Below are 72,089 nucleotides of genomic sequence, written 5' to 3'. Positions count from 1 at the left end.
ACCCCTCACATAACGCTGTCAATTCAAAATCTGCTTCAAATTTCCTTAAGGAATTTTGAGGCTGATTGTTTTTTTGCCTTACAAAAAACGCTGTGTGAACATATCCTATGAGTTTAGTGCTTGTTTTTAGCCATTTTCGGTCTTTCTCGAAATAATTTTTGGTAGGTGTGCCATAAGGAAATGTTATTTTTCCAGTTGTGCCTCTAGTCGGAAAAGGTTGGGAAACTCTGTACTAGGCTACAAGATCACGCCGGCCTACGCAAGGATCCCGTCGTGGAGCAGCTCAGTTCATCGTGGGAACAGGGCCTAGGTGAGTACAATTTTTTTTGGGGGGGGCACTGTCTACAAGGGGAAGGCGGGGGGCATTTATACAGAAAAGAACGGGACAAAGGTCAAGGGTTTACTTTTTCTATTACAAAATCGTTACATAAGAAGAAATATATACAAATAAAAGAAAACACTTAATGTGTGTGGTGTATCACATAAAGTCTGGCGTTTGTAACCCAGATTCAAGATAGCAGCCCTAGTAATCCTGTAAGTTTTTATGGAGCGGTGAAGTGCCACTCGCTTTGCTATTTGCATGCACGGACAGCTTCTCTAACCGTGTATTCTGCTGCTAAGGTTACAGCCGGTTTCACATATGTTATTGTGTTGACGATCCGCACTGCACCCTAAAGCGCTTGGTGTGCTGTGAGTCGCCGATGGCTCACAGGCAGGGCCGGCCTTAGGGGTGTGCGACCTGTGTGGCAGCAGGTGGAAGGGGGCGCTGTGCTGGCTCCCTTCCCCTGCTTGTTTCAAAAGCGCCCGGGCCCAGCTGCCTTTCCACCCGAACGCTTCTTCTCTCAGTGGCGTCACCACCGCTTTAGCAGCCATAGCGGCGCTGCCGGCCATGGAGGGGCCCTCATGCCCGGTGTCACCCCTAGCAGCCACTATGGCTGCTACAGTGGTGGTGATGCCACTGAGAGAAGAGGCGCCCTGGCGGAAAAGCGGCTGCTGGGTTGCTGGGCCCGGGGAGACAGCGCAGCGCCACCTTCTACCTGCTGTAGTGATGCGCCTTGTGATTCACCCCTAAGGCAGGCCCTATGTGGCACTACCTACAAGGGGGCTACAGTGGCACTCCCTACAGGGTGCTGTGTGCCACCACCTACAGGGTGCTGTGTGGCATTACTACACGGGAGCCTTGTGGAACTACCTCCAGGGGGCTGTGGGGCACTACATACAGGGGGCTGTGTGGCACTATCTACAGGGGGCTGGGTGGCACTACCTACAAGGATGCTGGGTGGCACTACCTACAAGGGGGCTGTGTGGCACTACCTACAAGGGGGCTGTGTGGTACTACCTACAGGAGGCTGTGTGGCACTACCAACAGGGTCTGTGTGGCGCTACCTACAAGGGCTGTGTGGCACTATTTACAGGGGAAATTTGTGATTGGCGGGCTAATGGTCATTTTATTGTGAGAGGGGGGCTGATGGTCATTTTACTGAGTGTTAGGCTGATGGTCATATTACTGTCAGTGGTGGGCTATTGGTTATTTTACTGTTAGTGGGGGGGCTGATAGTCTTCAAGTGGTTTCCACCTCTGAGCTCCAATTGAAATTAATAGGAAAATACCTGTGGTGCTCGTTTGGTGCTTTTTTGTCTGTGTCTTTTGCAATAGCTTCAACGGATTAAAAAAAAACGCAAAAACAACCCCTCACATAACGCTGTCAATTCAAAATCTGCTTCAAATTTCCTTAAGGAATTTTGAGGCTGATTGTTTTTTTGCCTTACAAAAAACGCTGTGTGAACATATCCTATGAGTTTAGTGCTTGTTTTTAGCCATTTTCGGTCTTTCTCGAAATAATTTTTGGTAGGTGTGCCATAAGGAAATGTTATTTTTCCAGTTGTGCCTCTAGTCGGAAAAGGTTGGGAAACTCTGTACTAGGCTACAAGATCACGCCGGCCTACGCAAGGATCCCGTCGTGGAGCAGCTCAGTTCATCGTGGGAACAGGGCCTAGGTGAGTACAATTTTTTTTTGGGGGGGCACTGTCTACAAGGGGAAGGCGGGGGGCTGTATGGTACAATCTACAAGGATGAGGTGGGGGATTATGGCACTGTCTACAGGGAGGCTGTATGGCACAATCTACAAACGGAAACTATCTACAAGGGGGGCTGTGTGTGGCAGCCAGGGGAGGGGGACATTATACTGTGTGGGGGCCACTAAGCGGACATTATACTGTGTAGGGGTACTACAGGGGGCAATATACTGTGTGTGGCACTAAGGGGGCAGAATACTGTGTGGGCACAATTAGAGGACAAAATACTGTGTCCTTGAAGGGGTTATAATATATTATATTATTATACTGTATGGAGGCACTAAAGGGACATTATACTATGGCGGGCATTATACTTTTTTTATGGGGCATTTATTCTACGAGGGGGTTAGGCGCCGAAAGTTAATTTTGCAAGGGGCGCAATCTATCCTAAGGCCGGCCCTGCTCACAGGCATCCTTTAAGGGTGCTGATACGTGGCTCGAGCATCCTTAGCAACTTGGGTTGCCATGAAGTGGGGCCGACTGGAGCGTCAGCGTCCCCAGCTAGTGGGGCTGCCACGCAGTGGGGTAGCGGAGTTTCAGCACCAGGACTGCTGTAGGGGATCGCCGACACTCCATAACAGGCCACGTAATGAGACAGGAGGACGCAGATACTATTGAATGTGGGGTGCTATCTTCAGGGGGTCTGTATGGCACTATCTACAGGGGGGCTGCATGGCACTATCTACAGGGGGCTATATGCCACTATGTACAGGGGGACTGTATTTCACTGTCTACAAAGAGGGAGGGGGCACCATCTACAGAGGGAAGGGTGGCACTATCTACAAGGGGGATGTTACACTATCTACAGGGGCAACTGTATAGCACTGTGTACAGGGGGGTGTAGCGCACTGTCTACAGGGGGGGCTGTATGCCACAATCTACCAGGGGGCTGTATGGCAGAATCTACAGGGGGGCTGTATGGCACAATCTACAGCGGGGCTGTATGGCACAATCTATGGGGGGGGTGCTCTATGGCACAATCTATGGAGGTGCTGTATGGCACAATCTACAGGGGGGCTGTATGGCACAATCTACAGGTGGACTGTACGGCAGAATCGACAAGGGGGCTGTATGGCACAATCTAGAGGTGGGGCTGAATGGCACAATCTATGAGGGGCTGTATGGCAGAATCTACAGGGGGTGCTGTATGGCAGAATCTAAAGGGAGCTTTATGGCAGAATCTACAGGGTGGCTGTGTGACACAATCTACATGGGGGGCTATATGGCAGAATCTAAAGGGGGGTCTGTATGGCAAAATCTACAGGGGTATCTGTATGGCACTAACTACAGGGGGCATTATCTACAAGTGGGGGCTGTGTGTGGCATCCAGGGGAGGTGGTCCAGTCAAAAGTTTGCTATGGGGCCCAGTCTTTCCTAGTTACGCCCTTGGTCAAACATGTACAGGGAATATTTATTCTTACATGTATAACAGTACATGAATAAAACATATTTGTATTGATGAAAATTCAAATATAATATAAGTAAAATTATTAATTAAATGTGTAAAAAATGTGTAAAAAGACGTGTGAAAGAACCAAGCTGGATTCCTTTATTACATTTGGCCCATATCAAAAATTTCTTCAATTTGGCAATTATTGTTATATGTGTTTCTTCCAGTGGTGTGGCGTTTCTTTATGAATGTGGTGATGGTGGTATAGGTAAGCAACTCTTGATTTTAGGTTGTCGATATTTTATTCAAACCGAGATGAACTAGGGTGCTCAATCTGTAGAAACAATACACCTCTCGTCGGCACAGAGCTTAAAATCTATTAGCTTGTTATGTGTCAATGTCACGTAGCGGGTTAGTGGACCCACTAGGCCGTACTGCCGTAGTGGGGAGGCAGCTGGCCAAACAACGGGAAACCCCAGCAATACAATGTCCCGCACAAGTGTACCTGGATAGTCCAGACAGTGGCCGCAGCTCTGGCACTGATGGAAATGGGTGCACCAGATAACGCCAAACGTGACGGATGACACAGGTGCCGCAGGTTGCGCCAGATGTGGCGGATTCCTCCGGACGTGGCAGATGACACAGGACGTGGCGGATTCCTCTGGATGTAGCGTATTCCTCTGGACGTGGCATATGACACAGGACATGGCACGACTCGATACTAAAGGCACAGCACAGGAAACAGGAACAGGTAACAAGGCACGGGTAACAACTGGAACGGGAAACACTAAAGGAACATTTGCAAGACAGACTGGGAAAACTAACAATGCTCAGGCAAGGATCAGAAGGCCTGGGGCCTTCTTATAGACCATGAAATCGTGGCAGTTGATAATGATGATGATTTCCATTGTGCGCGCGCTGGCCCTTTAAGGCCGGGCACGAGCGTGTGCGAGCACCCTACGTGACACAGCAGACCGGAGTGAGCGCTGGCGTCTCCTAGGAAGGAGATGGGGACCAGCGCTCACGGATTCATGGCTGCGAGCGTCGGGAGGTGAGTAAACCCGACGGCCCGCGGCCATGGACGCTACAGTCAATATGGTCAATGGACATGATCATATAGCATTTGAAGTCCCCTTCATGTGTCGAGGTACTATGTTTGGAAATGCTGTGTACCCAAAGTTGTTTCTTACAGTTGGGGCGGTGTTAGGCAACAGCGAAGTGGTTGAATGGTGCACCAAACATATTGGATGCCGCAGATGAAATTAATAAGACAAATTACAAATTGGGACTGACATGTTAACCTGTGTTTGAGAGTAAAGAATTCCTTAGTGCTATTACTGGAAAACTAACTGCATTTGTGTTGGATGCTTATGCAGATGAGGGCAGTGGGCTATGCCGCATTTCAATCTCCCCATGGGTTATTAGGTGGGAGTCTTTTTTTGTTATTGTGGTTTCCCAATCTTTGGGATTGGCGCTAGTATATTTTTCAAGGTACGAACTCAACGATATGTGCTTTTGAGCAGGGCAGATTATTGCTTTTCTGCTGTCTGAGCCAAAAATTTAAATGGCCTCATCCAGGTCTTGATTGACATCCTCCATGGCTGTTCTACATCACTAGCAGCCTCACATAAAAAAAAATAAAAAAATCATACCACCCATTATCTTGCTGCAGATCATACAGTGACTACAATATTGATTAGAGGCAGAATAAAGATCTACATTAAGTGACTCGCAGGTGACGTCTCTATCCGGACCAAACCTCTATGATGACTTCTCCCGGCCATGGTCGATTTCTGCAGTTTTCCGCTCAGATGTCTTCAGCTTCTCACTTTTCAAACATTTCTACACCTACAAATAAAGATAAAATTCTCATGGTGCCACACACGATGCCCCTAAATATAATAGCGTCATACACTGCAACTCTAATGGAACCATACACTGTATCCCTGATTATATTAGCACCACACACTGTGTTCCACACACACAGTGCCCCCTGTAGATAGTTCAACCACCATAGAGCCCTTTGTATATAGTGCACCCTGTAGACAGTGCCCCACAGAGGGGCCCCTGTAGACAGCACCCCACATTTAGCCCCCTATAGACAGTGCCCCACATAGAGATCACTGTAGACAGTGCCCCACATATAGCCCCCTGTAAACAGTGCCCCACATACATAGTGCCCCCTATAGAGTCTCCTGTAGACACTGCCCCATAGAGCCCCTGTAGAAAGAGCCCCCCATAGATAGTGCCCTACATAGATCCCCCTGTAGATAGTGGCCCCTGTATATAGTGCCCCACATACAGCCCCCTGTAGATAGTGCCCCACATATGGTCCCCTGTAGAGAGTGCCCAACATATGTCCCCCCTGTAGATAGTGCCCCACATATAGTCCCCCCTGTACATAGTACCCACATATAGCCCCCTATAGATAGTGCCGCACATATAGCCCCCCTGTAGATAGTGCTCCACATAAAGCGCCCCCTGTGGATAGTGCCCCACATATAGCCCCCCTGTAGATAGTGCTCCACTTATAGCCCCAACATATAGTCCACCCTGTAGACAGTGCTCCAAATATAGTCCCCACCCCCTGTAGTTAGTGCTCCACATATAGCCCCAACCCCCTGTAGATAGTGCTCCACATATAGCTCCTCAACATGCAGCCCCCCTGTAGATAGTGCTCTACATATAGCCCCCACATACAGCCCCCTCACAGTTTTAACAGAAAAAAAACTTTACATAGTCACCAAAACCCGTTCTCATGCCGTTCCCTTTGCAATGCAGTCCTGCTCTCCTCTGAGCGGGTCTACTGGGGCTGAACGACACAAGCGGCACTGCGCCGCTTGCATCGTTATAAGGTGCTGAGTGGCAGGGCAAGTCATTCTGCCCGGCCAATCAGCGCCTTTCAATTTTGCATCGTTGAAAGGCGCTGATTGGCAGGCTGCCTTGCCCTGTCATTCAATGACGCAAACGGCAGACGACATATTATTATTATTATATTATTGAAAGGCACTGAATAGCGGAGCACCCGCTATTCAGCTCTTGTGCATGTAATTGTATCTGCGTCCTATAGACGCATGTACAATTATAGTGCAGGAGGGGGTGGCGGCGGCTTTCAGATGGTGCAGCCCTGCATTTGGGCTTGGCTGGTAGGAGAGGTTTTAAAAAGGTGTCACGATTAGAGAATCTGTCTGTACATTCAAATAGCAAAGCGAGCGGCACTTCACCGCTCCATAAAAACTTCCAGGAATACTAGGGCTGCTATCTTGAGTTTGGTTTACAAACACCAGACTTTATGTGATACACCACACACATTAAGTGTTTTCTTTTATTTGTATATATTTTTTCTTATGTAATAATTGTAGAACAGAAAAAGTTAACCCTTGACCTTTGCCTCATCATCATCTCTCATTCCCGTTATTTTCTCTATAAATGCCTGTGCTGTCACCACTGTTTTATCTTTTAATACACCGCGTTCCAAATTATTATGCAAATGTTATTTTTCGCTGATTTTCCTAAATAGTCGATGCAAATGACAGTCAGTATAATCTTCAAGCCATCAACTGTTGGAGTATAATGCAAATTTTATTGAACAAATCTCCTAATGATAACAGATTTTTTTTTTAGAAGTAAAAAACTCAAAATGCACTGTTTCAAATTATTATGCACAAACGAGATCAAAACATTTTAAAGGTTGTAAAGAGAACTAAAATGCTCATTTGTTGAATTTGCAGCATCAGGAGGTACAGAAATCAAAAGCTCTTTCAATAAAAAAAAAACTTAACAGGCCAAGTTACATGTTAACGTAGGACCCCTTCTTTGATATCACCTTCACAATTCTTGCATCCATTGAATTTGTGAATATTTGGACAGTTTCTGCTTGAATATCTTTGCAGGATGTCAGAATAGCCTCCCAGAGCTTCTGTTTTGATGTGAACTGCCTCCCACCCTCATACATATTTTGCTTGAGGATGCTCCAAAGGTTCTCAATAAGGTTGAGGTCAGGGGAACATGGGGGCCACACCATGAGTTTCTCTCCTTTTATGCCCATAGCAGCCAATGACACAGAGGTATTCTTTGCAGCATGAGATGGTGCATTATCATGCATGAAGATAATTTTGCTACGGAAGGCACAGTTCTTCTTTTTGTACCACGGAAGAAAGTGGTCAGTCATAAACTCTACATACTTTGCAGAGGTCATTTTCACACCGTCAGGGACCCTAAAGGGGCCTACCAGCTCTCTCCCCATGATTCCAGCCCAAAACATGACTCTGCCACCTCCGTGCTGACATCGCAGCCTTGTTGTGACATGGTGGCCATTCACCAACCATCCACTACTCCATCCATCTGGACCATCCAGGGTTGCACGGCACTCATCAGTAAACAACACGGTTTGAAAATTAGTCTTCATGTATTTCTGAGCCCACTGCAACCGTTTCTGCTTGTGAGCATTGTTTAGGGGTGGTCGAATAATAGCTTTATGCACACTTGCAAACATCTGGCGGATCCTACACCTTGAGGTTCGCGGGACTCCAGAGGCACCAGCGGCTTCAAATACCTGTTTGCTGCTTTGCAATGGCATTTTAGCAGCTGCTCTCCTAATCCTATTAATTTGTCTGGCAGAAACCTTCCTCATTATGCCTTTATCTGAACGAACCCGTCTGTGCTCTGAATCAGCCACAAATCTTTTCACAGTACGGTGATCACGCTTAAGTTTTCTTGAAATATCCAATGTTTTCATACCTTGTCCAAGGTATTGCCCTATTTCAGACTTTTTGGCAGCAGAGAGATCCTTTTTCTTTCCCATATTGCTTGAAACCTGTGGCCTGCTTAATAATGTGGAACATCCTTCTTAAGTAGTTTTCCTTTGATTGGGCACACCTGGCAAACTAATTATCACAGGTGTCTGAGATTGATTACAATGATCCAAAGAGCCCTTAGACACAATACCATCCATGAGTTTAATTGAAAAACTAATAATTAAATGTTTATGACACATAAATCCAATATGCATAATAATTTGGAACACGGTGTATTGTCCGAAACACGTCGCTTGTTTCACTCCAATTAAAGCATTTTCTAAACGTATGGCTTCAATGTTTTTCTTGAATACACAACACTGAACAAAAAAAGAAAGGATTGAACCAAAAGGGAACAGCGCCTATCAAACGGCTGTTTTTAGCTATTACACCTCGCCATAGGTGTGATACTACCATACCACTGTCAGGTCACAGACAAGTTAGCACCACGAGATCTAATATGGCTGACAATGGTAGCTGTCAAAGAACTACTTCATGCTGGATGAGAAAATAAGAGAAGGTTAAAGAAGTCTTAAACAATGTTAAAGACTGCCTTTAAAGCGAGCCTATCACTAGATCTGGTGCTACTAAACCACTAGCATGTTATTATGCTGCTGGGGTTTAGTGTTTCAAACCTCCCATGTCAAAAACGGATGTTTCAGGAATAGTTAGCAAAGCAAATCACAACTTACCAAGAAGAGTCTGGGAGAGCATCAGGCACATGCGCATTGCGAACATGAAGTTGATGACAGTGCACCTCACTTCATTGCGCATGCGCAGTGTACAGGGTGGGCCATTTGTATGGATACACCTAAATAAAATGGGAATGGTTGGTGATATTAACTTCCTGTTTGTGGCACATTAGTATATGGGAGGGGGGAAACTTTTCAAGCTGGGTGTTGACCATGGCGGCCATTTTGAAGTCGGCCATTTTGTATCCAACTTTAGTTTTTTCAATGGGAAGAGGGTCATGTGACACATCAAACTTATCGAGAATTTCACAAGAAAAACAATAGTGTGCTTGGTTTTAATGTTACTTTATTCTTTCATGAGTTATTTACAAGTTTCTGATCACTTATAAAATGTTTTCAAAGTGCTGCCCATTGTGTTGGATTGTCAATGCAACCCTCTTCTCCCACTCTTCACACACTGATAGCAACACCACAGAAGAAATGCTAGCACAGGCTTCCAGTATCCGTAGTTTCAGTTGCTGCACATCTCGTATCTTCAGAGCATAGACAATTGCCTTCAGATGACCCCAAAGATAAAAGTCTAAGGGGGTCAGATCGGGAGGCATTTCTTCTGCGGTGTTGCTATCAGTGTGTGAAGAGTGGGAGAAGAGGGTTGCATTGACAATCCAACACAATGGGCAGCACTTTGAACACATTTTATAAGTGGTCAGAAACTTGTAAATAACTCATGAAAGAATAAAGTAACGTTAAAACCAAGCACACCATTGTTTTTCTTGTGAAATTGTCGATAAGTTTGATGTGTCACATGACCCTCTTCCCATTGAAAAAACTAAAGTTGGATACAAAATGGCCGACTTCAAAATGGCCACCATGGTCAACACCCAGCTTGAAAAGTTTCCCCCCTCCCATATACTAATGTGCCACAAACAGGAAGTTAATATCACCAACCATTCCCATTTTATTTAGGTGTATCCATATAAATGGCCCACACTGTACTATCCTCTGCTTCAACTGCAATACCAGACACAACTAAAACAAATACAGGGCTGCCACTGTTTTTGGAAGAAAGCCGTTATGTTTTGACCCCCAGAATAAATGTAAAATGTCATTTTTAACATACGGTGAATGCCCTAAAAACAAAAAATATGGAGGAATAACAGTTTTTTCCTCATTTCACCCCAGAAAGATTTTTTTTACAGTTTCCCAATACAATATAGGGTGTCATAAATGTTGCAGTGAAAACCTCATATGGCTATACCTACGAAAAAATAAAAAAAAGTTATGACTTTTGGAAGGTGCAGAGAAAGAAAGCGAAATAAAATAACGAGGGCTGTGGAGGGAAGGGGTTAAACACATATATTCTGAGGTATCAGTGATACCAGTACTCGATAATAACTGTATTGGGTTATATGAAGATCCATTATGCATTCTTTGTAGTAAATGGATTGTTTTGTCAGCATAAACTTTATTATACAATATTATTCTATAAATATGTATTTTATCCTATACTAATATGCTTAACACTGTAAACGCAGATTGTCACCATCTATAGTGCTAAACCAACAATCATTGAAAAAAAAACTAAATCTTACAACATTTATTTTAAGTCCAAAATCAATTAATACATCATATGGCATTCATAAGTTTCAGCAGAGGTATGATTTATCACATTCCTTGTACTAATCCGCCAAATCACAATACGTTTGTGACTAGATAATATATAGAATTATAATGCGTCAAAAACCAAATGAGGTATGCACCATCTACATAGCATACAAACAAGGGTTAAAAAATTATATTAAAAAAGAAACATACCACCGTACTGCCTCAAAAAGATCCCATGTAAGCGTGGAAATCACCCTAAAAAGGCAGCCCCATGGAGGAATCAGTCCCTTGGAAACCTTAAAAATCCATTGTTTTCAAAATGTCATAATTTGTTTCCCCATCTCTGGTTCATCAGGGGACCAAATAGATGCAGTATACATGGGATTCAACAAAACAGTAGATTGATAAAGAGCCAACACAAAAACATCATGTGGCTGGTATTGCATTCTGGTCATGTGCCGACAGCAAACCCCCTGTAAAGAAGGGTAGGGGTGGAGTTAGTAGAGTTTAGCGTGACATCACTCCGCCCCACTGGGTTTCCCCAGCTAAAATAACCTATCAACAGGATATGGATAAATCCTAGATCCACAAATAATCCACAAATACATACATATCGATACAGTGATAGGCTTATATACGGCCACGGACCTCACCCTAAGGCTGGATTCACACAAAGCATTTACTCGATTTTTCAGTGGTGTTTTTCACAGTGGCTCTTTTATCTAAAAAATGCAGTGGCCAGATATTATGTAGCATTTCTGGGGTTCATGGAAATCTTTTCAAAATGCAGAATGTTTTGTTGCGTTCTTTCATAGACGTGTACAAAATGGCACTAAATTTAAAACGCCTCTAAAAATATTATAACGTGCGATACATTTAAAACGTGATGCCATTTTTTTCATGCAATTTAAGATGCCAGACAATAACCCTGTGTGAAAGAGGCTAAAACGGATTTCCTATTGAAAGGATCTTAACATGTCTCCTAATAAGGCCAATAGTAGGTTTATAAGATTAGTTATTACACAGATATTATCCATGAGTGAAATCTTGTGGGGTACCAAACCTAATCTAAACAGACATTCATAGTTGTCGATAAGTAGGATTATGATTGCCTAGATAACAGAATAAGTATTGGCACACATTGTTAGGAAACGTCCGTCCCTTTAAGATTACCATGACTACTAGTCTTGCTTCTGGGCGGCTCTGTTTTTAGTTGTTGAGCCTATCTCACTTCTCTGGCCTTCTTCCTATCAGATTGAAGGGTGGAGTATTTAAATCTGGTTTAGTTCTGTCTTCTTTGCTTGTGATTCTCCTTGTTTGCATGTGTTTGATCAAGCTTCTGATTATACCCTGTACCTTTGACTATTTGGACTTTTGGAACTGGACATTGGCTTGTCTCTGGATTTACCCTTTGCTTACTGATTTGGACATTCTGCTCCCGGCTGGTTTTGACCTCTGCACATCCTGATATCCTCTAGCTTTGTGATTTGGGCTTTCTGTTTTCCCTCTGGCTGTCTTGTTATCTGTTCTGGTATTGCCTGCATCGCACCCCTTGTCCAACACCGTACTCTGTTAAAGCAACCTGGGTTCTATTCAGTCAATTCCAACCTGCCTTGCAGTGGGCTCTGGTGAAGACCATGGAGTAGCCTTAGACTCTGCTGATCAGAGTTGTGCCGGATTTGAGGTAGTGGATTTACTTGCATGCTTGTTCAAGACAGTCTCCAGCTGTCTTTGGCGAATCGCTCACATAGCAATTCCATCAACTTACACTCGGGAAATTGCTCAAATAGTGATTCAACAACATAATTACAAGCATTTAAAAATTATCTATTTTCATTATGGAACCTATGCACACCCTGGTGGAACAGATGCACGATCTGACTCAGCTGGTACAAGGTCTGGCCGAAAGGGTTCGTCATCTTGAAACTGCGCAGGACCAAGCAGTCGTTCCAGTCACAACTCCGATTGAACCTAAAGTGAACTTACCTGATTGTTTTTCTGGTGAATGTAAGTATTTTATTAATTGTATTAATAGAGTTGTAAATTGTATTTTCGACTGAGACCTTTTTCCTCTGGAACTGAGCAGCAGCAAATTGTTCTCATCATGTCACTTTGGCAGGGAAAGCCTGGGCCTTTTCGTTGAGATCTGATGCCCCTGAACTTTTTTTCTGTGGTCACCTTCTTTGAGGCCCTAGGTTTAATATATGGAGAACCGAACAACATATGCTCTACAAACTTGCACTTAACACCTGAGTTAACCCCTTCCCGCTCCTTGACGTACTATTACGTCATGGCAGCTGTATCGTTCGCGCACCATGCCGTGATAGTACGTCTCGGGAGTAACGGCCGTTTCGGCTGTCCTCCCGACACATACAGGAGCTGTGACGCTGCTGTCTTGTTCAGCAGCTGTCACAGCTCCTACAGCGGGGACCGATCGCTGTGTCCCCGCTGATTAACCCCTTAAAAGCCGCGTTCTATAGAGATCGCGGCTTTTTAGGGGTTAAGCTGCCATCGCCGGCCTGCTACGCGATAGCGGCCGGCGATGGTGACTATGGCAACCGGACACCAAACAATGGCGTCCGGCTATGCCATAGACGGAAGCCTAGTGGGTCCTGACAACGTCAGGACCCACTATGCTTGCTGTCAGTGAGTAGCTGACAGTTCTAATACACTGCACTACGCATGTAGTGCAGTGTATTAGAATAGCGATCAGGGCCTCCTGCCCTCATGTCCCCTAGTGGGACAATGTAATAAAGTTAAAAAAAAGTTAAAAAAAGATGTGTAAAAATAAGAAAATAAAAGATTTAAAAGTATTAAAAGTAAAAATCCCCCTTTTTCCCTTATCAGTCCTTTATTATTAATAAAAATATATAAACAAACAAATAAACTATACATAATTGGTATCGCCGCGTCCGTAACGGCCTGAACTACAAAATTATTTCATTATTTATCCCGCACGGTGAACGCTGTAAAATAAAATAATAATAAACCGAACCACAATCACAATTCTTTGGTCACTTGACCTCCCAAAAAATGGAATAAAAAGAGATCAAAAAGTCGCATGTACCTAAAAATGGTACTGATCGAAACTACAGTTCGTTACGCAAAAAATAAGTCCTCGCACGGCTTTATTGATTGAAAAATAAAAAAGTTCTGGCTCTTAGAATAAGGTAACACAAAAAGTGAATGATTGTTTACAAAACGTATTTTATTGTGCAAACGCCATAAGACATAAAAAAAAAATATAAACATCTGGTATCGCCGTAATCGTATCGCCCCGCAGAATAAAGTGAATATGTCATTTATAGCGCACGGTGAACGCTGTAAAAAAAAAGAAAGAAAAAACAATCGTACAATTGCTGTTTTTTAGTCACCACGCCACCTAAAAATAGAATAAAAACTGATCAAAAAGCTGCATGCACCCCAAGAAAACTACAATGGATTCCTCAAGGGGTCTAGTTTCCAAATTGGGGTCACTTTTGGGGGGTTCCCAATGTTTTGGCACCACAAGACTTCTTCAAACCGGACATGGTGCCTAATAAAAAAGAGGCTTCAAAATCCACTAGGTGCTCCTTTGCTTCGGAGGCCGGTACTTCAGTCCATTACCGCCCGAGGGCCACATGTGGGATATTTCTCAAAACTGCAGAATCTGGGCAATACGTATTAAGTGCGTTTCACTGATAAATCCTTTTGTGTTATAAAAAAAATGGTATAAAGAGGATTTTCTGACAAAAAAAAAATTTACATTTCACCTCTACTTTGCTCTAAATTTTTGTGAAACACCTAAAGGGTTCATAAACTTTCTAAATGCTGTTGTGAATACTTTGAGGGGTCTAGTTTCTAAAATGGGGTATTTGATAGGGGTTTCTAATATATGGGCCCCTCAAAGCAACTTCAGAACTGAACTGGAACCTAAAAAAATAAATAAATGAGGCAATACTTCGCTTCTTACATTATACTGATAATGAGCCGTGCCCACCCCGAGATGACCCCAGTTTTGACCGTTTGTATAAACGGAGACCCCTATTAGACCGTTCCAGTGCCCGGTTTTCCCAAGCATACACCCCCGAGAAGTGTATTTCTATTGATGAGTCCCTGGTACATTTTAAAGGGAGGGTTCAATTCCGCGAGTACCTGCCGGGTAAGAGGGCAAGGTATGGCGTGACGATGTATAAGCTGTGAGAGTGCATCAGGGTATACCTACAGGTTTAGGATATATGAAGGAAAGGCCACCCCCAAACCAGACTGCATCCTGGACTACAATAGGTACATGGGAGGGATGGACTTGTAAGATCAAGCCCTGAAGCCCTACAGCGCCATGCGGTGTGGTATAAGAAGCTGGCCGGGCACATCATACAGATGGCATTGTACAATGCGTACGTGCTACGTCGATGTGCAGGCCAGACGGGAACTTTCCTGGAATTTCAAGAGGTGATTATCAAGAACCTAATCTTTAGGGACCAAGAAGGGGGGGCACCCAGTACTTCTGGAAGCGAGCCCACACGCATCGTACCAGGGCAACACTTTCCAGGAGAAGTTCCCCAAACTGGCAAGAAGGGAAAAAGTCAAAAGAGGTGCAAAGTCTGCTATAAGGGATGACACAATATATCAATGTGACACGTGTCCCGAATAACCATAGCTCTGTATGAAACTGTTTTAAAATTTATCATACATCCCTTGGTTTATCATTTACCCCAATTTTACTTACCCTGATGCACTCCGCACAGCTTATCCCCCCTCGTCTTTCCCCTCTGGGCCCTGCTGTGTGTCCAGGCAGCTGATAACAGCCACATGTAGGGTATTGCCATACCCGGGAGAACCCACATTACAGTTTATGGGGTGTAGGTCTCCGGTCAAAATGCTCACTACACCTCTAGATGAATGCCTTAAGGGTGTAGTTTTTAAAACGGGGTCACTTCTTGCGGGTTTCAACTGTACTGGTACCTCAGGGGCTTCTGCATACATGACTTCGCACTAGAAAATCCCCAGTAGGCCAAATGGTGGTCCTTTCCTTCTGAGCCCTCCCATGGGCCCAAACGGCAGTTTATCACAACAAATGGGGTATTGCGGCACTCAGAACAAATTGCGCAACAGAATGGGGTATTTTGTTTCTTGTGAAAATAAGAAATTTTCAGCCAAAACTACATATTATTTGAAAAAAATAATTTTGTTTTTATTCCCAGCCCAATTCAAATAAGTTCTGTGAAAAAACTATGGGGTCAAAATGGTCACAACACCCATAAATGAATTCCTTGAGGGGTGTAGTTTCCAAAATGGGGTCATTTGTGGTGGGTTTCTATTGCTTTGATACCTCTGGGGCTCTGCAAATGCGACATGGCACCCGAAAACCAATCCAGCAAAATCTGTACTCCAAAGAACACACAGCGCTCCTTTCCTTCTGAGCCCTCCCATGGGCCCAAACGGCAGTTTATCACCACAAATGGGGTATTGCCGCACTCAGGACAAATTGGGCAACAAAATGGAGTATTTTATTTCTTGTGAAAATAAGAATTTTTGAGCTAAAATGACATATTATTGGAAAAAATATATATTTTTTTAATTCCCAGCCCAATTCAAATTAGTTCTGTGAAGAAACTATGGAGTCTAAATGGTCACATTACCCATAAATTAATTCTTTGAGGGGTGTAGTTTCCAAAATGGGGTCACTTCTGGTGGGTTTCCATTGCTTTGATACCTCTGGGGCTCTGTAAATGCGACATGGCACCCGAAAACTAAACCAGCAAAATCTGTACTCCAAAGAACACACAGCGCTCCTTTCCTTCTGAGGCCTCCCATGGGCCCAAACGGCAGTTTATTGCCACAAATGGGGTATTGATGCACTCAGGAGAAATTGGGCAACAAAATTGAGTATTTTGTTCCCTGTGAAAATAAGAAATTTTGGTAAAAAATTACATCTTATTGGAAAAAATGTCATTTTTTTAATGTCACAGCCCAATTGAAATAGGTGCTGTGAAAAAGCTGTGTGGTCAAAATGCTAACAACAACCATAAATGAATTCCTTGAGGGGTGTAGTTTCCAAAATGGGGTCACTTTTGGTGGGTTTCCATTGCTTTGATACCTCTGAGGCTCTGCAAATGCGACATGGCACCCGAAAACCAATCCAACAAAATCTGGACTCCAACAAACATATAGCGCTCCTTTCCTTATGAGCCCTCCCATGGGCCCAAACGGCAGTTTATCACCACAAATGGGGTATTGCCACACTAAGGACAAATTTGGCAACAAAATGGGGTATTTTGTTCCCTGTGAAAATTAGAAATTTTGATCACAAATGACATTTTATTGGAAAAAATTTCATTTTTTTCATTTCAGAGCCCAATTCAAATACGTGCTGTGAAAAAACTGTGCGGTCAAAATGGTAACAACAACCCTAAATGAATTCCTTGAGGGGTGTAGTTTCCAAAATGGGGTCACTATTGGGGGATTCCTACTGTTTTGACACCTCAACACCTCTTCAAACCTGGCATGCTGCCTAAAATATATTCTAATAAAAAAGAGGACTCAAAATGCACTAGGTGCTTCTTTGCTTCTGGGGCTTGTGTTTTAGTCCACGAGCGCACTAGAGCCACATGTGGGACATTTCTAATAACTGCAGAATCTGGACAATACATATTTAGTAGTGTTTCTCTAGTAAAACCTTCTGTGTTACAGAAAAAAAAATGAATAAAATTGAAATTCAGCAAGAAAAATGAAATTTGCAAATTTCACCTCCACTTTGCTTTAATTCCTGTGAAATGCCTGAAGGGTTAAAAAACTTTCTAACTGCTGTTTTGAATACTTTGAGGGGTCTAGTTTTTAAAATGGGGTGTTTTATCAGGGTTTCTAATACATAGGCCCCACAAAGCCACTTCAGAACTCAAGAGGTACCTTAAAAAAAAGGCTTTTGAAATTTTCTTAAAAATATGAGAAATTGCTGTTTATGTTCTAAGCCTTGTAACGTCCAAGAAAAATAAAAGAATGTTCAAAAAACGATGCCAATACAAAGTAGACATATGGGAAATGTGAACTAGTAACTATTTTGGGTGGTATAACTGTCTGTTTTACAAACAGATGCATTTAAATTCTGAAAAATGCAATTTTTTCAAAATTTTCTCTACATTTTGCAATTTTTCACCAATAAACACTGAATATATCGACCAAATTTTACCACGAACATGAAGTCCAATGTGTCACGAGAAAACAATCTCAGAATCGCTTGGGTAGGTTTAAGCATTCCGACGTTATTACCACATAAAGTGAAATATGTCAGATTTGAAAAATGGGCTCTGAGCCTTAAGGCCAAAACTAGGCTGCGTCCTTAAGGGGTTAATCCTATTGTGGAAACCGACCCCCACTTTAACCCCCAGGAAGCATTGTCTTCCAACCTTGTTGCTTACAGCAGCTAAGCTATTAATACCAAGTTGTTGGAGATCAACAGAACCCCCACAGTTGAGTCAGTGGGTGAACAATGTGTCGGAGTTAGAAAGACTAGAGGAATTAGCACATTGGGAACTGCTAACTAGAAAGAAGTATCTTCAAATATGGAGACCATGGAAGACCCGGGCAACTTTGAATTTGAATTAGGTAAGAGTAATTGCAATATAGATGTTTCTATACCCTACACAACGGCGTTAGTATACTTTGTCTTCACCAATATCATAAATGACATCAATGTTAGCTGAATTCAACACCAGTCCACCTCCCTCCCCCCATCCCCTTCTCAGTTTTATCCCCCCCCCCTCCTTCCATATCCCTGACCTACCTCCCTGCCTCCCCTCTTCCCTTTCCTTCTTGTTTTTCAAAAGATATGTAAATCAACATGTGCTCCACATTCTTAATGGAATTTACACTGCTCAAGCTATGTTATCACACTTATTGCCTGCAATACCGCAAGTCCGAATGTGATTCCTGATAGATGTGAATTTTTTGTATAACATGTTATCATTTTGAATGACATATCTTTGTATGTATTTTTGGAGAAAATTAATAAAAACATTTTTGAAATAATATATGGAGAACCAGAAATCACTACAGTGGCTCAGGCCAATCTGTTATCTCTCCAGCAGGAACGGCGTCCTGTCGAAGATTATTTTTCGGAATATAGACGGTGGTCCATCTCTTCACAGTGGAATGATCCAGCACTCCGATGTCAATTCCACTGAGGTCTTTCTGAAACCTTGAAAGATCTAATAAATTACCCTCTGCCCTTGACTTTAGAGGATACCATGACTCTTGTTGTGCGTCTTCACTGACAACTACTAGAGCGCAAAAATGAAAGATCAGTAAAGGCATCTCCTATGCAGTTTGGCTCCACTATGTCTTCTTAAGAACTGAAACTTTTTCGGAAACACAGAGGGCTGTGTTTCTATTGCGGGGACGCTGGTCATATGCTCAAGAACTGTTCCAAACGTCCAGAACGTCCAGCTCCAGAAAGCTTTAGAGCCTAGATGGTCCCCGGGAATGCCATCTGGGCAGCCAGGTTTTTCCCACATTTTCTAAAAAAAATCCTTTTGCCTGTTAATGTATGCTCTAATAATGTTTGTATTTCTGGTCAAGCTTTTGTAGTTTGTAATTCTGCGGCTAATTGTAACGTCCGTGGTCGCTGACCACGAACTCCTTCCATCCAGTCGACGCCCATCTCTCAAGAGATGTCTGTAAATACGGCCGTCCTGCTCCACAGTGACCACAGGGGTGCGCTCACGAGCTCAGTCCAGACTTTAGAAGCCAGAGCGCACGCATGTTGGAGATGAGCTAATTGCCCCATCCTCCCACGCCTGTGTGTTGTTGTCGTATTCCAAGTTTGTCTTGCAAATGGTCATTGGCAGGATTGCAGGGTCATTATGCTGCATTTTCGGACGTCTTCAGCAAGAAGGAGGCAGAGACATTGCCTCCACACCGGGCATATGACTGCCCTATCGAGCTGATTCCTGGTGCATCCCTTCCCCGTGGTAGGGTATATCCTCTCTCCTTGCCAGAGACTCTGTCCATGTCCGCCTATGTGAAAGAGAACATGGAGAGGGGCTTCAAACGGAAGTCTTCCTCCCCGGCAGGAGCCGGTTTCTTCTTCGTCAAAAGGAAGGATGGTTCTCTTCGTCCTTGTATTGACTACCGAGGTCTCAACCAGATCACAGTGAAAAATAAATATCCGTTGCCACTGATCTCTGAACTGTTTGATCGTATACGTGGTACCAAGATTTTTTCCAAACTAGACCTGCGTGGGGCTTACAACCTAGTCCAGATTCGCCAGGGGAGTTACTGGCCATCAAATTGGCTCTGGAGGAGTGGAGACATCTACTACAGGGCGCAGCTCATCCCATCCTGATTTTTACATAAGAACCTCACCTATCTTCAGACGGCCCCACGGCTGAACCCTCGTCAGGCCAGGTGGTCACTGTTCTTTACCAGGTTCCAGTTTTAGCTCTATTATCCCCAAGCCGACAAGAATGTGAGGGACGATGCCTTGTCCAGGAATTTCGAGACAGAAGACACCATGGAGATTCCACAGAACATCATTGATCCGTCTTGCATTGTCTCTATCAATCCCCTGCAAGTTGGGGACATTCCTCCAAGGAGGATTTTTGTGTGCCTGACTGACCGTGGAAGAATCCTCCGCTGGAGACACTCCTCTAGACTGGCAGGTTACGCGGGGACCTGTAAGACTTTGGATCTAATTGCTCGTCATTTCTGGTGGCCCACGCTGCCCAAGGACATTATGGACTTTGTTTCTTCCTGTTCAGTATGTGCAGCCAACAAGGTTGCTCACTCCAGACATGCTGGTCTGCTCCAGCCATTGCCTGTGCCCAATGCCCCCGGCAGCATATAGCTATGGACTTTATTACGGACCACTTTGTTCCTCTGACCGGTCTTCCTTCTGCTCTTCTACTGGCCAAGCTGTTCATCCAACACATCTTCCGCCTGCACAGCTTGCCGCAGCATATTGTGTCTGATCACCTCAAAGTTCTGGAGAGCCCTCTGCGGACTCCTAGGTATAAAGTTGGACTTTTCCTACCATCCTCAGTCCAATGGTCAGGTCGAAAGTATCAATCAGATCTTGGAGAACTACCTACGCCACTTCATCTCCAAGCAGCATGATGACTGGGTGCAGTTGCTTCCGTGCAGTTGCTTCTCTTACAACAATCATACCAGCGAGTCCACATGGAAGACACGGTTCCTTATTGTCTATGGCCAGCACCGACGAATTCCTCTCCCGGTCCCTGTTACATCTGAGGTGCCAGCTGCTGACACAGCTTTTGGGGACTTTCTGCAGATCTGGCAGCATACTCGATCCTCCATCCTGCTGGCGGGCGACCGCATGAAGCGGAAGGCGGACAGAAGGAGAAGATAACCTCCTCAGTTTCTTCCTGGCACGAAGGTCTGGCTGTCCTCCAGGAATATTCGACTGAGGGTGCCGTCATACAAATTTGCTCCCAGGTTTCTCGGTCCCTTTCAGATCCTGCAGCAGATCAACCCTGTCGCCTACAAGCTTCGACTGCCTCCTGCCCTCAAGATCCCCAACTCCTTCCATGTTTCTCTCCTGAAAACAGTGGTTCTGAACCGCTTTACCAAGACTCCAAGTCCTGTGGTGGCCTCCAGCGGCCCTTCAGACACCTTCGAGGTTAAAGACTTCTTGGACACCAAGAGAGTGAGAGGAAAGACTTTTTATTTGGTGGATTGGAGGGGGTTTGGTCCAGAAAAGAGGTCCTGGGAGCCAGAGGAGAATCTCAACGCTCCTACCCTCATTAAGAGGTTTCTCTCTTGTTCTGGTCCCAAGAGGAGGGGGCGTAGGAGGGGGGATACTGTAACGTCCGTGGTCACTGACCACGAACTCCTTCCATCCAGTCGACACCCTTCTCTCAAGAGATGTCTGCACATACGGCCGTGCTGCTCCACAGTGACCACCAGGGTGCCCTCATGAGCTCAGTCCAGACTTAAGAAGCCAGAGCACACGCATGTTGGAGATTGAGCTAATTGCTCCCAGAGCACCCTGGGCTATAAGAAAGTCCCAGCCCTCTCCTCCCACGCCTGAGCATTGTTGTCATATTCCAAGTTTGTCTTGCAAATGGTTCCCTAGTGTTTCCTGCTCCCAGTGTTCCCTGTTCCTGTATCCTGTCTCCTGATCTAGTGCCGTGCTGAGCTGTAGCCGTGCTGTGCTGTATACCACGCCTGTCCTGCTTCTCCACGCCTGACGTCTACCTGCTGCCTTGTTCCTGCCAAGCCTGCCTTGTTACTGTCCTAGCTGCCACAGGTACCCTATATGAACTATAGACTCTGACCTGCGCCCTGTTTGCCAGCTGCCATACCGCCAAATCGGTACGGCCCAGTGGGTGCACGAACCCTACGTGACACAAATTTCTTGGATTTTCAGGTTGCAAAAAGATTGGCCACCCCCCTTGTTCAGTTGAGTAGCCCGTTCAAAGTATCTGCTATAGATAATACCCCTCTCTCTCAGGGGTCGGTCAAGTTCTCTACTCCACCTGTTACTTTGGAAGTGGGTACCTTGGATACTGAACTAATCTCTTTCTTTATTCTAGAAAATTTGCCTTCTGAGGTAATATTGGGTATTCCATGGTTGCAGACACATAATCCTGTTATTGACCTAACCAAAAATACAGCATGGACCTAATAGCCCAAACATATGATTCAATAATCAGTGTATGTAGACCGTAGCGTCCATGGCCGCGGGCCGTCGGGTCTACTCACCTCTTGACGCCCGCAGCCATGGATCTGTGAGTGCTGGTCACCATCTCTTTCCTAGAAGATGCCAGTGCTCACTTCCGCTCCGGTCCGCTGTGTCCCGTAGGGTGCGCACGCTCTTAAAGGGCCAGTGCGCGCACATGAGGACAATCATCATCCTCAATTCTCATGATTTCCTGGCCTATAAGAAGGCCCCAGCCGTTCTGATCCTTGCCTGAGCATTGTTAGTATATCCCAAGTCTGTCTATATACTATACTAGACTTCGCACTGGAACAAACAATACTGGATACGGGATACAGAATACTGGAACACAGCGGCCATTACATTTGGACTGCTACTATTCAATGTATTTATAAATAATATACAACATAGAAGTAATAGTACTTTCTCTGTCTTTGTAGATGATACCAAGCCTTGTAATGTGATGTAATACAATCTATACAAGATGTTTATAAATGACAAGCTAACCTAAACACACTTAGGCTGGATTCACACGAGGTCATTACGTCCATAATTGATGGACGTATTTCGGCCGCAAGTCCCGGACCAAACACAGTGCAGGGAGCCGGGCTTCTAGCATCATACTTATGTACGACGCTAGGAGTCCCTGCCTCTCCGTCTAACTACTGTCCCATACTGAAAACATGTTTACAGTACGGGACAGTTGTCCGGCAGCGAGGCAGGGACTCCTAGCATCGTACATAACTATGATGCTAGGAGCCCGGCTCCCTGCACTGTGTTCGGTCCGGGACATGCGGCCGAAATACGTTCGTCAATTACGGACGTAATGACCTCGTGTGAATCCAGCCTAAGTGTTTAAACATCAACTTGGCATATGAGATTCAATGTGGATAATTGTAAAGTTTTGCATGTAGGATTTAAACTGTATTTGTGGATCATAGACTAAATAACAGCATACAGTGTCAATTAGCTGCTTCTAAGGCCAGCAGAATGTGTATCAAAAGAGACATAGACTACTCATTTTACAAAGCATTAGTTCAGCCTTGTCTATAATATGCTGTTTAGATCTTGTCACCACATCATAAAAACCATTCCCTGGAGTTGTGAAAAGTTCAAAGATGAGCAACAAAATTGATACGAGGCATGGAGAACCTCAGTTATATGGGAAGTTAATATGCTCATGAGGAGAGGTGTACAAGGGGTAAATGATCAGCTAGCACAAATATTTTAATGTATTGACCTACAAACATATTTAAATCAATCAGTCTTCAACTGGACTAAAAAAGGTTTAATCTTCAGGCTTCTTTACTGTAAGAGCTTTGAGCTTTGTAGAAACACCAGATCACTTCTAGAAAAGTTGGCATACTTGAAACAAAATGACATGAAGAATTATCTAAATATACAATAGCTGCATTTTTTGTTTTACTCAGATTGACTGCTGGTCTCAAGTAATCGGACCTGTGGTGCAGAAAGTGGTCCTGTGAGTTGGAGATACATCTTCATATACATTGTATGTAGTCATTTTTCAAACCAATGCTATTATCCAAAGAACATGTCAATGTGTAAGGGGTACCATCCACTTAGTAGGCATTTTATTATGAACACCCACGTAATACTTTATGGATTTGCATTTTGTCAATCCCCATATAATGTAATAGATTATTTATTATGTGATGCCATGTTTCACCTCTGATTGTCAGGACAAGTCTAACAGTCCTTCATTCAGCTCCAGCATCCTATAGTCACATTTATTATGTCAGACATTGCCTCCACTCTCTGAAAACAACTGCTTCACAGGAACAATCCACCAGTGACTCCGTTTTGTTTATACCCGCACAAGAGCTTCACCAACAAACATCCCATATTCAAAGTGTGTGGGATCCTATTATTTACCCCTTATATATTGTATTTAAGAGTTTAGTAGTTGCCGAATGTTTTCACCTTCTTATACCTCCCACTGACATCAGTATTATTTGCATAAAATCTTAGTGTAGTATTTGACACAGACTATGTCAGCTACCTACTTTAACCCCTTAATGACCAGGCCAGTGTCGGACTAGAGCACCTTGGGCCACCCGAGAAAATCATTCTTGGGGCCCACACATTAGCTATATAGAAATAATACAAGACCACTCTTAATTGTGCAGTAAAACAGCATAAAACCTTTTACCATTCAGGGTATGTGCACAGAGCTTATTTTCTGCAGTTTTTCGGTCCTTAAACGCCAGAAAATGTCCGAAAAATCGGAAGCAGAACGCCTCCGAACATCTGCCCATTGATTTCAATGGAAAAAAAACAGCGTTCTGTTCCGACGAGCCGTTTTTTTACGCAGGCGTTTTTTTAAAAACGGCCGCGTAAAAAAACGCCTGTGAAAAAGAAGTGCATGTCACTTCTTGAGCCGTTTTTGTTGCCGTTTTTAATTTACTCTATAGAAAAACAGCTCCAAAAACGGCCGTAAAAAACGCAGCGAAAAACGTGAGTTGCTAAAAAAAATCAGAAGCTGGTTTCCCTTGAAAACAGCTACGTATTTTCAGACGTTTTTTAGTAAGCGTGTGCACATACCCTCACTGTGCTAGAATAAACTAATAAATAAATAATCAAATGGACAGCATGGGGACAGCTTGTTTTAGGGAAAACCAGTCACCAGGTTGCCAAGTAAGGCATTATTTACACGAAGGTGTGCGTTTTGTGCGCGTAAAAAATGCAGCGTTTTGCGCGCGTTGCAGTTCCGTGTGTTATCAGTGTTTGGTGTGTGTCTGCGTTATTTTCACGCATATGCCATCCTTATGTCACGCGGTTTTGATGTTTACAAAATGAAATGAAGGAGGTGGTTTTCTTTTTCACATCATTTCTTGAGCAACTGTTGCGCGAATCACGCACAGCAGACGGATGTGCGTCCGTGTGCTGTCCGTGATTTTCACTCACCCATTGACTTCAATGGGTGCGTGATGCGCTAAAAACGCTCAAGTATAGGACATGCAGTGAGTTTCACGCAGCGGAAACACGCTGCGTGAAAAACACGGAATGTCTGAATGGCCCCATTGACTTGCACAGGTCCGTGCGACGTGCGTGATTTTCACCCGCGTATCACGAACGTGAAATACGCTCGTGTAAATGAAGCCTTAGGCATTAGTTGAGGATTTGTGGGGGAGACCCCATGTTCTCCGTTTAAATTATTATCTGCGTGAACACATGAAAGGCTTAGATCCAGGGCTCCAGCAGACAGTATCACATGTTATAGGCTTAGATACAGGGCCCCAGCAGTCAGTATCCATATACTTAACCTCCAAGCTCCCGGAGTTTCTCTCTTGACTCCTCTGCACCGCGTATACAACCTTCTGACGCTTAATGGCATCAGAACCCAGCACTGCACCCGGAGCCGTAGAGGACCTAACTCAGGAGCATGGAGAGTATGTACATGGATGTGGAGGCGTAGGTGTGCAGCCCAGAGCATGGGTCCCGCTTGCTCCGCCTAAAGGACGGCCCTGTGGATGAGAGATGCGGGTGCACTGCGCCAAAATAAGTTGTACTCACTGTTTTTAAGGTTGTTTCTCTGTGCTAAAGTCTGCACTGGCGCGATCTTCACCCCTTCAGGCTCTGCTCACTGGCTATACATTTCATGTGACATGCCGTTCCAAGGGGCCAATTTAGAAATAAAATCTAAGAGGTTGGATACAACACAAACAATGGTACCACACACAGTATCATCTACATATGTATGAAATGTAGAATGACATCAAACACCAGACCCCAAAATGAATTCAAATCAGATTTGTGGGGGAGGCATCTGGTGGTGTCCCTTTCATTTTACACAAGTAGAAAGGAGAGGCAGCACTCCAGTTGAACATTAAAATATGAGAGAAAGTCTCATGGAGACAAAATGAAGCATTACAAGATAATGAACCCCTTCCCTCTGCAGCCATTTTTCGGATTTTCACTTTCGTTTTTTCCTTCCCACCTTACAAAAGCCATAACTTTTTTATTTTTCCGTCAATGCAGCCGTTTGAGGGCTTGTTGTTTGCGGGACAAGTTGTAGATTTTTAATGCATTATATTATTATTATTATTATTATTTTTATTGTACCATATAATGTACTGGGAAACTGGAAGAAAATTATTTGTGGTATGGAACGGCAAAAAACAACAGCGATTCCTCCATTTTTGGGAGGTTTCGTTTTTACGATGTTCAATGTGCAGTAAAAATGACATGCTAACTTTATTCTACGGGTCAATACGATTACGGCGATACCAAATTGATATATTTTTTTTATGTTTACTTCTTTTACAAGGAAAAAACTAATTGTTATAAGTAAAAAATAGTATAGTATCTCTGCGTTCTGAGAAGTGTTATTTTTACGTCGATTGAGAGGTATGTGGGCTTATTTTTTTGCGGGACGAGCTGTAGTGTTTATTGGTACCATTTTGGGGCGCATGAGACTTTTGGCGTTTTTTTGTTTCTTTTTACGGTGTTCAAAACCTAATTACCTGTTTTTGCATCGCTGTGATTCAAGAGCCATAACTTTTTTATTTTTCCGTTGAAGTAGCCATATGTGGGCTTGCTTTTTTGCGGGACAAGGTGTCGTTTTCATTGGTAGTATTTTAGGGTACATGGGATTTATTAATTAACTTTTATTTTATTTTTTATGGGGGGAATGGGAGAAAAAAAGGAATTTCGTCGTTAGTTTTTTGCGTTTTTGTTTTATGCCGTTCAACCGGCGGTTTAATTAATGTGTTAGCTTTATTGTTTGAGTTGTTATGATCGTGGTGATACCATATATGTGTATGTTATTATTTTTTTTACACTTTTAATAAGTAAAACCACTTTTTGAGGAAAAAAGTGTTTTTATTTTATTTTTACTGTAATCTTTTTTTTAATAAACTTTATTTAACTGTTTTACATTATTTATTTATTTTTGTCCCACTAGGGGACTTCACCATGCGATCTGCTGATCACTTATATAATGCTTTGGTATACTTAGTATACCGAAGCATTATTGCCTGTCAGTGTAAAACTGACAGGCAATCTATTAGGCAATGCGTCTGGCATGGCCTAATAGGCAGTTGATGAAGGCAGACCTGGGGGTCTTTGTTAGGCCCCCGGCTGTCATGGAAACCCAACGGCGCCCCGCGATTTCTTTGCGGGGGCGCCGATGTGGTGACAGAAGGAGTTCCCTCCCTCTGTCATACGCATTAGATGCCGCTGTCGCTATTGACAGCGGCATCTAATGGGTTGAACTGGTGGAATCGGAGCGCGCTTCGATTCTGGCAGTTGCAGCAGGAGCCAGGCTGTGTATAACAGCCGTGCTCCTGCCGCTTTTCGCGTACATACACTGGCAGTGCCCACACGATCAGTGCGATGGATATATCAATCGCTATGCAGGAACTAACACCTACTTGTGATGGATATATCCGTCACTCATTGTTAAGGGGTTAAAGGACTTGTTTTATCAAGTCAATCGTTTTTAGGAATGGCACTAGCTGATCACCGTAATTATGGCTTCTAAAATACCCGGTGAACAGCTATTATCGCCATTGTGGCTGGTCATAGAGTCCCCCCTTTACCCCTGCAATTTAAACGAATAATAGATTTGTCTAAAACATAGCCAGGTTGGGTACGCCAGATAAAGAGCCTCTCTTTGTTAGTGGCTCTCCACTCACATATGACATTCATATGGTGTTGCCTTACTATATTTGTATTCTTCAGGTTTTATAGTTACATAGTTACATAGTTACATAGTTTGTACGGTTTAAAAAAGAAACATGTCCATCAAGTTCAACCAAGGGATGGGAAAAGGGAAGTAAAAAATTTCTACACATAGGAGCTAATATTTTTTTGTTCTAGGAAATTATCTAAGCCTTTTTTAAAGCCATCTACTGTCCGTGCTGTGACCAGCTCCTGCGGTAGGCTATTCCATAGATCCACAGTTCTCACAGTAAAGAAGTCTTGTCGCCTCTGCAGGTTGAACCTTTTTTTTTCCAGGCGGAGGGAGTGCCCCCTTGTTTTTTGAGGGATTTTACATGGAACAGGATTTCACCATATTTTTTGTATGTGCCATTAATATATTTATATAAGTTAATCATGTCCCCCCTTAGTCGTCTTTTTTCAAGGCTAAATAGGTTTAGTTCTTTTAATCTTTCCTCATAACTTAGATTCTCCATGCCCCTTATTAGCTTCGTTGCTCTTCTTTGTATTTTTTCCAACTCCAGGGCATCCTTTCTATGAACTGGAGCCCAGAACTGAACTGCATATTCTAGATGAGGCCTCACTAATTCTTTGTAAAGTGGCAATATTACATCCCTGTCCCACGAGTCCATGCCTCTTTTAAGACACGACAATATCTTGCTGGCCTGTGAAGCGGCTGATTGACATTGCATGCTGTTATTTAGTTTATGATTTACAAGTACACCCAGATCCTTCTCAACAAGTGACTCCCCCAGTGTAGCTCCCCCTATGATATATGATGCATACAGATTGTTCGTACCCAGGTGCATAACATTACATTTATCTACATTAAATCTTTGCCAAGTGGATGCCCAAACACTCAGTTTGTTTAAATCCGCTTGAAATTCACGAACATCTTCCATAGACTGAACATTACTACATAGCTTGGTGTTATCTGCAAAAATAGAAATAGTGCTATTAATCTCATCCTCTATATCATTAATAAATAAGTTGAATAATAGTGGTCCCAGCACTGAACCCTGGGGTACACCACTTATAACCGGTGACCATTCAGAGTAGGAATCATTGACCACAACTCTCTGGATACGGTCCTTGAGCCAACTCCCAATCCAATTACAAACGATACTTTCTAAACCTATAGTCCTTAATTTACCCATTAGAATTCTATGAGGTACAATGTCAAATTCCATTGCAAAGTCCAAAAACACTATATCCACAGCGGCCCCTCTGTCTAGGCTTCTGCTCACCTCTTCATAAAAACAAATCAGGTTGGTTTGACAGCTTCTGTCCTAAACCAGAACAAGAAACAAGTCACGACCAGGTGTTTGAAAAAATACAAAAAATCTTTATTAAAGTAAATTAGACACATGAAGAAAACGTATAACACTTAGACATACTAAAATGCCATGGACCCTTGAACACAAACGGAATCCGAACGTAAAAGCAGCATGGCCCCCCAGATGTAAAAATGGTCTGACACAACCTATAAATGGCTAAAGTGCATAAATATATATTAATGAGCAGGTACTAGGCATGGTACGCTTTTGCACAGATAAACACATAAGTAAGTGTAGAGAATATATATAAGGTACAATCTTAAGTAAAAATGACATGTAAAGTAATATACCTACACCTGCGTATAAGAGGATAAATAGGAGATCAAGACCAGGAGGTCTAATTTACTTTAATAAAGATTTTTTGTATTTTTTCAAACACCTGGTCGTGACTTGTTTCTTGTTCTGGTTTAGTTGTAATTAGTCACTAGGACCACTAGTATTATTCGGGTTTTTATTCGGTTTGCTAAAGCTTCTGTCCTAAGTAAAACTGTGCTGGCTGTCACTTATAATACTATTTTTTGTCACATACTCCAGTATATAGACCCTCAATATCCCCTCAAACATTTTCCACACAATGGATGTTAAGCTTACTGGTCTATAATTACCCGGGGAAGACCTATAGCCCTTTTTGAAAATAGGCACCACATTTGCCCTGCGCCAGTCCCTTGGCACTATACCAGTCACTAGAGAATCTCTGAATATTATGAAGAGGGGGACTGAAATAACTGAACTAAGCTCTTTAAGAACTCTAGGGTGTAACTCATCTGGTCCCGGGGCCTTGTGTACATTTATTTTGTTTCATTTAGCTTGGACCATATCTACATTCATCCAATTCAGTATATCAACTGATATATTAACAGCACTGCTCTTTCTTCTGTTGCATATACAGAGCTAAAGAACCCATTTGGTAACTCTGCCTTCTCTTGATCCCCTGTGACCAACTCCCCATTACCACTATCTAGGGATCCTACATGTTCAGACCTTGGCTTTTTTGCATTTTCATACTTGAAGAATTTTTGGGGATTTGTTTTACTATCCTTGGCCACCTGCCTTTCATTTTGTATTTTTGCTGATTTTATTACATTTTTACAGATTTTATTAAGCTCTTTATATTTTACAAAGGCTACAGCTGTACCCTCAGATTTGTATTTTTCAAATGTCCTTTTTTGTCATGTATTGCCCTTTCTACAGAAGGTGTAAGCCATGTGGGATTTAATTTGAGTCGTTTATACTTGTTACCTATAGGAATAAATTTTGCACTATAATTATCCAAAGTAGATTTGAAAATCTCCCATTTATCATTTGTACCATTATTTAACATTAGTTCTTCCCAGTCTATATCTTGAATTGCAGTCCTAAACCTGGAATTCTAGTTCTAGTTCTAGCAATATTACTACGAAGTGTGACAGTTCGATTTTAGGTGTAAAAGGATCTCTCCTCAGAAAACTAGGACACATGTAAGTCATTGCTGTATTTAAACAACAGTTGCTGAGCTGGTTTGCTTGAACTTGTTTGCCGATATACAACTGTAATTCTGCCTTCACATTTTATATGACCTTTGAGCCAAGCTAATGCCCTCACAGCCACATACAGCGGTGACAGATCCCGCAGCTTTTTGTGTTACTAAGTAGTTACTTTTATTGCAATATTACTTAGTGTCATCAAGGACAAACAAGAATTAGACAGTTCTGGTTTCCAACTCCAACATGTTTACATTCAGAGATTTGTAATCCTCCTTTTCTTAAGGGCAATAGGAGATCTGGCAGAGTTATTCCACATGACCCAAAGCCATCTGTTAAGTTAAGATTTAGAGCATGCTGTGGTAATTCATAGCCCTGTGAAATCATGTTACTCGAGTCTTCTTTCATGTACTGAGATGTCATAGTAAATACTATCAGGGTTTATCCATCTATGAGATTATCCAGAAGGGATGCTTTTATCCGAGCTTGCTGCAGTTTAACACAAAGCCTTAAAGCTAAAAATGTTCCTTTTAAAGTATACATTTCTCCATAAAGAAACCAGCTCAAATGTCCAGCCACTGAACCACTGCATAGCAGGCACAACAATGAGGTAAGGAATAACGAAATAACTGGCCTTTCACAATGTCATCCTCGTAACGCCAGGACTAAATACATTGCAATAGTACAAGAGTATATATATGATTTACATATGAGCTCATAGTAAATAATCAGAAAATGGCTGAGTTGGATAATACGAGGTGGGTATTTTGTTTCAGTATTGGTATTGATTGTTGCATTCATATTTATAAACATCCATACTTTTCTGTCACAATCATTCCTTACATGCTGTAGATTTTTTTTATGAAGTAATAATTAGATATCTATGACTATTTAGATATGTCTGCCAATGCGTGTTCTGGGATCCAGGCAATTATCATCCTATGCAGGGCCGACCTTAGGATAGATGCCGCCCTGTGCAAAATTTTCTTTTGGGGTCCCCACCCCATCATAAAGAAAAATGTCCCATAAGAGTATAATGCCCCCACACAGTATATTGCCCCACACACCAGCACCGGAGCCGAGAAGAAACGCCCGGGCCGGAAGGCAGCTGCAGAGTCGCTGGGAGCCAGGGCCCGATATAGATAAAGTGTGGCCCTGGGCAAAGTTAACAGTGGGGCTCCAAATGCTTAATTGTTGTATCAATAATGCAGGAGGCGGTGTGCAGAGAACTGCATTGCTGATTTCTACCACGTCTAGGAGTGTTGTAAGCCCCAAAGCATATGTCCCCCCTCTCACTAAAAAATAAATAAATATATGTATATATATATACATGTATATATATATATATATATATATATATATATATATATATATATATATATTTATATATATATATATATATATATATATATATATTTATATTTACGGTTACTGAATAATACCACCACCACATCATAACCACGTAGTGACTGAATAATACCCGATACAGTTACTGCATAATACTGCCACAACATAACCACATAGTGACTGAATAATACCCCCATACTGTTACTGAATATTACCCCAATCCTGTTAATGAATAATACAGAAACACCATAAGCACATAGTGACTGAACAATACCCCCATACTGTTACTGAATAATACCTCCACACGATAACCACATAGTGATTGAATAATACCCCATACTGTTACTGAATAATACCGCCACACCATAACCACATAGTGACTGAATAATACCCCCATACTGTTACTGAATAATACCGCCACACCATAACCACATAGTGACTGAATAATACCCCCATACTGTTACTGAATAATACCTCCACACCATAACCACATAGTGACTGAATAATACTGCCATACTGTTACTGAATAATACCACCACATCATAACCACATAGTAACTGAATAAAACCCCATACAGTAACTGAATAATACCGCCACACCATAACCACATAGTGACTGAATAATACCCCCATACTGTTACTGAATAATACCCCAATACTGTTAATGAATAATACCGAAACACCATAACCACATAGTGACTAAACAATACCCCATACTGTTACTGAATAATACCTCCACACCATAACCACATAGTGACTGAATAATACCCCCATACTGTTACTGAATAATACCGCCACACCATAACCACATAATGACTGAATAATACCGCCATACAGTTACTGAATAATACCACCACATCATAGCCACATAGTGACTGAATAATACCCCCATACTGATACTGAATAATACCGCCACACAATAACCACATAGTGACAGAATAATACCCCGATACTGTAACTGAATAATACCCCCATACTGTAATGAATAATACCTCCACACCATATCTACATAGTGACTGAACAATACCCCATACTGTTACTGAATAATACCTCCACACCATAACCACATAGTGACTGAATAATACCCCCATACTGTTACTGAATAATACCCCCATACTGTTACTGAATAATACCGCCACACCATAACCACATAGTGACTGAATAATACCCCATACTGTTACTGAATAATATTGCCACACCATAACCACATAGTGACTGAATAATACCCCCATACTGTTACTGAATAATATTGCTACACCATAACCACATAGCGACTGAATAATACCCCCATACTATTACTGAATAATACCGCCACACCATAACCACATAGTGACTGAATAATACCTCCATACTGTTACCGAATAATACCCCCATACTGTTACTGAATAATACCTCCATGGTGTGTAAAAAGACGCCCCGTAAAAAGAAGTGCATGTCACTTCTTGAGCCGTTTTTGGAGCCGTTTTTCATTGACTCAATAGAAAAACCACTCCAAAAACGGCCGTAAAAAACGCTTGTTTGATTAAAAAACTACTGAAAACCAGGAGCTCTTTTCCCTTGAAAATAGCACCGTATTTTCAGACGTTTTTTGTTAAGAGTGTAAATATAGCCTAACAGCATACACATGAGCTCTGCAGATTATATAAGTTATTACAGCACATTTATATCTAGTGACTCACGGTTTTCTCTGATTAGAGTCGTTCACTTTCCCTTTTTTCTCCATCCAGACCAGACCACTCTGACGACTTATTCCAGCCACGACTCGTCTCTGCAGAATTTGGCACACAGTCATGTTGGTTTCTTGCTTTTCCAGCATCCTCCCCACCTTTAACTTATCCACTAAACAAACTCGTAATCCACAGTGCCCCATACAGTAATAATGATCCCTCAGTGCTCAACACAACAAAAGTGCCCCATCAGTAACCATACCTGCTTTGTGCCCCCACACAGTATTAAAGGGGGGTTCTTTGAACTTTTAATATTTTATTTTATTTTATTTTTTACACTACTAAAAACTTTATGAAACTTTTTTTTACACATTTGATTAGTCCCCCTAGGGGACTTGAATACTAATGTATTGCAGAATATTGCCATTATTCAGGCTCCTGTTCAGGTGTGCCAGAGGCTGAGCTTAACAGGAAATGAAGAAAGGCAGCCCTGGGGGCCTTCATTAGGCTGCCATGACAACCAAGAGCACCCCAAATCGAGTTGCTGGGGGTGATGAGCTGTCAGAGGGATCGCCCCCTCTTTTTAACGTCTTAGATGCTGTGATCGTGATTGATTGCAGCATATAAAAGGTTAAATGGCCAGGAACAGCGCGATCGCTGTTCCTGGCCGTTAGTCCCAGGTGTCAGCTGTAATACATAGCTGACGCCTGCTTCATACGGAGCAGGCTCAGCGGATGAGCCCGCTCCAATCATCACCCCTCCCACCACAAAGCAATAGTACGTTGTGGTGCGGATAGGGATTAAAACTATGTCTACAGAGCTCTGTATCATCAAAACAGAGCTCTGACTGCTATAAACATATAATAAAAAATAAATCCACACAGAATTTTAGACCTAAACATGTCTGTTTTAGTAAATACTGGCATAAAATAAGAATTCTGGAGCATCTTTTCTTAGAATTCTGTACTGTGCCGTTCCTCCTAAATTCTTCCTGGAAATGTATGACTAAATTGAAAACTGGGTATTTTGATTCCCCAAAACAGACGTGTCATGAGAGCTTATAAATCCATTTAACCCCCTTCCTGCACTTGGACCCATTATTAATCCATATTGCAGTGTGTGGGCTGTAAAATAGAGAGAGTTTTGATTCCTGCCATTTCCAATATTAACTGGAGCTCCCTCTGTCACTCCCTTAGTTCCATGCGGGAGCAGATTGGTTGCCATGGCAGCCGGGGCTCTAACAATGGCCCCCGGGCCTGCAATGTCTATATGCCTATTAGGTATGCCAAAGAATTATTTATAGAAACGATCGATAGTTTACATTGTGAAGTCCCCTATCGTGTAAAAGTATTAAAAAACTACAAAATCGTAACGACCTGCATACTGAAGTTGTTACTCATGCTGCAAGGTAAAAGAACAAACGGCAGAATTGTTTTTTTTTCTGAACTGCTCTTTTTCCCATTCCCCCATCAAAAATTTGCACCGTTTGTTTTTCACCATGGGTATGAATAACATGTTAACATTATTATACGGGTGGTTACAATTGTGTGTTTTTATACATTTGCACAATAGGTGGTGTAACCACAGGTGTAAAGTTGCACCACAATTTGCATACATTTCTGGCATAAATTATGCTAAACATGTCGGTCTACTGAGGCCTCATCGCGCCCGTAAAACCATGATAGTAATGGACATGGAGGAAAAGAGATAAATGTCTCCATTTTTAGAAATCAAGAAGACTGCAGGACAATGTGATGTATATTTTCTTAGTTAACTCCTTTCCTGTCTATGTATTATTTATTCTGAATGTGTCTAAACCCCATGAGGTAAAACACTTTGTATTTACTGGTTTGGATTTGAATAGAGATCCATATCCGATTGATTGTACAGGCCGGCTCTGATTTGACTTATATGATTTGAGTGAATTCTGGTGTCCAGTCATAGCTTTTGTTTTACTAATAAAAGTTAAAGTTAAGGAGCAGGATCATGGATAATATACAGGACTGAAGGTTCAGGACGTAAAAAACAACATTTCCTGCTGTTTGTGATGTAATGAAGCTGAATTGAATTTCTACCAATCAGAGGGCAGCACTACTGGACATTTAAATTAAGCAAATTGAACATCCCCTGCAGCACTGCTCTTTCTAACTGTAATATTATATTGCTGACTTGGAATTCCACCAATCAGAAAGCAGTACCACCCAGAAGAACCAATTAGAACCACCCATGAGGTAATAGTCAGGCTGACTGTGAGGTCATGGCTTGGAATTTCACCAGTCAGAGGGTACAAATAGCAGCAGCCGCCTGCTCTGCTCATTCTGGATTATTGTTTATGCAGTAGTCCTTTTGTTCCTTGTGAACATGTCAGAGAGAGAAAGTCACAGAGGAAAGAGCAGAGCCACAGCCAGGAGCAGAACATCCAGAGCTGGCCTGAAGTTTCCAGTCGGACGAATACACCGCTTTCTGAGGAAACTGAGATATGGCAGGCGCTTTAGTGCTGATGCTCCAGTGTTCCTGGCTGCTGTGATGGAGTATATGACCGCGGAGATCCTGTTTGGCGCTGGGTTTGCAGCACAGCATCGTAACAGCCACCGCATTATACCTCGTCACCTACAGCTGGCAATGCATAGAGATGTGGAGCTGGACCAGCTGCTTAAAAATGTCATCGTAGCGCAGGGGGGCATCGTGCCTCAGATCCAGGTCGAGCCCCGCTGGTACGTCCAGATTCAACAGCGTGCTCCAGGCCTCTAAAAGCCTTTCTTATTGACCCAAAGGCCCTTTTAAGGGCCACCCACATGTACCAAAGAGCAGATACCTGTGTTATTGTGTGTGTGTGTGTGTGTGTGTGTGTGTGTGTGTGTATGTGTGTGTGTATGGGTGTTATTATCTGTGTTATGTGTGTTATTATGTGTGTTATTATGTGTGTTATTATGTGTGTTGTTATGTGTGCTATTATGTGTGTTATTATGTCTACAGAGCTCTGTATCATCAAAACAGAGCTCTGACTGCTATAAACATATAGTAAAAAAATAAATCCGCACAGAATTTTAGACCTAAACATGTGTTTTAGTAAATACTGGCATAAAATAACAATTCTGGAGCATCTTTCCTTAGAATTCTGTACTGTGCCGTTCGTCCTAAATTCTTCCTGGAAATGTATGAATAAATTGAAAACCGGGTATTTTGATTCCCAAAAACAGACGTGTCAGGAGAGTTTAGAAATCCATTTAACCCCCTTCCTGCACTTGGACCCATTATTAATCCATATTGCAGTGTGTGGGCTGTAAAATAGAGAGAGTTTTGATTCCTGCCATTTTCAATATTGACTGGAGCTCCCTCTGTCACTCCCTTGGTTCCATGCGGGAGCAGATTGGTTGCCATGGCAGCCGGGGCCCTAACAATGGCCCCCGGGCCTGCAATGTCTATATGCCTATTAGGTATGCCAAAGAATTATAGAAACGATCGATTGTTTACATTGTGAAGTCCCCTATCGTGTAAAAGTATTAAAAAACTACAAAATCGTAACGACCTGCATACTGAAGTTGTTACTCATGCTGCAAGGTAAAAGACCAAACGGCAGAATTGGTTTTTTTCTGAACTGCTTTTTTTCCCATTCCCCCATCAAAAATTTGCACCGTTTGTTTTTCACCATGGGTATGAATAACATGTTAACATTATTATACGGGTGGTTACAATTGTGTGTTTTTATACATTTGCACAATAGGTGGTGTAACCACAGGTGTAAAGTTGCACCACAATTTGCATACATTTCTGGCATAAATTATGCTAAACATGTCGGTCTACTGAGGCCTCATCGCGCCCGTAAAACCATGATAGTAACGGACATGGAGGAAAAGAGATAAATGTCTCCATTTTTAGAAATCAAGAAGACTGCAGGACAATGTGATGTATATTTTCTTAGTTAACTCCTTTCCTGTCTATGTATTATTTATTCTGAATGTGTCTAAACCCCATGAGGTAAAACACTTTGTATTTACTGGTTCGGCTTTGAATAGAGATCCATATCCGATTGATTGTACAGGCCGGCTCTGATTTGACTTATATGATTTGAGTGAATTCTGGTGTCCAGTCATAGCTTTTGTTTTACTAATAAAAGTTAAAGTTAAGGAGCAGGATCATGGATAATATACAGGACTGAAGGTTTAGGACGTAAAAAACAACATTTCCTGCTGTTTGTGATGTAATGAAGCTGAATTGAATTTCTACCAATCAGAGGGCAGCACTACTGGACATTTAAATTAAGCAAATTGAACATCCCCTGCAGCACTGCTCTTTCTAACTGTAATATTATAATGCTGACTTGGAATTCCACCAATCAGAAAGCAGTACCACCCAGAAGAACCAATTAGAACCACCCATGAGGTAATAGTCAGGCTGACTGTGAGGTCATGGCTTGGAATTTCACCAGTCAGAGGGTACAAATAGCAGCAGCCGCCTGCTCTGCTCATTCTGGATTATTGTTTATGCAGTAGTCCTTTTGTTCCTTGTGAACATGTCAGAGAGAGAAAGTCACAGAGGAAAGAGCAGAGCCACAGCCAGGAGCAGAACATCCAGAGCTGGCCTGAAGTTTCCAGTCGGACGTATACACCGCTTTCTGAGGAAACTGAGATATGGCAGGCGCTTTAGTGCTGATGCTCCAGTGTTCCTGGCTGCTGTGATGGAGTATATGACCGCGGAGATCCTGTTTGGCGCTGGGTTTGCAGCACAGCATCGTAACAGCCACCGCATTATACCTCGTCACCTACAGCTGGCAATGCATAGAGATGTGGAGCTGGACCAGCTGCTTAAAAATGTAATCGTAGCGCAGGGGGGCATCGTGCCTCAGATCCAGGTCGAGCCCCGCTGGTACGTCCAGATTCAACAGCGTGCTCCAGGCCTCTAAAAGCCTTTCTTATTGACCCAAAGGCCCTTTTAAGGGCCACCCACATGTACCAAAGAGCAGATACCTGTGTTATTGTGTGTGTGTGTGTGTGTGTGTGTGTGTGTGTGTGTGTGTGTGTGTGTGTGTGTGTGTGTGTGTGTGTGTGTGTGTGTGTGTGTGTGTGTGTGTGTGTGTGTGTGTGTGTGTGTGTGAATGTGTGAATGTGTGTGTGTATGTGTGTTATTATCTGTGTTATGTGTGTTATTATGTGTGTTATTATGTGTGTTGTTATGTGTGTTATTATGTGTGTTATTATGTCTACAGAGCTCTGTATCATCAAAACAGAGCTCTGACTGCTATAAACATATAGTAAAAAAATAAATCCGCACAGAATTTTAGACCTAAACATGTGTTTTAGTAAATACTGGCATAAAATAACAATTCTGGAGCATCTTTCCTTAGAATTCTGTACTGTGCCGTTCGTCCTAAATTCTTCCTGGAAATGTATGAATAAATTGAAAACCGGGTATTTTGATTCCCAAAAACAGACGTGTCAGGAGAGTTTATAAATTCATTTAACCCCCTTCCTGCACTTGGACCCATTATTAATCCATATTGCAGTGTGTGGGCTGTAAAATAGAGAGAGTTTTGACTCCTACCATTTTCAATATTGACTGGAGCTCCCTCTGTCACTCCCTTGGTTCCATGCGGGAGCAGATTGGTTGCCATGGCAGCCGGGGCCCTAACAATGGCCCCCGGGCCTGCAATGCCTATATGCCTATTAGGTATGCCAAAGAATTATTTATAGAAACGATCGATAGTTTACATTGTGAAGTCCCCTATCGTGTAAAAGTATTAAAAAACTACAAAATCGTAACGACCTGCATACTGAAGTTGTTACTCATGCTGCAAGGTAAAAGAACAAACGGCAGAATTGTTTTTTTTCTGAACTGCTTTTTTTCCCATTCCCGCATCAATAATTTGCACCGTTTGTTTTTCACCATGGGTATGAATAACATGTTAACATTATTATACGGGTCGTTACAATTGTGTGTTTTTATACATTTGCACAATAGGTGGTGTAACTAACTGTAATATTATAACGCTGACTTGGAATTCCACCAATCAGAAAACAGTACCACCCAGAAGAACCAATTAGAAGCACCCATGAGGTAATAGTCAGGCTGACTGTGAGGTCATGGCTTGGAATTTCACCAGTCAGAGGGTACAAATAGCAGCAGCCGCCTGCTCTGCTCATTCTGGATTATTGTTTATGCAGTAGTCCTTTTGTTCCTTGTGAACATGTCAGAGAGAGAAAGTCACAGAGGAAAGAGCAGAGTCACAGCCAGGAGCAGAACATCCAGAGCTGGCCTGAAGTTTCCAGTCGGACGTATACACCGCTTTCTGAGGAAACTGAGATATGGCAGGCGCTTTAGTGCTGATGCTCCAGTGTTCCTGGCTGCTGTGATGGAGTATATGACCGCAGAGATCCTGTTTGGCGCTGGGTTTGCAGCACGGCATCGTAACAGCCACCGCATTATACCTCGTCACCTACAGCTGGCAATGCATAGAGATGTGGAGCTGGACCAGCTGCTTAAAAATGTCATCGTAGCGCAGGGGGGCATCGTGCCTCAGATCCAGGTCGAGCCCCGCTGGTACGTCCAGATTCAACAGCGTGCTCCAGGCCTCTAAAAGCCTTTCTTATTGACCCAAAGGCCCTTTTAAGGGCCACCCACATGTACCAAATAGCAGATACCTGTGTTATTGTGTGTGTGTGTGTGTGTGTGTGTGTGTGTGTGTGTGTGTGTGTGTGTGTGTGTGTGTGTGTGTGTGTGTGTGTTATGTGTGTTATTATGTGTGTTATTATGTCTACAGAGCTCTGTACCATCAAAACAGAGCTCTGACTGCTATAAACATATAGTAAAAAAATAAATCCGCACAGAATTTTAGACCTAAACATGTGTTTTAGTAAATACTGGCATAAAATAACAATTCTGGAGCATCTTTCCTTAGAATTCTGTACTGTGCCGTTCGTCCTAAATTCTTCCTGGAAATGTATGAATAAATTGAAAACCGGGTATTTTGATTCCCAAAAACAGACGTGTCAGAAGAGTTTATAAATCCATTTAACCCCCTTCCTGCAATTGGACCCATTATTAATACATATTGCAGTGTGTGGGCTGTAAAATAGAGAGAGTTTTGATTCCTGCCATTTTCAATATTGACTGGAGCTCCCTCTGTCACTCCCTTGGTTCCATGCGGGAGCAGATTGGTTGCCATGGTAGCCGGGGCTCTAACAATGGTCCCCGGGCCTGCAATGGCTATATGCCTATTAGGTATGCCAAAGAATTATAGAAACGATCGATTGTTTACATTGTGAAGTCCCCTATCGTGTAAAAGTATTAAAAAACTACAAAATCGTAACGACCTGCATACTGAAGTTGTTACTCATGCTGCAAGGTAAAAGACCAAACGGCAGAATTGGTTTTTTTCTGAACTGCTCTTTTTCCCATTCCCCCATCAAAAATTTGCACCGTTTGTTTTTCACCATGGGTATGAATAACATGTTAACATTATTATACGGGTGCTTACAATTGTGTGTTTTTATACATTTGCACAATAGGTGGTGTAACCACAGGTGTAAAGTTGCACCACAATTTGCATACATTTCTGGCATAAATTATGCTAAACATGTCGGTCTACTGAGGCCTCATCGCGCCCGTAAAACCATGATAGTAACGGACATGGAGGAAAAGAGATAAATGTCTCCATTTTTAGAAATCAAGAAGACTGCAGGACAATGTGATGTATATTTTCTTAGTTAACTCCTTTGCTGTCTATGTATTATTTATTCTGAATGTGTCTAAACCCCATGAGGTAAAACACTTTGTATTTACTGGTTTGGATTTGAATAGAGATCCATATCCGATTGATTGTACAGGCCGGCTCTGATTTGACTTATATGATTTGAGTGAATTCTGGTGTCCAGTCATAGCTTTTGTTTTACTAATAAAAGTTAAAGTTAAGGAGCAGGATCATGGATAATATACAGGACTGAAGGTTCAGGACGTAAAAAACAACATTTCCTGCTGTTTGTGATGTAATGAAGCTGAATTGAATTTCTACCAATCAGAGGGCAGCACTACTGGACATTTAAATTAAGCAAATTGAACATCCCCTGCAGCACTGCTCTTTCTAACTGTAATATTATAACGCTGACTTGGAATTCCACCAATCAGAAAGCAGTACCACCCAGAAGAACCAATTAGAACCACCCATGAGGTAATAGTCAGGCTGACTGTGAGGTCATGGCTTGGAATTTCACCAGTCAGAGGGTACAAATAGCAGCAGCCGCCTGCTCTGCTCATTCTGGATTATTGTTTATGCAGTAGTCCTTTTGTTCCTTGTGAACATGTCAGAGAGAGAAAGTCACAGAGGAAAGAGCAGAGCCACAGCCAGGAGCAGAACATCCAGAGCTGGCCTGAAGTTTCCAGTCGGACGAATACACCGCTTTCTGAGGAAACTGAGATATGGCAGGCGCTTTAGTGCTGATGCTCCAGTGTTCCTGGCTGCTGTGATGGAGTATATGACCGCGGAGATCCTGTTTGGCGCTGGGTTTGCAGCACAGCATCGTAACAGCCACCGCATTATACCTCGTCACCTACAGCTGGCAATGCATAGAGATGTGGAGCTGGACCAGCTGCTTAAAAATGTCATCGTAGCGCAGGGGGGCATCGTGCCTCAGATCCAGGTCGAGCCCCGCTGGTACGTCCAGATTCAACAGCGTGCTCCAGGCCTCTAAAAGCCTTTCTTATTGACCCAAAGGCCCTTTTAAGGGCCACCCACATGTACCAAAGAGCAGATACCTGTGTTATTGTGTGTGTGTGTGTGTGTGTGTGTGTGTGTGTGTGTGTGTGTGTGTGTGTGTGTGTGTGTGTGTGTGTGTGTGTGTGTGTGTGTGTGTGTGTGTGTGTGTGTGTGAATGTGTGTGTGTATGTGTGTTATTATCTGTGTTATGTGTGTTATTATGTGTGTTATTATGTGTGTTGTTATGTGTGTTATTATGTGTGTTATTATGTCTACAGAGCTCTGTATCATCAAAACAGAGCTCTGACTGCTATAAACATATAGTAAAAAAATAAATCCGCACAGAATTTTAGACCTAAACATGTGTTTTAGTAAATACTGGCATAAAATAAAAATTCTGGAGCATCTTTCCTTAGAATTCTGTACTGTGCCGTTCGTCCTAAATTCTTCCTGGAAATGTATGAATAAATTGAAAACCGGGTATTTTGATTCCCAAAAACAGACGTGTCAGGAGAGTTTATAAATTCATTTAACCCCCTTCCTGCACTTGGACCCATTATTAATCCATATTGCAGTGTGTGGGCTGTAAAATAGAGAGAGTTTTGACTCCTACCATTTTCAATATTGACTGGAGCTCCCTCTGTCACTCCCTTGGTTCCATGCGGGAGCAGATTGGTTGCCATGGCAGCCGGGGCCCTAACAATGGCCCCCGGGCCTGCAATGCCTATATGCCTATTAGGTATGCCAAAGAATTATTTATAGAAACGATCGATAGTTTACATTGTGAAGTCCCCTATCGTGTAAAAGTATTAAAAAACTACAAAATCGTAACGACCTGCATACTGAAGTTGTTACTCATGCTGCAAGGTAAAAGAACAAACGGCAGAATTGTTTTTTTTTCTGAACTGCTTTTTTTCCCATTCCCCCATCAATAATTTGCACCGTTTGTTTTTCACCATGGGTATGAATAACATGTTAACATTATTATACGGGTCGTTACAATTGTGTGTTTTTATACATTTGCACAATAGGTGGTGTAACTAACTGTAATATTATAACGCTGACTTGGAATTCCACCAATCAGAAAACAGTACCACCCAGAAGAACCAATTAGAACCACCCATGAGGTAATAGTCAGGCTGACTGTGAGGTCATGGCTTGGAATTTCACCAGTCAGAGGGTACAAATAGCAGCAGCCGCCTGCTCTGCTCATTCTGGATTATTGTTTATGCAGTAGTCCTTTTGTTCCTTGTGAACATGTCAGAGAGAGAAAGTCACAGAGGAAAGAGCAGAGCCACAGCCAGGAGCAGAACATCCAGAGCTGGCCTGAAGTTTCCAGTCGGATGTATACACCGCTTTCTGAGGAAACTGAGATATGACAGGCGCTTTAGTGCTGATGCTCCAGTGTTCCTGGCTGCTGTGATGGAGTATATGACCGCGGAGATCCTGTTTGGCGCTGGGTTTGCAGCACGGCATCGTAACAGCCACCGCATTATACCTCGTCACCTACAGCTGGCAATGCATAGAGATGTGGAGCTGGACCAGCTGCTTAAAAATGTCATCGTAGCGCAGGGGGGCATCGTGCCTCAGATCCAGGTCGAGCCCCGCTGGTACGTCCAGATTCAACAGCGTGCTCCAGGCCTCTAAAAGCCTTTCTTATTGACCCAAAGGCCCTTTTAAGGGCCACCCACATGTACCAAAGAGCAGATACCTGTGTTATTGTGTGTGTGTGTGTGTGTGTGTGTGTGTGTGTGTGTGTGTGTGTGTGTGTGTGTGTGTGTGTGTGTGTGTGTGTGTTATGTGTGTTATTATGTGTGTTATTATGTCTACAGAGCTCTGTACCATCAAAACAGAGCTCTGACTGCTATAAACATATAGTAAAAAAATAAATCCGCACAGAATTTTAGACCTAAACATGTGTTTTAGTAAATACTGGCATAAAATAACAATTCTGGAGCATCTTTCCTTAGAATTCTGTACTGTGCCGTTCGTCCTAAATTCTTCCTGGAAATGTATGAATAAATTGAAAACCGGGTATTTTGATTCCCAAAAACAGACGTGTCAGAAGAGTTTATAAATCCATTTAACCCCCTTCCTGCACTTGGACCCATTATTAATACATATTGCAGTGTGTGGGCTGTAAAATAGAGAGAGTTTTGATTCCTGCCATTTTCAATATTGACTGGAGCTCCCTCTGTCACTCCCTTGGTTCCATGCGGGAGCAGATTGGTTGCCATGGTAGCCGGGGCTCTAACAATGGTCCCCGGGCCTGCAATGGCTATATGCCTATTAGGTATGCCAAAGAATTATAGAAACGATCGATTGTTTACATTGTGAAGTCCCCTATCGTGTAAAAGTATTAAAAAACTACAAAATCGTAACGACCTGCATACTGAAGTTGTTACTCATGCTGCAAGGTAAAAGACCAAACGGCAGAATTGTTTTTTTTCTGAACTGCTCTTTTTCCCATTCCCCCATCAAAAATTTGCACCGTTTGTTTTTCACCATGGGTATGAATAACATGTTAACATTATTATACGGGTGGTTACAATTGTGTGTTTTTATACATTTGCACAATAGGTGGTGTAACCACAGGTGTAAAGTTGCACCACAATTTGCATACATTTCTGGCATAAATTATGCTAAACATGTCGGTCTACTGAGGCCTCATCGCGCCCGTAAAACCATGATAGTAACGGACATGGAGGAAAAGAGATAAATGTCTCCATTTTTAGAAATCAAGAAGACTGCAGGACAATGTGATGTATATTTTCTTAGTTAACTCCTTTGCTGTCTATGTATTATTTATTCTGAATGTGTCTAAACCCCATGAGGTAAAACACTTTGTATTTACTGGTTCGGATTTGAATAGAGATCCATATCCGATTGATTGTACAGGCCGCTCTGATTTGACTTATATGATTTGAGTGAATTCTGGTGTCCAGTCATAGCTTTTGTTTTACTAATAAAAGTTAAAGTTAAGGAGCAGGATCATGGATAATATACAGGACTGAAGGTTCAGGACGTAAAAAACAACATTTCCTGCTGTTTGTGATGTAATGAAGCTGAATTGAATTTCTACCAATCAGAGGGCAGCACTACTGGACATTTAAATTAAGCAAATTGAACATCCCCTGCAGCACTGCTCTTTCTAACTGTAATATTATAATGCTGACTTGGAATTCCACCAATCAGAAAGCAGTACCACCCAGAAGAACCAATTAGAACCACCCATGAGGTAATAGTCAGGCTGACTGTGAGGTCATGGCTTGGAATTTCACCAGTCAGAGGGTACAAATAGCAGCAGCCGCCTGCTCTGCTCATTCTGGATTATTGTTTATGCAGTAGTCCTTTTGTTCCTTGTGAACATGTCAGAGAGAGAAAGTCACAGAGGAAAGAGCAGAGCCACAGCCAGGAGCAGAACATCCAGAGCTGGCCTGAAGTTTCCAGTCGGACGTATACACCGCTTTCTGAGGAAACTGAGCTATGGCAGGCGCTTTAGTGCTGATGCTCCAGTGTTCCTGGCTGCTGTGATGGAGTATATGACCGCGGAGATCCTGTTTGGCGCTGGGTTTGCAGCACAGCATCGTAACAGCCACCGCATTATACCTCGTCACCTACAGCTGGCAATGCATAGAGATGTGGAGCTGGACCAGCTGCTTAAAAATGTAATCGTAGCGCAGGGGGGCATCGTGCCTCAGATCCAGGTCGAGCCCCGCTGGTACGTCCAGATTCAACAGCGTGCTCCAGGCCTCTAAAAGCCTTTCTTATTGACCCAAAGGCCCTTTTAAGGGCCACCCACATGTACCAAAGAGCAGATACCTGTGTTATTGTGTGTGTGTGTGTGTGTGTGTGTGTGTGTGTGTGTGTGTGTGTGTGTGTGTGTGTGTGTGTTATGTGTGTTATTATGTGTGTTATTATGTGTGTTATTATGTCTACAGAGCTCTGTACCATCAAAACAGAGCTCTGACTGCTATAAACATATAGTAAAAAAATAAATCCGCACAGAATTTTAGACCTAAACATGTGTTTTAGTAAATACTGGCAGAAAATAACAATTCTGGAGCATCTTTCCTTAGAATTCTGTACTGTGCCGTTCGTCCTAAATTCTTCCTGGAAATGTATGAATAAATTGAAAACCGGGTATTTTGATTCCCAAAAACAGACGTGTCAGAAGAGTTTATAAATCCATTTAACCCCCTTCCTGCAATTGGACCCATTATTAATACATATTGCAGTGTGTGGGCTGTAAAATAGAGAGAGTTTTGATTCCTGCCATTTTCAATATTGACTGGAGCTCCCTCTGTCACTCCCTTAGTTCCATGCGGGAGCAGATTGGTTGCCATGGTAGCCGAGGCTCTAACAATGGCCCCCGGGCCTGCAATGGCTATATGCCTATTAGGTATGCCAAAGAATTATAGAAACGATCGATTGTTTACATTGTGAAGTCCCCTATCGAGTAAAAGTATTAAAAAACTACAAAATCGTAACGACCTGCATACTGAAGTTGTTACTCATGCTGCAAGGTAAAAGACCAAACGGCAGAATTGGTTTTTTTCTGAACTGCTCTTTTTCCCATTCCCCCATCAAAAATTTGCACCGTTTGTTTTTCACCATGGGTATGAATAACATGTTAACATTATTATACGGGTGGTTACAATTGTGTGTTTTTATACATTTGCACAATAGGTGGTGTAACCACAGGTGTAAAGTTGCACCACAATTTGCATACATTTCTGGCATAAATTATGCTAAACATGTCGGTCTACTGAGGCCTCATCGCGCCCGTAAAACCATGATAGTAACGGACATGGAGGAAAAGAGATAAATGTCTCCATTTTTAGAAATCAAGAAGACTGCAGGACAATGTGATGTATATTTTCTTAGTTAACTCCTTTCCTGTCTATGTATTATTTATTCTGAATGTGTCTAAACCCCATGAGGTAAAACACTTTGTATTTACTGGTTCGGATTTGAATAGAGATCCATATCCGATTGATTGTACAGGCCGGCTCTGATTTGACTTATATGATTTGTGTGAATTCTGGTGTCCAGTCATAGCTTTTGTTTTACTAATAAAAGTTAAAGTTAAGGAGCAGGATCATGGATAATATACAGGACTGAAGGTTCAGGACGTAAAAAACAACATTTCTTGCTGTTTGTGATGTAATGAAGCTGAATTGAATTTCTACCAATCAGAGGGCAGCACTACTGGACATTTAAATTAAGCAAATTGAACATCCCCTGCAACACTGCTCTTTCTAACTGTAATATTATAATGCTGACTTGGAATTCCACCAATCAGAAAGCAGTACCACCCAGAAGAACCAATTAGAACCACCCATGAGGTAATAGTCAGGCTGACTGTGAGGTCATGGCTTGGAATTTCACCAGTCAGAGGGTACAAATAGCAGCAGCCGCCTGCTCTGCTCATTCTGGATTATTGTTTATGCAGTAGTCCTTTTGTTCCTTGTGAACATGTCAGAGAGAGAAAGTCACAGAGGAAAGAGCAGAGCCACAGCCAGGAGCAGAACATCCAGAGCTGGCCTGAAGTTTCCAGTCGGACGTATACACCGCTTTCTGAGGAAACTGAGATATGGCAGGCGCTTTAGTGCTGATGCTCCAGTGTTCCTGGCTGCTGTGATGGAGTATATGACCGCGGAGATCCTGTTTGGCGCTGGGTTTGCAGCACAGCATCGTAACAGCCACCGCATTATACCTCGTCACCTACAGCTGGCAATGCATAGAGATGTGGAGCTGGACCAGCTGCTTAAAAATGTCATCGTAGCGCAGGGGGGCATCGTGCCTCAGATCCAGGTCGAGCCCCGCTGGTACGTCCAGATTCAACAGCGTGCTCCAGGCCTCTAAAAGCCTTTCTTATTGACCCAAAGGCCCTTTTAAGGGCCACCCACATGTACCAAAGAGCAGATACCTGTGTTATTGTGTGTGTGTGTGTGTGCGTGCGTGCGTGCGTGCGTGCGTGCATGCGTGCATGCGTGTGTGCGCGTGTGTTATTATGTGTGTTATGTGTGTTATTATGTGTGTTATTATGTGTGTTGTTATGTGTGTTATTATGTGTCTTATTAGGTGTGTGTGTTTTAGGTGTGTGTGTTTTAGGTGTGTGTGTTTTAAGTGTGTGTGTGTGTTTTTAGGTGTGTGTGTGTGTGTGTGTTTTAGGTGTGTGTGTTTATAGGTGTGTGTATTTTAGGTGTGTGTGTTTTAGGTGTGTGTGTGTTTTTAGGTGTGTGAGTTTTTATGTGTGTATTTTTATGTGTGTGTGTATGTTCGTGTGTGTGCATGTGTGTGCGTGTGTGTGCGTGTGTGTGCGTGTGCATTCTGACATGAAGGCTGCAGATCTATTGGAAACTTATATTCTCCATTGCTGATCTGTACAATTGGACAAGCAGAATGCCGTCTGCTGTTTATGGTATCCTGTATTTTGTCGGTAAAGCAGCAGACCTCAACTGTCATATAACACCCTCTACTGACAGCATGACTGGGAAGCCACAAGAAAATAAAAATTCCATGTGGCTTTCCTGCACTATTATCAAAATGCTCCCTTTTGTATAAGCAGAATTCCATATTTAGGCTATGTTCACACAGGGTGGATACGCTGCATAAAAGCACACATCGTATCCACCCTGTGAGCCGCAGGGAATTCCAGCCGAAATTGTGGTGCAGTTTTCGGTCCGGAGTGTCCGCTGCGGAAAACTGCACAGAAAAAAAAAATGGATACTTATCATGGCGACGCGTCCCTCCGACGTCCTGACGTTCTGCAACCCTGGGATGACGTTTCATCCCATGTGACCGCTGCAGCCAGTGACTGGCTGCAGCAGTCACATGCCATGAAACGTCATCCCAGGAGGCCGGCATGGACGAAGAAACACAGAATTTTGGAAAATACAATTGACATGCTGCGGATTAGAAAAGCTGATAAAAACAAGGGGACATATACAAAAACACCGAAAAAGGCCATACTTACAAATGGACACAGCCAGGTCAGAAACGCTGATGAAGGAGAGTGAGCAGGTGCTTTAAATAATAATAGCCACTCCCACTAGTCTTGAGGGGAGTGGCGTGTGGTGCATGGGATGTGTAGTAAGAAATAATAAATGAATAGTGTGTGTGCAAGTGTAATACTATAAGTGAAGTATAGGGGGCAGTAATGAGAAGTGCCTCAATAGAAATAAATGGATAATGGGGTGTAAGTGTGTGAAACATGGAGGGATAGTGTGTATTTCAGCGTTTCTGACCTGGCTGTGTCCATTTGTAAGTATGGCCTTTTTCGGATTAAAAAAGCTGTATCGCATGCCAATTTCTGATAGTTTTTTTCAGCTCAGCATTTAGGCAACATGTGGATGAAATTTGTTCAATTCTCATCCACTTTGCCGCAGTAAATCCGCAGTATTTACCCTACGTGTGAACTGACTGACCCTTATCGAGTGGAATTACTGTTGATGCAGTACTCAATTTGCATTAAAATTCTAGTAGGGGGACAAAAGATGAGAAAAGTATAATAATAATTGTTGAACCTTCATATATTTAAATATTATGGAACTGCAAATACCACAATTTCCATAAATACTTACATTTGAATCCCTTTTATGGCTATTTCATAGGAAAAGAATATGGCCGCCCTTAGGGGTTCTTTGGTTAGGAAACCTCGTATTCAGATACCCTATTCGGGTATTCTGAGTTAATAGAGTCCCTCATTCATAATCTTCATCAATTCGACCAAAAAGAGAGCAGTTACAAAGACGTCCATACATTACATGGACAGCCATTGATTTAATTGGGCACTGTGTAATGTCTTACTTCCCCTGCAGCACCCTCGCAGGTTCACCTACATACAGCTGATCTTGAAGGGGTTTTCCAATACCTTTTTTATTTTATTTATTTTTTTATCTCTGCACCACTTCTTATTTTCTATATTAAAGCCCCCTAAATATCGTTCATTTAATTTTTTAATGTTCTTTTAGCATTACGCCGTTTTGTTTACATAGAGAGGTTTGTTTACCTCTGTGTGTTTCCTCCAACGCTCTTCCGGTCATTCTGCTCCCAGCATGCACCGCATGCTTTTACTGCGCAAACGTGATTCAAGTAAATTAGTTAAAACGCGCATGCGCTAGTTTAGCAAGTCGTCGTTTGGGACAGCCCACTACAGAAACGTCACAGATGACACTCCGTTCGTGGAGGTGACGGGAAGAGGAGCTCTTCTGGAAGTAAAGAATCAAGAAGACCTGTCGGCACGTCAGCGGATGAGAAAAGTTCAGATGGTGGCGGAGTTACATGACACTACTTGATATTAGAAGACATCTACAGCTTTGCATCTGTATATTACAAATATAGTTCAATACGTAATTATAATATTTAGCAAAATAGTTTTACAAAAGTGGAAAACCCCTTTAAGGGTTCCCAGAAAGTGACGGCCTGTGATCAGTTTATTTTTAGCTTTTAACAAAGAGGGGTTGTCCCATCAGTAGTACACAATTTAACTTGCGCATTCGGTGCTCTATATTACAGGCTCATAGAGGCCCCATGTAATGCTGTAGCTGCCTCATTGAAGCATAGACTTTTAACAGTTAATTTCTTCTTGAAACGACGTGTAAAATCAGCCATATGAAAAAATGGATCCATATAACACAGCTCTGTAATACAGCCATTTAATACAGCCCCATGCAGACTAAATGGTTCAAATCTGATAGCAATTTATTGGGGAATTTCTTGACTTGGATAAGTAGAGTCGAGTGATCCATAATTATTCCTTACCCTTTTAGAATAATAATACACGACACCAGGTTGGATTTTAATGGCCACAGCAGCCGTTTATAAAAATTTTATAAAATTAGAAAATTTTATAACCCAAACTTTAAATAACTTAGAATTCCCAAACATTGGAAATTCTACCAGAATACACATACCAAACCCTTAACAGGGTCAATATAAATAACACCTTATAATTGACCAGGGGAAGCCCTTGAGGTTACCACGACTTATAAAAAACGTAGCCATCTGCCACCACCACTTGTTTTACCTCCAGCCGTAAACCGGCTCGAAGGCACCTTCTTGCAGATGGCTTTTCCATAAAGCACTTCAAAGGGGTAACACCCTAAGAAGCCTTCCACCTATTTTTGGGGGACGCATACCCCTGATGCGACCCCCCCACCAGTTTTACTGACCAACCTCAAGGACTCCCCCCGCCAGCCACCGTGACAATGCAAACACCACCAATTACACCAGGCAATAACCACCATTCAATACCCACACTTCTCCTTCCAAAATCTGTAAAATAAAAAAGGGCGGGTGGGCGGGACTCCTGTGATGTCTCACTTCTCACTGTCTTCCTCGCACTGAGGAAAACAGCGGGAAGCCCGAGACCTACTCCCCCTCCCTCCTCCCTTCCAATCCCCTCCCCTTCATTCCCTGCACGTAACCTTAACCCTTTCCTCACCTGTTCCCTCCTATCCTGTCATGTCGGCCTCCCCTCACTCCTTGCAGTCGGCAGTACGGCCGCTTCTGTATATGCTTTATCAAAGGTGTTCCTACACTATCATTTATATAGTATATATTTAAACTGATCTGTATTTCATATGTACAGTACCCTGGAAGTTAAAGGGAACCTGTCACCAGCATTTCACCTATTGAACTTCACATATCCCCCACTGGACGCTGCGATCAAAAGTTAATTGCCTTTATCCCCTCTCCTAAACTCCTCCCCCAACTGTAAATAACGGTCTGCGAACATTTTGCGCCTTTTATCGTAATAATCCGGTGTCCCTTTGTGCGCACACACTAGAAGAGGACATCAATGCACTAGCGCAGTATTTTGTGTGCTGGGGAAGGCGAGGAGCTGTCAATCAAAAGTAAGGAGGCGGGGTAAACTCGGAAAGACTTGAGGAATGAAGATTTGACTCTTTTCAAATGAAGATCTGACTCTTTTCTGCTCATTAGCATACGTTGTGGGAACACAAAAAAACTGAATACTAAAGCTACAGAGCCGACTAAGAAGATAATTATAGGTTATATAGAAATGATTTTTCACCCACTACCACCAGGTATTGCTGGTTTTATAGGTGAAATGCTGGTGACAGGTTCCCTTTAATGGCGCTCTAAAAAATAATAATAATATTTATAATTAGAGATGAGCGAACCGGGACAACCGAACCCGGTTTCGGTCCGAACTTCCGGAAAAGTTCGGTTCGCAGCGAATCCGAACTTCACCAGGTTCGGCCGAACCCGTTTTGACCGAACCCGGTCAAAAACATTATACAAATCGGCAGCCACTTATCTCTATCAATCACTGATAGAGAAAAGAGGTGTTAGGGATCTGCCAGGTACTACGTCTAGGTATACTCCTGGGATTAATCAATCCACACCTGAGGCCAGACCTGTTCGACTGACACCATCTCCCACCAACCAGGGTGGCAGGCTTAGGAGTGGGAGAGCCTATCGCGGCCTGGTCAGTCGGAGTTAGCTCCGCCCCCTGTCCTTTATTACCTGCCTTGTTCTCCTCCTCAGTGCTTGTAATTCTTCTGGATTCCTGGCCCCACTGCTGCTTGCTCCAGCCTGCTTCTGCCGTGCTTCTGCCTTGCTGCAGTTCCGCTTAACCTGCTTTGCTTTGCCTCTGGCTTGCTTCCTCCTCCGTGCTCACTTGGGTATACTCCACTTCATCCTGGTCCGGACTACTCATTCACCGCTCCGTTTCCTCGCGGCGTTCCGTGGGCTACTGCCCCTTCCCTTGCGTGTTCCCTGTTTGTTCTCCCGTGCACTTTGACAGCGTAGGGACCGCCGCCCAGTTGTACCCCGTCGCCTAGGGCGGGTCGTTGCAAGTAGGCAGGGACAGGGCGGTGGGTAGATTAGAGCTCACTTTCCCTTCACCTCCTTCCTGCCACTACATAATTACAAGCCCATACCTAGTCTACCATTTCTCCTACGCTGACGCTATCATGGACCCCCTTGAGACCCTGACCCAGCAGATGCAGGGCCTCTCCCTACAGGTCCAGGCCCTGGCCCAGAGGGTCAACCAGGGTGACGCTGCCTTAGTAGTTCCCCTCACCTCACCTCTAGAACCCGACCTCAAGTTACCTGACCGGTTCTCAGGGGACCGTAAGACGTTTCTCTCCTTCCGGGAGAGTTGCAGACTGTATTTCCGCCTAAAACCCCACTCCTCAGGTTCCGAGAACCAGCGGGTGGGTATCATCATATCCCGACTCCAGGAAGGGCCCCAAGAGTGGGCCTTCTCCTTGGCTCCTGACGCCCCTGAACTTTCCTCTGTTGATCGTTTTTTCTCTGCCCTCGGACTCATTTACGACGAGACTGACAGGACTGCTTTAGCCGAGAGTCAGCTGGTGACCTTACGTCAGGGTAGGAGACCGGTGGAGGAATACTGTTCTGATTTTAGAAAGTGGTGCGTAGCTTCTCGGTGGAACGATCCGGCCCTAAGGTGCCAGTTTAGGTTAGGATTATCTGACGCCCTGAAGGATCTGCTGGTTAGCTACCCCTCTTCTGACTCCCTTGACCAGGTTATGGCCCTAGCAGTACGACTTGACCGACGTCTCAGGGAACGTCAGCTGGAACGCTTCAATGTGCTCCCCTCTGACTTTTCTGCGATCCCCCCCGAGGTTCCGTCTCCTCGCCCCTCCACGGAGAACTCGGAGGTACCTATGCAACTCGGGGCCTCCATGTCCCCTCGACAACGTATGGGTTTCGCAGAATGAATGGTCTCTGCTTCTACTGTGGGGACGACAAGCATCTTCTGAAAACCTGTCCCAGGTGCAAGAATAAAAAGCCGGAAAACTTCTACGCCTAAGTGATCATCGGGGAGGTCACTTGGGCGCACAGGTATTTCCCGTTAATGTGAAACGCAATAAAATTTTGCTTCCCTTTCAGGTCTCGTTTGCTGGCCTGTCTGCCACGGGCAGTGCTTTCGTGGATTCTGGCTCATCTGCTAATATCATGTCTGTGGAATTTGCTATGTCTCTAAAGATGCCATTTATTGATTTACCTTATCCTATCCCTGTAGTAGGTATCGACTCAACTCCCCTTGCTAATGGTTATTTTACTCAGCATACTCCTGTTTTTGAACTCTTGGTTGGCTCCATGCATTTGGAGCAGTGCTCTGTACTGGTGATGCAGGGATTATCGTCTGATCAGGTATTAGGTCTTCCCTGGTTGCAGTTGCATAATCCCACGTTTGATTGGAATACTGGGGATCTCACCAAATGGGGTAGTGAATGTCTTATGTCATGTCTTTCTGTTAACTCTATTTCTCCCCGGGAGGAGGTAAACACGCTTCCTGAGTTTGTTCAGGACTTCGCCGATGTGTTTTCTAAGGAGGCCTCCGAGGTGTTGCCCCCCCATAGAGATTACGATTGCGCCATCGATTTGGTGCCTGGTGCCAAGCTTCCTAAGGGTAGGATATTTAATCTTTCATGTCCTGAACGTGAAGCTATGAGGGTGTATATCCAAGAATGCTTGGCCAAGGGTTTCATTCGCCCCTCGACTTCTCCTGTAGGTGCTGGCTTCTTCTTCGTGGGGAAGAAGGATGGTGGTCTTAGGCCGTGCATTGATTATCGTAACCTGAATAAGGTCACCGTAAGGAACCAGTACCCACTTCCTTTGATTCCGGATCTTTTTAATCAGGTTCAGGGAGCCCAATGGTTTTCTAAGTTCGATCTACAGGGGGCATATAACCTTATCCGCATCAAAGAGGGGGATGAGTGGAAAACTGCGTTCAACACACCCGAAGGTCATTTCGAATACCTGGTCATGCCCTTTGGGTTGTGTAATGCTCCTGCTGTCTTCCAGAATTTTATTAATGAAATCCTGAGAGATTACCTGGGTAATTTTCTTGTTGTGTACCTTGATGACATACTGGTGTTTTCCAAGGACTGGTCCTCCCACGTGGAGCATGTCAGGAAGGTGCTCCAGGTCCTTCGGGAGAATAATCTGTTTGCTAAGACTGAAAAATGTGTCTTTGGGGTACAGGAGATACCATTTTTAGGGCAAATCCTCACTCCTCATGAATTCCGCATGGACCCTGCCAAGGTTCAAGCTGTGGCGGAATGGGTCCAACCTGCCTCCCTTAAGGCGTTACAGTGTTTTTTAGGGTTCGCCAACTATTACAGGAGATTTATTGCCAACTTCTCGGTCGTCGCTAAGCCCCTTACGGACCTTACTCGCAAGGGTGCTGATGTCCTCCATTGGCCCCCTGAGGCCGTCCAGGCCTTTGAGACCCTCAAGAAGTGCTTTATCTCGGCCCCCGTGCTGATTCAGCCCAACCAAGAGGAGCCATTTATTGTGGAGGTTGACGCATCCGAGGTGGGAGTGGGGGCCGTCTTGTCCCAGGGTACCAGCTCCCTCACCCATCTCCGTCCCTGTGCTTACTTCTCTAGGAAGTTTTCGCCCACGGAGAGTAACTATGATATTGGCAACCGCGAACTTCTAGCCATTAAATGGGCTTTTGAAGAGTGGCGGCACTTCCTGGAGGGGGCCAGACACCAGGTAACGGTCCTTACGGATCACAAGAATCTGGTTTTCCTAGAATCGGCCCGGAGGCTTAATCCTAGACAAGCTCGGTGGGCACTATTCTTTACCAGATTTAATTTCTTGGTTACCTATAGGGCTGGGTCCAAGAATATTAAGGCTGATGCCCTGACACGTAGTTTCATGGCCAATCCTCCTTCCGGGAAGGATCCTGCTTGTATTTTACCCCCTCGTATAATCGTTTCTGCCACGGATTCTGATTTAGCTTCTGATATCGCGGCTGATCAGGGTGCAGCTCCCGGGAACGTTCCTGGGGACAAACTGTTTGTTCCCCTGCAATACCGGCTAAGGGTACTCAGGGAAAACCATGACTCCGCTCTATCTGGTCATCCTTGCATCTTGGGCACCAAACACCTCATCACCAGAAACTATTGGTGGCCTGGGTTGCCTAAAGACGTTAGGGCTTACGTCGCCGCTTGTGAGGTTTGCGCTAGGTCTAAAACCCCTAGGTCCCGACCTGCGTGTCTACTACGTTCCTTGCCCATTACCCAGAGACCTTGGACCCATATCTCCATGGATTTTATCACCGATTTGCCTCCATCTCAGGGCAAGTCGGTGGTGTGGGTGGTAGTAGACCGCTTCAGCAAGATGTGCCACTTTGTGCCCCTTAAGAAGCTACCTAACGCCAAGACATTAGCTTCTTTGTTTGTGAAATACATCCTGCGTCTCCATGGGGCCCCAGTCAATATCGTTTCTGACAGGGGGGTACAATTTGTTTCCTTATTTTGGAGAGCTTTTTGTAAAAAGTTGGAGATTGATCTGTCCTTCTCCTCCGCCTTCCATCCCGAAACTAATGGCCAAACGGAAAGGACTAACCAATCCCTGGAACAATATTTAAGGTGTTTCATCTCTGACTGTCAATTCGATTGGGTCTCATTCCTTCCCCTTGCTGAATTTTCCCTGAATAACCGGGTCAGTAACTCGTCAGGGGTCTCCCCGTTTTTCTGTAATTTCGGGTTTAACCCAAGGTTCTCCTCCGTTTCCCCTGGTTGTTCCAATAATCCTGAGGTAGAGGATTTTCATCGGGAACTGTGCACTGTCTGGGCCCAGGTTCAGAAGAACCTAGAGGCGTCCCAGAGCGCAAAAAAGATTCAGGCGGATAGTAGACGTTCTGCTAACCCCCGGTTTGTCGTCGGGGATTTGGTGTGGTTGTCATCCAGGAACTTGCGCCTTAAGGTCCCGTCCAGGAAGTTTGCTCCCCGATTTATTGGACCTTATAAGATCATTGAAGTCCTCAACCCTGTATCCTTCCGTCTGGAGCTGCCCCCATCCTTTCGCATACATGACGTCTTCCATGCCTCCCTCCTTAAACGCTGCTCCCCGTCCTGGTCCCCCTCGAGGAAACCTCCTGTTCCCGTTCTCACCCCTGAGGGGGTGGAATTCGAGGTGGCCAAGATTATGGACAGTAGGATGGTCCAGGGCTCCCTCCAGTACCTGGTCCATTGGAGAGGATACGGGCCGGAGGAGAGGACTTGGGTACCTGCCCGTGATGTTCACGCGGGGGTATTGATCAGGAGGTTCCACCTTCTCTTCCCTACTAAACCGGGTCCTCTTAGTAAGGGTCCGGTGGCCCCTCATAAAAGGGGGAGTACTGTTAGGGATCTGCAGGGTACTACGTCTAGGTATACTCCTGGGATTAATCAATCCACACCTGAGGCCAGACCTGTTCGACTGACACCATCTCCCACCAACCAGGGTGGCAGGCTTAGGAGTGGGAGAGCCTATCGCGGCCTGGTCAGTCGGAGTTAGCTCCGCCCCCTGTCCTTTATTACCTGCCTTGTTCTCCTCCTCAGTGCTTGTAATTCTTCTGGATTCCTGGCCCCACTGCTGCTTGCTCCAGCCTGCTTCTGCCGTGCTTCTGCCTTGCTGCAGTTCCGCTTAACCTGCTTTGCTTTGCCTCTGGCTTGCTTCCTCCTCCGTGCTCACTTGGGTATACTCCACTTCATCCTGGTCCGGACTACTCATTCACCACTCCGTTTCCTCGCGGCGTTCCGTGGGCTACTGCCCCTTCCCTTGCGTGTTCCCTGTTTGTTCTCCCGTGCACTTAGACAGCGTAGGGACCGCCGCCCAGTTGTACCCCGTCGCCTAGGGCGGGTCGTTGCAAGTAGGCAGGGACAGGGCGGTGGGTAGATTAGGGCTCACTTTCCCTTCACCTCCTTCCTGCCATTACAAGAGGCTGCTGATTAAAAATAAAATAAAAAGCATTTCATACGTACCCGGTCGTTGTCTTGGTGACGAGTCCCTCTTCTTCCTCCAGTCCGACCTTTTCTGACGCGGCAGCCTGTGATTGGCTGCAGAGGCCTCTGCAGCCTGTGATTGGCTGCAGAGGCCGCGGCAGCCTGTGATTGGCTGCAGCGCTCACATGGGCTGCATCGTCATCAAGGAATGTCGGGCCGGATGTCGAGAGGGACGCGTCACCAAGGCAACGGCCAGGAGACCGGACTGGAGGAAGCAGGGAGTTCCCGGTAAGTATGAACGTCTTTTTTTTTACAGGTACTGTGATCAGTAGTCACTGTCCAGGGTACTGAAACAGTTACTGCCGATCAGTTAACTCTTTCAGCACCCTGGACAGTGACTATTTAGGGTATGTGCACACACACTAATTACGTCCGTAATTGACGGACGTATTTCGGCCGCAAGTACCGGACCGAACACAGTGCAGGGAGCCGGGCTCCTAGCATCATAGTTATGTACGATGCTAGGAGTCCCTGCCTCTCTGCAGGACAACTGTCCCGTACTGTAATCATGTTTTCAGTACGGGACAGTAGTTCCACGGAGAGGCAGGGACTCCTAGCGTCGTACATAAGTATGATGCTAGGAGCCCGGCTCCCTGCACTGTGTTCGGTCCGGTACTTGCGGCCGAAATACGTCCGTCAATTACAGACGTAATTAGTGTGTGTGCACATACCCTTACTGACGTCGCCTAGCAACGCTGCCGTAATGACGGGTGCACACATGTAGCCACCCGTCATTACGGGGCCTCATGCACACGACCATAAAAACACCCGTTATCACGGGTCGTAATTACGACCCGAAATAGCGGGCCCATAGACTTCTGTTAGCCACGGGTACCTTCCCGTTTTCTCACGGGAAGGTGCCCGTGCCGTTAAAAAGATAGAACATGTTCTATTTTTTTATTTTACGCGCCGTGCTCGTAATTACGAGCACGGCCGGCCGGCCACGGGCAGCCGGCCGCTTTTGCGAACCGTGCTGTCATTATAATTATAGCAGCACGGCCCGTAAAATAGAAAAATAGAACATGTTCTATTTTTTTAACGGCACGGGCACCTTCCCGTGAGAAAACGGAAAGGTACCCGTGGGTAACAGAAGTCTATGAGCCCGTTATTGCGGGTCGTAATTACGACCCGCAATAACGGGTGTTTTTACGGTCGTGTGCATAATGGGAGCACGGCTCGGAAAAACGAACGGCTGCCCGTGCTCATCTCCTGAAATACTCTGTGCTGCCTTAAACTCTGTGGACAGGTCAGGATCCTGTTTCTTTTAAATGCTGCTAGGGAACCCGCTCGATCCACTATATAAGGCTACGCTACAGTGCAGCATTTAAAAGAAACAGGATCCTGACCTGTCCACAGAGTTTAAGGCAGCACAGAGTATTTCAGGAGATGAGCGTGCAGATTCAGTGCTGCTGTGAACTCTGCTCTTACCATTACGTAGCTCTCAGTGTGTTACCTCTCCTCCACTCCTGTCCTCAAGAACACCTTCACATGATTGGCAAGTCACCACGTAATGGTAAGAGCAGAGTTCACAGCAGCACAGAGTATTTCAGGAGATGAGCGTGCGGATCTTGTGCGTGGTGGTGACTTGCCAATCATGTGAACGTGTTATAGAGGACAGGAGTGGAGGAGATGTAACAGACTGAGCTACGTAATGGTAAGAACAGAGTTCACAGCAGCACAGAGTATTTCAGGAGAGGAGCGTGCAGATTCAGTGCTGCTGTGAACTCTGCTCTTACCATTACGTAGCTCAGTCTGTTACCTCTCCTCCACTCCTGTCCTCAATAACACCTTCACATGATTGGCAAGTCACCACCCCGCACAAGATCCGCACGCTCATCTCCTGAAATACTCTGTGCTGCTGTGAACTCTGCTCTTACCATTACGTGGTGACTTGCCAATCATGTGAAGGTGTTCTGGAGGACAGGAGTGGAGGAGAGGTAACAGACTGAGAGCTATGTAATGGTAAGAGCAGAGTTCACAGCAGCACTGAATCTGCACGCTCATCTCCTGAAATACTCTGTGCTGCCTTAAACTCTATGGACAGGTCAGGATCCTGTTTCTTTTAAATGCTGCACTGTAGCGCAGCCTTATATAGTGGATCGAGCGGGTTCCCCAGCAGCATTTAAAAGAAACCGTGTTTGTGTATGTGTGTGTTTGTGTATATATGTGTGTTTGGGTATGTGACTTTGTCTGTTTTTGTTTTTATATGTGTGTTTGTGTATATGTGTGTGTGTGTGTGTGTGTGTGTGTGTGTGTATATATGGGTGTGTTTGTGTATATGTGTTTGTGTATATGTTTTTGTATATATGGGTGTGTTTGTGTATATGTGTTTGTGTATATGTGTGTTTGGGTATGTGTGTTTTTGTTTGTATATGTGTTTGTGTATATGTGTTCGTGTATGTGTGTGTATAACTGTGTGTGTGTGTGTGTGTGTGTTTGGATATGTGTGTTTTTGTTTGTATATGTGTGAGTTCGTGTATATGTGTGTGTGTTTGTCTGTTTATGTGTGTGTGTGTGTATGTGTGTGTGTATATCTTGTTGTGTGTGCGTGTATATATGTGTGTAGGTGAATAGAAGTATTGGTATTGTTCACATTGATAACTGTTTTTTTATGTTGTTGCAGATTTTGATGTACCGATTGGACTACATCTTCGATTCGTTGGACTACTGCGTAGATCTACGTTTTTTCAAATTTTAATAAAATGGTTAACGAGGGTTTTGTTGGGGATTTCTTATTTCAATAAAAAAGAATTGTCTTTTTTAAACTTTATTAGTGCCTAGATAATGGCAGTTGGCTAATTGACAGCGTCCATTATTAAGGCGGTACTTAGTGTTAGCCGGTGCAGAGGCTAGCACTAACCACCCATTATTACCCCGGTACCCACCACCACCAGGGGTGCCGGGAAGAGCTTGGTACGATCCAGTACCCGACCATCTGTTGTGATGGTCGGGTACTGGGGCGGCCGTAGGCTGGTATTATGAGGCTGGGAAGGGCCAAAATCAGTGGACCTTCCCACCCTTGTAATGCTAGGCTGCTGCTGCTGTGTTGTATCGGGCTGGTTATAAAAATGGGGGGGACCCCCACATCGTTTTTTTTTTTAATTTAACAAATTTAGAAATAGACGGGTCCCCCACATTTTTAATAACCAGCCATATACAAGGCCGCAGCAGTCTGGCATTACATGGGTGGGAAGGGCCACTGGTTTTGTCCATTCCCAGGCTAATAACACTGTGTTGTATGTGGCTGGTTATGATAAATTGGGTGGAACCCCATGTCTTTTTTTAAAAAAAAATTAAATAAATAAATAATTTAAAAAAATGACGTGGGGTCCCCCCCACTTTTATAACCAGCCAGATACAACACAGCAGCAGCAGCCTAGCATTACAAGGGTGGGAAGGTCCACTGTTTTTGGCCCTTCCCAGCCTCATAATACCAGCCTGCGGCCGCCCCAGAGCCCGACCATCACAACAGATGGTTGGATACTGGATCGTACCTGGCTCTTCCCGGCACCCCTGGTGGTGGTGGGTACCGGGGTAATAATGGTGGTTAGTGTTAGCCTCTGCACCAGCTAACACTAAGCCTCGCCTTAGTAATGGATGTTGTCACTCAGACAGCGGCCATTACTAAAGTGGTAGTAATAAAATTTGAAAAGACAAAGATATAGATAAAATATTTTATTGAAATAAAGCACCCCCAACACAACCCTCATTAACCATTTTATTGTAGAAAAAAAAACGTCATCTAAGTAGTCCTCGAAACCGACGTAGTCCAAACACCAAACCTGTAAAAAAAAATGAAATAAAACATGTCGTAGGCTTAGATTCAGTTTAATGTGTGATACTGACTGTTATACCATGTATAGAAGCCTGCCGTGAAGTTGACTTAGATACAGGGCGCCAGCAGACAGTATCATACATGGCCATACATACATATATACAAACATACATACAAGCATGCACATATATACATGCAAATATACATACATGCAAACATACACACATATATATACATGCAAACTATCATACATACATACATGCATACACACACACATGAAAACATACATACATACAAACAAACATGCAAAGATACATACATACATATATACAAGCAGGCACAAATATACATGCAAACATAAATACATGCAAACATAATTACATACATGCACATATATATAAACATACATGCAAACATACATGCAAAAATAAAAACATGCAAACATACATACATGCACATATATACATACATACATGACAACATACATACAAACATACATGACAACATACATACATACATACATGCAAACATACATACATGCAAACATACATACACACATGCAAATATATATACATGCCAACATACATGCAAACATACATGCACATATATACATACATACATACATGACAACATACATACATGCAAATATATACATGCAAATATACATACATACACACATGCACATATATACATACATGCCAACATACATGCACATATATACATACATGACAACATACATACATACATACATACATGACAACATACATAGATACATACATACATACATACATATATATATATATATATATATACACACATGCAAATATACATACAAACATGCATACATACATACATGCAAACATACATTCATGCAAACACACATACATGCAAACATACATAAATTCATGCAAACATACATACATATATACAAATATACATACACACATGCACATATATACATACATACATTACAACATACATACATACATACATACATACATGACAACATACATGCAAAAATACATACATGCAAACATACACACATGCAAACATACATACATACATGCAAATATATACATGCAAATATACATACAAACATGCACATATATACATACATGCCAACATACATGCACAGATATACATACATACATGACAACATACATACATGCCAACATACATACATGCCAAAAAAAAATAATAATACGTTCATACTTACTTTCCTCCTGTCCGGCCTCCAGCGAAGACGTTTCATCCATGTCGCCGCTGCAGCCTGTGATTGGCTGCAGAGGCGGTCACGTGGGATGAAGCGTCATCCTGACGTGCGTGACCGCCACTACAGCCTGTGATTGGCTGCAGCGGCGAAAGGGATGAAACGCCATCGCTGGAGGCCGGACAGGAGGAAAGTAATTTTTATTTTTTTATTACATTTAAATTGTATTTTCCGCGCGCCGAGCATGTACTGTGAAGGTTGCTGAAAGAGTTAGTGCAGCCCATTAACTCTATCAGCACCCCGGACAGTAGCATGCATACATACATACATACATGCAAACATACATTCATGCAAACATACATACATACATACAAATATACATACACACATGCACATATATACATACATACATGACAACATACATACATACATACATACATGACAACATACATGCAAAAATACATACATGCAAACATACACACATGCAAACATACATACATACATACATGCAAATATATACATACAAACATGCACATATATACATACATGCCAACATACATGCACAGATATACATACATACATACATACATACATACATGCCAACATACATACATGCCAAAAAAAAATAATAATACGTTCATACTTACTTTCCTCCTGTCCGGCCTCCAGCGATGACGTTTCATCCATGTCGCCGCTGCAGCCTGTGATTGGCTGCAGAGGCGGTCACGTGGGATGAAGCGTCATCCTGACGTGCGTGACCGCCACTACAACCTGTGATTGGCTGCAGCGGCGAAAGGGATGAAACGTAATCGCTGGCGGCCGGACAGGAGGAAAGTAAGTACGAACGTATAATTTTTATTTTTTTATTACATTTAAATTGTATTTTCCGCGCGCCGAGCATGTACTGTCAAGGTTGCTGAAAGAGTTAGTGCAGCCCATTAACTCTATCAGCACCCCGGACAGTAGCATGCTCGGCGCACGGAAGTGACAGGTTCGGTCCGAACTAGTTCGGTCCGAACCGAACTTTTTTGTGAAATTCGGCGAATTAGCCGAACCGAACTTTTGATAAGTTCGCTCATCTCTATTTATAATTATCACATGTAGAAAAAAAATGACAAAGGTTATAAAGCTCCGTAGAATTCAAACGCATGTCTAGATGTGGAGTATCCAGTCTGTTTATTGTGTAAAAAAAAATTTGCCCAAAGAGAGAACAACTGATTCAGCTTCAAAATCATGGGAGCCCTTCATAATGACACAATTTATCATAGTTGGATCGATTAATATATAATAATTTGCACCTTAGAAAAAATTCTGCCAATGATTGCATCTTATTCTTATCGTCACAGTATATTATTGCATTATTTGTTCTAAACATTCTATAGCTTTTTTTGTAGGTAGTTGTGTATATGGAATATATGCCTGGTATACCACTGCGGGCATCTACTATGCCCAGAAGAAAAAAAGGTTTCCTCACAAACGAGGAAGGGGATTTTCTACTGTAGGAACAGTAAGACTATGGAACTCCCTGCCCAAGAAAAATGTCATGGTGAATTCACTGAAATGCCTTTCTTGAGTGTAATAATATTACAAGTTATGGTTGTAGATGGGTCGCTCATCCAGGGATTTATTCTAAATGCCATATTGGAGTCTGGAAATAATTTTGCCCTAGCATAAGGAGAGTTCGCTTTTGCCTCATGGGATTTTGCCTTCCTCTGGATTAGAGATGAGCGAACTTATCAAAAGTTCGGTTCGGCTAGTTCGCCGAATTTCACAAAAAAGTTCGGTTCGGACCGAACTAGTTCGGACCGAACCTGTCACTTCCGTGCGCCGAGCATGCTACTGTCCGGGGTGCTGATAGAGTTAATGGGCTGCACTAACTCTTTCAGCAACCTTGACAGTACATGCTCGGCGCGCGGAAAATACAATTTAAATGTAATAAAAAAATAAAAATTATACGTTCGTACTTACTTTCCTCCTGTCCGGCCGCCAGCGATTACGTTTCATCCCTTTCGCCGCTGCAGCCAATCACAGGTTGTAGTGGCGGTCACGCACGTCAGGATGACGCTTCATCCCACGTGACCGCCTCTGCAGCCAATCACAGGCTGCAGCGGCGACATGGATGAAACGTCATCGCTGGAGGCCGGACAGGAGGAAAGTAAGTATGAACGTATTATTATTTTTTTTTGGCATGTATGTATGTTGGCATGTATGTATGTATGTATGTATGTATATCTGTGCATGTATGTTGGCATGTATGTATATATGTGCATGTTTGTATGTATATATTTGCATGTATGTATGTATGTATGTTTGCATGTGTGTATGTTTGCATGTATGTATTTTTGCATGTATGTTGTCATGTATGTATGTATGTATGTATGTATGTTGTCATGTATGTATGTATATATGTGCATGTGTGTATGTATATTTGTATGTATGTATGTATGTTTGCATGAATGTATGTTTGCATGTATGTATGTATGTATGCATGTTTGTATGTATATTTGCATGTGTGTATATATATATGTATGTATGTATGTTTGCATTTATGTATGTATGTATGTATGTATGTATGTATGCTGGCATGTATGTTGTCATGTATGTATGTATGTTTGTATGTATGTTGTCATGTATGTATATATGTGCATGTATGTTGGCATGTATGTATATATGTGCATGTGTGTATGTATGTATGTATATTTGCATGTATATATTTGCATGTATGTATGTTGTCATGTATGTATGTATGTATGTATGTATATATATATGTGCATGTATGTTTGCATGTATGTTGGTATGTATGTATACATGTGCATGTTTGTATGTATATTTGCATGTATATATGTTTGCATGTGTGTATGTATGTTTGCATGTATGTATGTATGTTTGCATGTATGTATGTTGTCATGTATGTTTGTATGTATGTATGTATGTATATATGTGCATGTATGTATGTTTGCATGTTTTTATTTTTGCATGTATGTTTGCATGTAGGTTTATATATATATGTGCATGTATGTAATTATGTTTGCATGTATTTATGTTTGCATGTATATTTGTGCATGCTTGTATATATGTATGTATGTATCTTTGCATGTTTGTATGTATGAATGTTTTCATGTGTGTGTGTATGCATGTATGTATGTATGTATGATAGTTTGCATGTATATATGTGTGTATGTTTGCATGTATGTATATTTGCATGTATATATGTGCATGCTTGCATGTATGTTTGTATATATGTATGTATGGCCATGTATGATACTGTCTGCTGGCGCCCTGTATCTAAGTCAACTTCGCGGCAGGCTTCTATACATGGTATAACAGTCAGTATCACACATTAAACTGAATCTAAGCCTACGACATGTTTTATTTCATTTTTTTTTTTTTTTTACAGGTTTGGTGTTTGGACTACGTCGGTTTCTACAATAAAATAGTTAATGAGGGTTGTGTTGGGGGTGCTTTATTTCAATAAAATATTTTATCTATATCTTTGTCTTTTTCTTTTCAAATTTTATTACTACCACTTTAGTAATGGCCGCTGTCTGAGTGACAACATCCATTACTAAGGCGAGGCTTAGTGTTAGACGGTGCAGAGGCTAACACTAACCACCATTATTACCCCGGTACCCACCACCACCAGGGGTGCCGGGAAGAGCCAGGTACGATCCAGTACCCGACCATCTATTGTGATGGTCGGGCTCTGGGGCGGCCGCAGGCTGGTATTATGAGGCTGGGAAGGGCCAAAAACAGTGGACCTTCCCACCCTTGTAATGCTAGGCTGCTGCTGCTGTGTTGTATCTGGCTGGTTATAAAAGTGGGGGGGACCCTACGTCATTTTTTTCAATTATTTATTTATTTAAATTTTTTTTTAAAAAAAGACATGGGGTTCCACCCAATTTATCATAACCAGCCACATACAACACAGTGTTATTAGCCTGGGAATGGACAAAACCAGTGGCCTTTCCCACCCATGTAATGCCAGACTGCTGCGGCCTTGTATATGGCTGGTTATTAAAAATGTGGGGGACCCGTCAATTGCTAAATTTGTTAAATTCAAAAAAAAAAACACGTGGGGGTCCCCCCCATTTTTATAACCAGCCCGATACAACACAGCAGCAGCAGCCTAGCATTACAAGGGTGGGAAGGTCCACTGATTTTGGCCCTTCCCAGCCTCATAATACCAGCCTACGGCCGCCCCAGTACCCAATACCCAGTATCCTGAAATACTCTGTGCTGCCTTAAACTCTGTGGACAGGTCAGGATCCTGTTTCTTTTAAATGCTGCACTGTAGCGTAGCCTTATATAGTGGATCGAGCGGGTTCCCTAGCAGCATTTAAAAGAAACAGGGTCCTGACCTGTCCACAGAGTTTAAGGCAGCACAGAGTATTTCAGGAGATGAGCACGGGCAGCCGTTCGTTTTTCCGAGCCGTGCTCCCATTATGCACACGACCGTAAAAACACCCGTTATTGCGGGTCGTAATTACGACCCGCAATAACGGGCTCATAGACTTCTGTTACCCACGGGTACCTTTCCGTTTTCTCACGGGAAGGTGCCCGTGCCGTTAAAAAAATAGAACATGTTCTATTTTTCTATTTTACGGGCCGTGCTGCTATAATTATAATGACAGCACGGTTCGCAAAAGCGGCCGGCTGCCCGTGCTCGTAATTACGAGTCGTAATTACGAGCACGGCCCGTAAAATAAAAAAATAGAACATGTTCTATCTTTTTAACGGCACGGGCACCTTCCCGTGAGAAAACGGGAAGGTACCCGTGGCTAACAGAAGTCTATGGGCCCGCTATTTCGGGTCGTAATTACGACCCGTGATAACGGGTGTTTTTATGGTCGTGTGCATGAGGCCCCGTAATGACGGGTGGCTACATGTGTGCACCCGTCATTACGGCAGCGTTGCTAGGCGACGTCAGTAAGGGTATGTGCGCACACACTAATTACGTCCGTAATTGACGGACGTATTTCGGCCGCAAGTCCCGGACCGAACACAGTGCAGGGAGCCGGGCTCCTAGCATCATATTTATGTACGATGCTAGGAGTCCCTGCCTCTCCGTGGAACTACTGTCCCGTACTGAAAACATGATTACAGTACGGGACAGTTGTCCTGCAGAGAGGCAGGGACTCCTAGCATCGTACATAAGTACGATGCTAGGAGCCCGGCTCCCTGCACTGTGTTCGGTCCGGTACTTGCGGCCGAAATACGTCCGTCAATTACGGACGTAATTAGTGTGTGTGCACATACCCTAAATAGTCACTGTCCAGGGTGCTGAAAGAGTTAACTGATCGGCAGTAACTGTTTCAGTACCCTGGACCGTGACTACCGATCACAGTACCTGTAAAAAAAAAGACGTTCATACTTACCGGGAACTCCCTGCTTCCTCCAGTCCGGTCTCCTGGCCGTTGCCTTGGTGACGCGTCCCTCTCGACATCCGGCCCGACATTCCTTGATGACGATGCAGCCCATGTGAGCGCTGCAGCCAATCACAGGCTGCCGCGGCCTCTGCAGCCAATCACAGGCTGCAGAGGCCTCTGCAGCCAATCACAGGCTGCCGCGTCAGAAAAGGTCGGACTGGAGGAAAAAGAGGGACTCGTCACCAAGACAACGACCGGGTACGTATGAAATGCTTTTTATTTTATTTTTAATCAGCAGCCTCTTTTCTCTATCAGTGATTGATAGAGATAAGTGGCTGCCGATTTGTATAATGTTTTTGACCGGGTTCGGTCAAAACGGGTTTGGCCGAACCCGGTGAAGTTCGGATTCGCTGCGAACCGAACTTTTCCGGAAGTTCGGACCGAAACCGGGTTCGGTTGTCCCGGTTCGCTCATCTCTACTCTGGATCAACAATGCAGAAAAACAGACTGAACTGGATGGACGTACCTCTTTTTTCGGTCTTACAAACTATGTTACAAACTAAAAAGTGTTGCACATCTTTTCATAATTTACAATTGGTCCAAGAGTCAAAAAGGAAAATGTCATAAATACAAAGAGATATTGCATGTGTGTCCTCAATCCATTTGCTCATTGCATTCAGCGAATTTTCAGCTTGACTGATGTCCCTCACAAGTCCTAAGAATTCATGATTTGTTGTATTTCCAGTTAAAAGTAATAGGTGCTATTAAATAATTTTCTTTTATAAAAATATTTGGCCTTACCTTCTTTTTGTCTTCCTGTCTTCATTTTATTAATGAAAAAAATGTGTTACTCAATTACCATGTCTATTTGGGAATCTGCCATTTCCACCTCATAAATACTTCCCAGACATGACTAAGGGCCCTATTACACGGGCCAATGATCAGGCAAACAAGTGTTCATATGGCCGCTCGTTCCCGATCATTGCCCTGTTTACAGGGCAACGATCAGCTGTTGAACAAGCAAACGATCGATCATCATCTGAACGTAGCGTTTATGCAGCATAAAATATTATCGTTGTCGGCAGCACATCGCCCTGTGTAAACAGAGAGGTATGCTGCCGACATGATGGACTCTGCACACAATACTCACAGATAATATAGACAGTTACATTATGTGAGTCAGGGGAGTTTTACAACTGCAGTTTATCATTGTAAGAACTCACCTATTATATCACTGCTCTCCTGCTCCCTTAGATAGGAAAGAAATTATATCTTCAGTTAAAGCCCCATGTACAGGACCATATATTTAATCCGTAATTACGGACCCATTCATTTATTTTGGCCACGGACACCTTTTAGTATTTTTACAGATGGGTGTCCGTGCTGAAAAAAATGATAGAACCTGTCCTATTCTTGTCAGTAATTACGGGACTCCCCATAGCCTATGGATGCTTCTGTAAATACGGATGGCTACGGATTGTCATCGGTAAACCGTCCGTATTTACAGAAGCGCTGTTATGCAACACATTGATGACATAATTTGCAGCCTCCCTCTTTTTTTACGGATCTGTATATGCGGATCAAATACGGGTGCACTACGGACCATATTCGCGGATACCTTTCTGTATATACGGATAAGTTACAGATGACTACGGACCTGTCTTTACGGATAGATGAAAAAACGGTCATGTACATGGGGCCTAACACTATCTGCATAGGGGGGAATTACAGAAGAACGAGGAGGGTGGAGTTGGGTGGGGGGAGGGGTTTTAGAGTTGCCAGGAGAGATTTGATAGGTGATGATGTAATCCTGTAGTTCACAGGAAGTCAGACACACAGGAGAGAGTGACCTCCTGTCTACACATGAGATAATGGTCAATTCTGGTGGTCAGGGTGGGATCACATGACAAAGGGGCCCATTATAAAAGGTTTCAAAATGGATAGGTGCAACCGAGCTGGGAAGAAACAAATGACACTGCTAGAATTTTGCTGGCGAGTTAGCATCATATGTAAAAAAAAAAAGAAAAGAAGAACGAGTGCTTCTTTTATACCATACCATACACACATAATAGGGACCATGCAATGAACACATAACAGAGCCATTCAGTGCCCAAATAACACATCTATATAGTGACCAAACAGGAGCACCAAAGAATATCCAATTAATACTCGCACACAGTATATATGACTCTGTGTGTGTGTGTGTGTGTGTGTGTGTGTGTGCGTGTGTGTGTGTGTGTGTGTGTGTGTGTGTGTCTATGTATTTATATATATATATATAAATATATATATATATATATATATATATATATATATATAGCTGAATTGCATTTATCCTAATTGCTCACATAATGAAGAGCAGTGTTCCCCACCCTGAAGCCATATGTGGTTCTCGAGACCCCTACATGTGAGGGTATGTGCACACGATATAATTCACTGTATTTCAAAGATATATTCAATTGTGCTCCCACAACATAACAATTTTAAAGGATTCACTGGTGTGATATGAGTAAAATATAACATTTATTTATAACTCTCTAAAAACAGGGGTACAATCACCACTGTGAAAAAGCCCCACCGTGTGTATAAAAACGTATTAAATAGTAAACACTGAGTTCTAATTCAATTGTGAACCTCCTATAGCTCAGTGTTAAACAAGAATATCAATACGGAATCAGCATTTGAAAAATGGGCATAACAATAGTCTTGACCCTAATTCACACTAGAGTCCGTGATAACCGCACCGGAATTTGATGTTAAACCCAGTACAAACGGACGCAACACCTGATCTATATAAGTGCTTACATTTTGAGTTAGATTGTTTATGCCTGAAACAATGGGTCTGCCACGTAAGGGGGGATACCCTTTGTGGATTTTGGGCAGGCTATAAAAACATGCCATGATGGGAAATTGTGGAAATAAGTAAGTGACCAAGCTACAGACCCCTGAAGATGAGTATTGAAATGCGTAGGGTCGGTTGTGAATAGGAATTTTTTAGCATAGGGAACACTAGCATTGTTTGTTTACCTCAACACTAGGAGCTTCCGGTGCGGTTATCACGGACTCTAGTGTGAATTAGGGTCAAGACTATTGTTATGCCCATTTTTCAAATGCTGATTCCGTATTGATATTCTTGTTTAACACTGAGCTATAGTAGGTTCACAATTCAATTAGAACTCAGTGTTTACTATTTAATACGTTTTTATACACACGGTGGGGCTTTTTCACAGTGGTGATTGTACCCCTGTTTTTAGAGAGTTATAAATAAATGTTATATTTTACTCATATCACACCAGTGAATCCTATGTGCACACGATAACTGCATTTACGTCTGAAATGACAGAGCTGTTTTCAGGAGAAAACAGCTCCTGAATTTCAGACGTAATTGCTCGTACTCGCGTTTTGCGGGGCGTCTTTTACGGACGTAATTTGGAGCTGTTCTTCATTGGATTCAATGAAAAACTTCTCCAATTACGTCCCAAGAAGTGTCCTGCACTTCTTTGACGAGGCTGTTATTTTACGCGCCGTCTTTTGACAGCGACGCGTAAAATTACAGGTCAT

General features: G+C 43.3%; 7 protein-coding genes across 7 annotated transcripts; all 7 read left to right on the top strand.

Moving 5' to 3' along the window:
• Positions 1 to 36,067: 36,067 nt before the first annotated feature.
• LOC142741752 (histone H2A-like) lies at positions 36,068 to 36,457 on the top strand. The gene has a single exon (XM_075851090.1). It carries the CDS (start codon positions 36,068 to 36,070, stop codon positions 36,455 to 36,457), a length of 390 nt encoding a protein of 129 aa, XP_075707205.1.
• A 1,762-nt stretch (positions 36,458 to 38,219) lies between these two features.
• Positions 38,220 to 38,609, top strand: LOC142741751 (histone H2A-like). The gene has a single exon (XM_075851089.1). The coding sequence runs from the start codon at positions 38,220 to 38,222 to the stop codon at positions 38,607 to 38,609; it is 390 nt and encodes a 129-aa protein (XP_075707204.1).
• A 1,281-nt stretch (positions 38,610 to 39,890) lies between these two features.
• On the top strand, positions 39,891 to 40,280 carry LOC142741750 (histone H2A-like). Its single transcript, XM_075851088.1, has one exon. The coding sequence runs from the start codon at positions 39,891 to 39,893 to the stop codon at positions 40,278 to 40,280; it is 390 nt and encodes a 129-aa protein (XP_075707203.1).
• A 1,720-nt stretch (positions 40,281 to 42,000) lies between these two features.
• On the top strand, positions 42,001 to 42,390 carry LOC142741748 (histone H2A-like). The gene has a single exon (XM_075851086.1). It carries the CDS (start codon positions 42,001 to 42,003, stop codon positions 42,388 to 42,390), a length of 390 nt encoding a protein of 129 aa, XP_075707201.1.
• Positions 42,391 to 43,652: 1,262 nt separating this feature from the next.
• On the top strand, positions 43,653 to 44,042 carry LOC142741747 (histone H2A-IV-like). Its single transcript, XM_075851085.1, has one exon. The coding sequence runs from the start codon at positions 43,653 to 43,655 to the stop codon at positions 44,040 to 44,042; it is 390 nt and encodes a 129-aa protein (XP_075707200.1).
• Positions 44,043 to 45,763: 1,721 nt separating this feature from the next.
• Positions 45,764 to 46,153, top strand: LOC142741746 (histone H2A-like). The gene has a single exon (XM_075851084.1). It carries the CDS (start codon positions 45,764 to 45,766, stop codon positions 46,151 to 46,153), a length of 390 nt encoding a protein of 129 aa, XP_075707199.1.
• Positions 46,154 to 47,873: 1,720 nt separating this feature from the next.
• Positions 47,874 to 48,263, top strand: LOC142741744 (histone H2A-like). The gene has a single exon (XM_075851083.1). The coding sequence runs from the start codon at positions 47,874 to 47,876 to the stop codon at positions 48,261 to 48,263; it is 390 nt and encodes a 129-aa protein (XP_075707198.1).
• Positions 48,264 to 72,089: the final 23,826 nt, after the last annotated feature.

Source organism: Rhinoderma darwinii, chromosome 2, assembly GCF_050947455.1.
Source record: "Rhinoderma darwinii isolate aRhiDar2 chromosome 2, aRhiDar2.hap1, whole genome shotgun sequence".
Classification (NCBI taxonomy): Eukaryota; Metazoa; Chordata; class Amphibia; order Anura; family Rhinodermatidae; genus Rhinoderma; species Rhinoderma darwinii.
The sequence above is the reverse complement of the archived record's forward strand: the minus strand, read 5'-3'. Positions and strand labels throughout refer to the sequence as shown.

What these genes read in the sequence shown, in the direction of transcription:
- LOC142741752 (XM_075851090.1), top strand. Translation starts at nt 36,068, where the DNA reads ATGTCAGAGAGAGAAAGTCACAGAGGAAAGAGCAGAGCCACAGCCAGG.
- LOC142741750 (XM_075851088.1), top strand. Translation starts at nt 39,891, where the DNA reads ATGTCAGAGAGAGAAAGTCACAGAGGAAAGAGCAGAGTCACAGCCAGG.
- LOC142741746 (XM_075851084.1), top strand. Translation starts at nt 45,764, where the DNA reads ATGTCAGAGAGAGAAAGTCACAGAGGAAAGAGCAGAGCCACAGCCAGG.
- LOC142741748 (XM_075851086.1), top strand. Translation starts at nt 42,001, where the DNA reads ATGTCAGAGAGAGAAAGTCACAGAGGAAAGAGCAGAGCCACAGCCAGG.
- LOC142741744 (XM_075851083.1), top strand. Translation starts at nt 47,874, where the DNA reads ATGTCAGAGAGAGAAAGTCACAGAGGAAAGAGCAGAGCCACAGCCAGG.
- LOC142741751 (XM_075851089.1), top strand. Translation starts at nt 38,220, where the DNA reads ATGTCAGAGAGAGAAAGTCACAGAGGAAAGAGCAGAGCCACAGCCAGG.
- LOC142741747 (XM_075851085.1), top strand. Translation starts at nt 43,653, where the DNA reads ATGTCAGAGAGAGAAAGTCACAGAGGAAAGAGCAGAGCCACAGCCAGG.